This window comes from Melopsittacus undulatus, chromosome 7 (assembly GCF_012275295.1).
Source record: "Melopsittacus undulatus isolate bMelUnd1 chromosome 7, bMelUnd1.mat.Z, whole genome shotgun sequence".
In the NCBI taxonomy this organism is placed as follows: domain Eukaryota; kingdom Metazoa; phylum Chordata; class Aves; order Psittaciformes; family Psittaculidae; genus Melopsittacus; species Melopsittacus undulatus.
Genome location: NC_047533.1, coordinates 64,305,764 through 64,377,852, shown reverse-complemented (window position 1 = coordinate 64,377,852; position 72,089 = coordinate 64,305,764). Strand labels below are relative to the sequence as shown.

The 72,089-nt window shown below is 40.5% G+C and overlaps 1 long non-coding RNA gene across 1 annotated transcript; it reads right to left on the bottom strand.

Moving 5' to 3' along the window:
- Positions 1–18,846: 18,846 nt before the first annotated feature.
- Positions 18,847–71,797, bottom strand: LOC115947441 (uncharacterized). Its single transcript, XR_004081365.2, has 5 exons — positions 71,661–71,797; positions 63,285–63,455; positions 31,022–31,125; positions 29,872–30,204; positions 18,847–18,940 (listed from the first exon to the last, which is right to left on the bottom strand). It is a non-coding gene; the product is annotated as an uncharacterized lncRNA (long non-coding RNA).
- Positions 71,798–72,089: the final 292 nt, after the last annotated feature.

The window sequence follows — 72,089 nt, the reverse complement described above, 5'->3', positions numbered from 1 at the left end:
AACATCTGGCTTGCTGCTGCAAGTCTGATACCATGGCTTCCTGACCCCCACACAGCAGAGCCTGAAGCCTCCGCTCAGAAAGCCCAGGCAAGGCCCACACTCACGGTGCACACATTGCTTGGTCCCAAGTGGACAGGAGAGAAACTTTGCTGTGTCCTGGGAGCATCAGTCTCTGCTCAGGACCCATACATTTGATGCACAAAAAGGGATTGCATTGCGCACATCAGTTTTTGGAAGCATCAGGTGCCCTGAACCTTTAGTATGGGGATAATCCAGAAAATCCTGGCTGAGGCACACTGACCTTCTCAGACACACTTGTGGGCTTGGGTAAGACTCCTCACTAGGGCAAATCTCCTGCTGAGACCTTATCTTTTCTTGAATTGATGATCAGGCAACTGCAGCTTCACAATTGTGCTGCATTTCAGATCCCAGTATGTCAAATGCAGAGGGAAGGATGGAGAGGTACCCAACTGTCCTCGGATGTGCTTCATCTCCTCTGCCATTTCATAAAACCTGAAGACAGAATAGTACAGAAAGGGTATCAGAGGACGGAGCTGCCTTTCTGCTCAGCAGCGTACTGCCTGCCTCTGAGGTTTACTCAGCTCTTGCTGTAAAAAGCATTCATGGCTGAGAGGTTTCTCTTGGTGTGTAGTCTCTGCCACAAAGGCTCCTTTGCCTTCCCTCCTGAGCTCCTCAGAAATCTCTGCTGCTGTCCCTGGCAGCAGTCCAAGGGGAAACAGCTTCAGTTAGAGCTCCCCTTGTAGCCATAAAACATCCATTGATCAGCTGTGTTTTGTCAGGGCCAACAACTTTTTGAAGCTGGCATTTTTTTTAATGCCTGGCTTCTCTTTTTATTCAGGTTTCAGGTATGCAATGTAGAGAACCCTCCCGAGAGCCATTTTCCTTTATTTCATCCTTTGAGTTGAGTTTGAACACAAAGCCTGCTGCAGCTGAGCACCCCTGGAAACACCAGTTCAGATCCATCCCAGGCCAAGCCTGGGAGGTTCTTTTCCTGTCCTTCGGGTCGGCAGATAAAGCAGAAGAAAATATGCTGGAACACCAACTGAATAGCTGAACACTTGGCAAAGTGAGCAGAAACTGCTGAGCAAAGCAACTTCAGTGTCAAGGTGGTCAGTAGCTGTAGGAAAAAGGCAGCAGCACATCAAGATACATACGAGTGAAAACTGGCAATTGATCTGTTGTGCCAGGACAGAGTGAAAAGCCATCCTTTGGTGCTAGAGCTGTGGGCAAAGCATTAATGACTGGATTTTATAAATGCTATTTGCAGAATAATAATGCAACCTATTTCTCCACTGATCATATACCTTATTTTCTTGAAAGGGTGAGCAACTCTGTGCAGTCAGAATAAAACAAGTCACTCAGAAAACTACAGTAAATCCTAGTGCTGAACAAGGTATCCCTCACTTGGGAGTGTCAAGACAAGTCCGTGAGAACATTACTCTAGTATCAACACATAGAATCATAGAATAGTTAGGATTGGAAAGGACCTCAAGATCATCTAGTTCCAACCCCCTGCCATGGGCAGGGACACCTCACACTAAACCATGTCACCCAAGGCTTCATCCAACCTGGTCTTGAACACTGCCAGGGATGGAGCATTCACTACCTCCCTGGGCAACCCATTCCAGCACCTCACCACCCTAACAGTAAAGAATTTCTTCCTTATATCCAATCTAAACCTCTGCTGTTTAAGTTTCAATCCATTACCCCTTGTCCTATCACTACAGTCCCTAATGAATAGTCCCTCCCCAGCATCCCTGTAGGCCCCCTTTAGATACTGGAAGGCTGCTATGAGGTCTCCATGCAGCCTTCTCTTCTCCAGGCTGAACAGCCCCAACTTCCTCAGCCTGTCTTCATACAGGAGGTGCTCCAGCCCCTGATCATCCTCGTGGCCTCCTCTGGACTTGTTCCAACAGTTCCATGTCCTTTTTATGTTGAGGACACCAGAACTGCACACAATACTCCAAGTGAGGTCTCACAAGAGCAGAGTAGAGGGGCAGGATCACCTCCTTTGTCCTGCTGGTCACACTTCTTTTGATGCAGCCCAGGATACGGTTGCTTTCTGGGCTGTGAGTGCACACTGCTGGCTCATGTTCATTTTCTCATCAACAAACACCCCCAAGTCCTTCTCCACAGGGCTGCTCTGAATCTCTTCTCTGCCCAACCTGTAGCTGTGCCTGGGATTGGTCTGACCCAGGTGTAGGGCCTTGCACTTGGCATGGTTAAACTTCATGAGGTTGGCATCAGCCCACATCTAGCTGAAGTTCTCTGCACACAGGCCAGCAAGCTGAAACTGCCTGGTTTGGAGCATTGGAGACGTTAGTTCAGCCTGGAGACATCAGACTGGGGGATACAGGCCCTGGATTAGTCCTCAGCTGCACTGGTGTGAGTTCAGGTCAGCTCCTTTAACTGAACTGGAGAAAATCTGGGTTTATACCTCCATCCTTACTGGCAGAGCTTGGCCTGTTGCAGTGAAAGATCCTCATCTTGCTTTCATCCCCAAGGAATAGTGACTTTAACAAAATACTCTATGTTTCATTTCTCAGTGTTGCAAAACAACTTAATGGATCATACGCTTAGGGGAGCATTTCCATTAATTTCTAGCTTACATTCTAACTCTCACACCACCAAAATGTCAGTGGCTTTAGCCTTTTCAACATCATTTCCTCTGAGAGCACACAAGGAAAAATAAAAGGAAAAGCTTTTATTTAGATAAGGCATCTACATGTTACCTTTGAGCATGGAGGAGGTTATACAAAGACCCCTGCACTTACCTTGCCTCTGAACAAGCTAAACCCCCCACTTATTCCTTGATGATTGACATTTGTTTGCTTAATATCACCCTGATTCTCTTCTTGCTCACACATTTATCAAGTATGAAGGTTTGTGATAGCTGACGTCAGTGGAATTTTATCAGCCTAAAAGCATACAAAAATGTAAGTACAACTGACAGAAGAGGCAGCTTCCAAATGCAAAAATAATGCATTTACTGTTACTGAAATGGGAGAAATGAAACTTATACTTGCCTATTTGCAGCCCTATTCCTTTGAAGCATTATACAACCCCGTGAAAATCTAGATGTTAGACTGTATAATCACTTAGAGAGTTAACGTGCACAAACATATATAAAATGATTGTTTGCATTTTTCCTGCATGGGCTTTTTTACTGTATTACTGTGTTATTTTATTTTCCCTTGCTAAGCCTTGTACTCTTTCTAAAGCATCCCAGTAAACGATTTCCAGATCCTTACAGCTTAAAAAACAAATTTACTTGTATTTTCACAGAAATGCCTTCAAGATATTTTTCTACAGAGCGTGTTATTTGCGATAGGACTGGGGGATTTAATGGCTCAGGCTATGATTTCCAACCTGTGAGGCGCATAACAAATCTGAGTGCAAAAGGTCATGTCATGGAAAAACAGACAGTCTTAACAGGAAAACTCAAAGCTCACCAGCCCTGTATGGCTACAGTGGCAGCTGCGCTAATGACACAATTCTCTGAAGATCATAACCTTTGCTCTCTTGCTCCTGCAAGAGACCCAAGAGCATATGGCTGTCATCACATTGATGAGATATCCACAAGTCATACCCATACAGAAACTGGGAGAAAAATCACCGTCATCGTTCAAAGCGTAGGGATCCAATGAGGCTTGAAAGCTGGGCTGAGAGGTGGGCTAAGGCATGTTCTGCTGGCAGCGAATGACTGTGTTTCTCAGAAAGGGTGATCCTGCAAAACGTGGACTGGAAACTGCTGCCTTGCCAAATGAAAGTAAAGGCTAGTTTATAGAGAGCAGGACAAACCAGAGAGTGGTATGGAAGGCACTGCCTCAGTATTGAGCTCTGTTTAACAGTCTGCTGTGGAGGAAAAGCCAGGCAGGTTAGGGAGAAGTTGTAGGGCAGAAGAGAGGTGCGCTTACAGATGTTTTTTGGATGTCTTGCACCCAGAGAGCTGCTTTACAGGCACATTGTGTCCTTTGCCTGCAACAAAGCCTTTGCAGTCAGCACAAGGGACTGATTCTGGGTGGGGAGGTGGTGAAGAGGGAACACCCCTTTCCGTGTAATACAGACACTGATTGTTTTCACTTGCTGTGCTTACATCAGTCACAGCTTTCTTGGATGACCCACACATATTTGCATTTCATTATTTACCCAGCAAACCTGCAGATGGATGTTCTGCCCTCAGAGACTGCGAATATGACGAGTACCAGTGGTGCTGGGGAGGAGGAACTCCACAGTGTCCAAATATTACTCTATTCAAAGGAAATTCAGAGAAAAAAATGCATAGCAGCCCTTGCACCTTGCAAATGACACAAAGGCTTTGGCTGTAATGTAGGTGTCTGTCTAACGGGCAGTGGGCTAAGACCAACAAAATACAATTCAACAAGCCACTGAACAGCTTCTGATGTTAATGACTTTCGATTACCATTGGCCTGAGTTGCATCTGTGTTTTATTAACACTACATACAGAGTGAGTAGAATTCCAGATGGAATAGGAAAAGTACCTTTTTTCTTGTTTTGCCCATAACTGTAAGTGCTTAAATTGTACTTGTGGCTTTTTTATGGCTCGATGCTGACCTTCAACTCTGTGCATTTGCTATGGTGGAACACTGCAATTTCCAGAGAGTGGAAAGATCATACAGAACTGGTCAATGATCTCTATGGCAAAAATAGTACCATGAGTGTTCAAATAAGTATTTTTTCCAATTTTGTCTTTGCATTTTTATTGCTCCCCCAGGTCACTTGAAATTGTCCTTCATAGGTCAAGCTGCAGTTGCTTTGCAGACAGCAAGAAGATAGTGCTTTAGGATCAGGAGAGATGTTAGAGCAGTCCAGATGATTTGCATTTCTGAGGGAAAGGCTTTTATTTCTGAACTGTTCACCTATTATTGATCTGAAAATGTACCTTTTCTCTTATGAAAATGCCTGTCTCAGAAGGAAAAAAAGACATGCTCCTAGCCTTGGTGTGCCACCTCTGCATCAGCTCTCTGATGAGGTACCCACTGTGCTTTGGGTGGAAGTGATGATGTTGATGGAGGAAGTGAGCATTGTGGGCTGTGGGGCTACCCTGGGTCACAGTGGATAATGCAGAGAGAAGAGAGGTGGGAGGCTCAGCCCCAGCTGAGGGACCAGATGCACCATCTGCTCTCCACCACACTTCCTTCATGGGAAGGCAGCCACTTCCGTCCTGGCAGCTCCGGAGCCCAGGAGTTGTTTTTCTTCAACTTGCTGCTCACTGCTGGCAGGCAAAACTGTGTGGCCTGTGTGAGTCTGAATGTGAAGTGGATGCTTTCATGAGGCTCCCTCATGTCCCCAAACAGGATCCCTTCTCCACTCTCCCCCTCAGTGGAGATGCACGCTGCCTCACCAGGGATGTGAGTGGGACAGGGCAGATGCTCAGACCACATCATTTCAAGAACTGCAAATATCCTGCAGGGATGGAGCCACCACTGCCCTTTCTTGCCTGTAGGCAATCTGATGGTTTTCTGCTAGGTTTGCTTTAGCTGCAGAGGGACCTGTGTCTCTGGGAAACTGGTGGCTGAAGCCAGGGTGGTGCCTGGAGGAGGCTTCACTTGCCCAGGATGCCCTTGGATGGCTCTCACCCTCAGCGGTTGTGGCAGCCGCAGCTGGTGCTGCAGATAGAGGCCAGGGTGATGGCCTGGGGAGCAGCTGCCTGTGCATTTGAAGTCAGGCTCAAGAGACGAATGAGGATGTGTGAAAACAGTATATGGCAAAAGTTAATGGGAAAGAGTGCCTCATTGCTCGCGGAGATGTTACTGCATTTTTAAGGCATTTATGAACAAATAAAATGCATCTACAACTGGGAAAAGAGCAAACCCCCACCTGCCAAGTTTTCTTTCCCACCTTCGAGCAATCCTCTTATTTATTAGAATTTCAACACTGCTTTTCTTTGAAGTACAATCTGTATTTTAGTTATATTATTTCCATTCATGATGTGGAAATAAAACTCATGACAGTGTTGAATTCTCAGATCTCCGTAGAGTCTTTGAAATTTGCATTAGATTATTCTAATCACTTAGCCTCATTGTATATATTTACACAAGCACTTTTGATGTTTAAACAGACCAGGCTGTAATGAGATGTGCAGGGGGAAATATATACCCCAAAGAAAAGGAATGCTCTTTTTTCTCCGACCACATCTTAAACTAGAAGTTGTTGGATAAAACAGTAGGTCAATGCCTTTGGGACCTGAAGGGAATGAATTTAAGTCTGGCAAGATGGAGGGATTGGCTCTGCCTTCAGATGCAGCAGGCAGAAAGGGAACAGGACTGGGTCCCTGTGAGTGCAGGGAAAGCAGCAAGGACTTCTCATACCCTTCATCACCACTGTGATCCATACTCCTGGCCATCCTGACAGAGAAGTTGTCCAGCCTAAGTCTGTGATATGTATACTCATAGATACAAATTTCTGGGGACTGAGCAAAAGGTGCAGCTGCCAAATCCCAGCTCTACTGAATCAGAAGGAATAGTAAAATGTCCTTTTCTAGGGACAGCAAGAAGCCTGGGTCTATGGCAGAGTTGTGCTAGCTCTGATCATGACATGTAGGCAAGTCTTGCAGGATCCATGTTCCCAGGAGATCTGGGAAGTGTTGCAGCCATATGCCAAAGTTAATTTGATCTCAGAGCTTGCTCTGTTTGATCCAGAATAAGAAACAACAGTGGAGACAGAAGCAACCCTTACATAGCAAATGTGACCAGGAAAAGGTGGTGGGGCAGGCTGGATGAAGAAGAAACAGATCTCTTGAGGATTGAAGAAGACAAAGAATCTTTCTGGAAGATGCAGGAAATTACCAGTTATCTCAGATGCAGTTTATCCTTTCAAAGGCTAGGGCCCATGTTTCTTGTTAAGTGTAGAAAGAATATTAGCAATTCTTGAAGTAGCGCAAAGGAGGAATGTTCTGAATGTTCCTATTGAGCTTACAGTGAAATCTGTAGCAAATCATTAATTATCCAACATTACCCTAAATACTATAGAAACTCTGGTAAACTGTGTTAACATAACATCGATTCTGTAACTTGAGATGAATTTTGTGGGTAAGGACCTTAAAAAGAAGGAAAAAAGAGAAGCCTGTTCCAAGATCATACACTTCCATAAAGTCAATGACAGATGAGAGCAGACTTTCTCACTCACACACTGAAACTGATCTATCCACTTAGACATGCAAATATCATGTTTTGAATAAGTCTAACATTTTGAATTGCCACCAGTGAAAACAGCTTTCTCCAAAGGCAAGCTGGATTCTTCAGCTTGTAAACCATACAGAGTAAAAGAAAAAATGATTAAAACCCTAAAATGTTCCACTTTACAAGGCTTCGGTGATCTAAAGAGGTTTTTAAGATAACATTTTCCACTTCTTAACCTTTTCACAAGCAAATATTTCTAGAAGCACAGCTCTCTCCCTACCTAGGACTGCCTGGAGTGGGGCAGCCAGGGCTTCTAGCTAGGGCTGGAGGAGGAGTGGGCTCCTTGCCAGCACTGGATGGGCAGTCACCAACGTGCTACTCCTGCCCTCTGGGGATGCAGCAGGAAGAATACTCCAGGGCTTTCATTCTGGCTGATTTATTTTGTCTTTATTCCTAATGTGGTGCACTGGTAACGTGATGCTACAACCCATGTGAGGCACAGTCAGGCAAGAGAGATGCTAATGGTCCTTTCTCAACTTAAATGACATGAATTTGCGAAGCAATCAGAAACAGCAAGAGATTCATCATTTTTCTCCCCTATGACAAGACACAGGTAGCATATACAGCAGGAATGAAGGTGAGGTGCTCTGAAGCTCATGTACATCATCAAAACCAGGTATCAAAGATGTTCCTCATTGAAATCCAGAACAGCTAAGAGCAGTGTGAACTTGTACTGCTGATTATTAGCGGGGACTAACAGACTTCTGTACATCAAGGAGGGAAATTGATTATTTTTTCCCAACTTCTTATGACCTAAAGGAGTCAGAAGACTGCTTTACATTCACATCTGATAGTGTAAAAAACCACAGAGAAATCACATCTCACCTTGCACCTTTATGGTACTGTTATTCTTTTGGGAAATGTTTTTCTACAGTTAAAACTTACCAGTTGCTAAAATTGCTGCCATTTTTATATGCTACTCAGATATAAAACATCTCTATAGTTATCAAAACTGTGCTGTGAGGCCAGTGGGTGTGAAAGACCTAACTGTGAAGCTCTAGCTCCAGGTTATTTTCTGTGTTTGTCACAGAGAAGATGAAAGAAATGCTTATATTAGCAGTTCAGGTCTCACCCATGTCTGTTAAAGCTGAGCGTCATTCTCATGTTACAGAAGTGTGGTAATTAAGCTTTCAGTTCTACTTCAGTTTTTGGAAGCAAATTCTTAAAACAACAAGTATTTGTGACTAGGATTAACAGATGTAATGAATGGACAAGAGCCTTGAAACAGCTTCTGAAGTTAGTTTTGCTCAACTTGCTTATTCCTAATGAGGACAAAGATGATACCTATGCTAAGGAAGAATGAACTGAGTGATTTGCTTAGGAAGTTTCCAAGAGTGTTTTAACCTTTTCCTAAAATAATCTAAAATGATATAAAAAATCCCTTTTCTCTTAAAAAGCAACCTCTCAAAAGTGCGTATTTCAGCATGCTTCCTCTCTGATGATTTCTCAGTCTAGAGAGAAATGGATGTTTTTTCCAATTGCCTTCAAAAGGTTTGCATGTCTGCCAGGCGGTTTGCATCTGGCAGCCAAATATTGCTGATGACAACCATCAGTTCCTTCAAGGACTTGACACTGCATCCGATTTGTATTGCAAGTGACTGTGAAAAAGGGTGACTGCAGCCCTTATTTTGTTAGATTTAGACAAAACATCCCCAGAAAGAGGCAGGAGGGCATGCTGGGAACTGTTTGATGAGCCTGCTGAGAGAATAATTATATGGCCAGCAGTTTGTTCCCTTCATCCTTTGTACTGCCTTAGCAGTTTATGTGTGGTTTGAGCACCCGGCTCTTTGAACCAAGGAATCTTCACTGCCATTGTCTCTTTAGCTAATTCCCAGATTATGCAGTCTCAGATGTGAATTCCAGGGCTGCTTCTGTATTACATGCGGTATTAGAAAATTAAAATACTTTCTTCAGTATTCCCATTCTTACTTCAGATGAAATTTTATGACCATGGCTGTGACTGAATTACAGAGAGTTGCCAGTTCTGATTGCAATGCTTACACAGACCTTAGGCCCATTGGTGTTTTAATCCTCTTACTTTGAGCAGGATGAACGTCAACATTTGCAACTTCAATACCTTTTGTTTGTTCGTCTGTTTGTTAAAACTGCACATGCAAACTTTGCAGGGTTTTTTATGTAACAAGTTACAGCTTAAAGGTTTCAAGAGCAACTTAAGTACCAGGGAACCAAAGATCTGTTAGAATTTTAATTCGAGTTGGCAACTTTTGAAAAAATAAAGAGGTTTTAGACCCTGGAAGACATTACATGAAAGTGTTGCCAAAATATTAATTCTCACTTAATAGGAGTATCTAACACTATGAAAGGAATCACATTAAAATCTAGAAGCTGTGCTTCAACCGACTTGGGGTCCATGGTAGCTGTGCTGCCTTTTAGAAAGCAGGTAGGCACTTGAAAACGTGGTGGTAATAGAAAAGGTGAGCTAGCAAACCACTCTGTCAAGAGCAGCCTGACTGGTCCTCTCTAGAGTTCTCTTCTCAGTTCTCTTCTCAGCTGCTATTGCTGGCAAAATAGATCAGCCTCAATATAGCCTAAGCCAGGCTTACTCTCTGTTTCTCTCTGGTGGGTGTAGCACATGTGCTTTGCAGCTCTCCAGTTTCAATGCATATACACAGCCATGTGTCTCTTGCTTTAAATACATTGAGATGAATACAAAGGAAGGAGGAGAAAAGGAAGTAAATGAGGTAAAAATTACCATATCAGAATCTTTTGCTGCTTGATATATGGATAAAAATATATTGCTTGTGACTCCAGTGAAATGAGAATCTGCTGTTAGAGAGTTTACTACAATCTATCTTGTTAGTGCACTTGGGGACTTCAGCAGACTAGTTTTATTGGAATGGAGCCGGAAAGAAATGGATCATTGGCCCAAACTGAAAAAAAAAATAAATAAAAAGAATACCCTTTTCCTTGATATGAAAATATTATCAGCATTCTCACAAAGAAGGTTTTGTAGAAACAAGAGTCATATCTTTAAAGGAAAACCCTCTTTGATGTGAATCCTGCACAAAACACAAAAAATATAAAAGGACCTGTGGGAGCCTATTTTCTTCCATGTGCACTTCTCAATTCCTCTCTTTGTTAATGGGTCACTCGGGATGTGTCTTCTTTCCAGCAGCTGAACTAGGACATCTTTGGAGGGCAGCAGGGATACAAAAGACATGCTGGCGCTATAATCAGTTTCTCAAAGGGGTAAATATTTCTGCTTCCTTTCCAACCTGTTCTGGTTTTGCACCATGTCTGCTTTACTTCGTGGTTACTTGCACAGCAGAAGTGTAACTTGACTTACCAGCCAGAATCAGCCACAGCAATCTGCTTCTGGCAGAAGTTAGTACTGGAGAAAGATCCCAAGAAATTACCTTATGGGCACTAAGGAAATGGCAGATATGTACAGTGAACGTTTCTTGTCTTTGTTCCACTCATTGGAAATTGGGCTTAACTCTGAAGCATGAGAATTTATATCACTTTTAAGTGTTTGGTAGATTAAGGTAATCCATATCTTTTTCAATACTGAATAGCTGTTAGAGGTCAATTATGTGCTTTGCATTCCTCATAAGACTATTTTCTCTTATTTTTTTAACTTCTGATCTTTTGAGCTCCTTTTTATTTTCCATTAAAAAGCCACTCTAGCTCAGGACTACATTATTTAAAACTGAATATTTTTTTATCTAGCTTCTTATATCGAAGCAAGGCTCACTGATCTTCAATTTACAGTGATTTTAACTAAAAAAAGCCCACCCAAAGCACAACAAAAAGAACTTTTAAAATCCTTTAAAAAATAATAGCAAGCTGTAGCAGGTTTGCAAAAAAAAAGGTGGATTTTTTGTTGCTGGTTTCTTGTTTCTTTTTTTTGTTGTTTTTTTGAGGGGAGAAGGTTAGCAAGTTGGATATTTCATCCTTAACTTTATTCAGAATTCTATCAGAATCATAGAATCAACTAGGTTGGAAAAGACCTTTAGGATCCTCAAGTCCAACCATTGCCTCAGGACTGCCAAGTTCATCACTAAATCATATCACTGGGGGCCTCATCTACACAGTTTCTGAACACTTCCAGGGATGATAACTCCACCACTTCCCTGGGCAGCTGTTCCAATGCCTGATCACCCTCTATGTGAAGAAATTGTTCCTAATCTAAACCTCCCCTGGTGCAGCTTGAGGCCATTACCTCTTGTCCTATCGCTTGTAGCTTAGGTGAAGATACCTCACTACAACCTCCTTTCAGGTAGTTGTAGAGAATGTTAAAGTCCCCCCTAAGCTTTCTCTTCTCCAGACTAAGCAACCCGAGTTCCCTCAGCTATTCCTCATAAGACTTTTTCTCCATACCATATCTCGTCCAGATCATCAATGAAGATGTTAAACAACACTGGCCCTAACACTGAGCGCTGAAGGACACCACTAGTGACCGGTCACCAACTAGATGTGATACCATTTACCACCACTTTTTGGGCTTGGCCATCCAGCCAGTTTCCAAACCAGCAAAGAATACACCTATCCAGGCCATGAGCAGCAACTTCTCCATGAGAACACTGTGGGAGACAGTGCTAAATGCTTTACTTAAGTCCAAATACACAACGTCCACAGCCTTTCCCTCATCAACCAAGTGAGTCACCTTATGGTAGGAGATTGGGTTGGTCAAACAAGACCTGCCCTTCATGAACTGGGCCTGATCCCTCCGTTTTCCAGTACATGCTTTATAATGCCACTTTGGATCATCTGCTCTATGACCTTCCCCAGCACTGAGGCCAGGCTGACAGGCCTGTAGTTTCCAGGGCCTTCCTTCCTGCCCTTTTTGTAGAGGTGTCATACTGGCTGACCTTCAATCCTCTTGGACCTGCCCACTAGACCAGGACTGCTGATAGATGATGGAGGATGACTTAACAAGCTCCTCTGCCAGCCCCTCCAGCACTTGTGTGTAACCCATTCAGCCCCATAGGCTTGTATGCATCTAAGTGGAGCAGGTGGTCTCTAACCATTTATTCCCAATTTATGGGAACTTCAATCAGCTCCCCATCTCTGCCATCCAGCTCAGGGAAGTGAGTACCCTGAGGGTGGCTGCTGTGACTACTAAAGACTGAGGCAAAGTGGCATTAAGTACTTCACCCTTCTCATCCTCAGGCACTAGGTTTTCCCCAGTATCCAACAGAGGATGGAGATTCTCCTCAGCCCTCCTTTTATCGCTAATATATTTGTAAAAGTACTTTTTATCATCTTCCATGGCAGTGCCTGGGCTTAGTTCTGTCTGTGCTTTTGCTTTTCTAACTTTCTCTCCACATAACCTAACATTCATTTCTACATAACCTAACATTTATTATTCATAACCTAACATACTCTACATAACCTAACATTCATTATTCATTTCTCTCCTATTTACCATGCTCTTATAGTATCTTGTGCTGATATACCGCTAGGTAGCTTTACCTCAGTTCCATTGCCTAAGAATCAGTTTCAATGTCAGAGTTACATTTTTTAATATGCTTTGGAAAACAGTTTTAGAAAGGGAGAAACTCTATTTGTATACAAAAATGTGCCTTCAAATCAACATCACGTCACTTGCTGTTAGATTTTCCACTCATTTTAAAGCACAGTTATGAGTTATGCCCACTCCTCTTACATACAGCTCAGTGTTACAAATAACAAATGATAAAATTTGTCCTGACAGAAGGAACGTATCAGATATAAGCTGGATAAATACCTTGTCAGCAGTTCATGTCAGGATTTTCCCAAAATTGTACAAGAATTTCCATGAGAGAACAACTTAGCGATACCACTTCACCTGAACTTTCCTCCCTTTCACCATTTTCAATGTTATTACTGCCTCTTTAAGGTGTTTAGATATCACTCAGAATTGTGACCTTCGAGCTTCAAACTTCAAAATTAGATAGAGTTTTGAGAAATGCTGAAAATTTGGGTTTGTATGGTACTTTTCCTGAGTTTCCTCTAGAGTCAGTAATGCATTTTTCTAATCTCTACAGCCATGAAAGTCAGGAATTGAGAGAAAACATGCTGGGACTTCACTGGGAGCAGAGTGTTTTGAAGATCCAGCTCAGATATTTCAACTAGTGAGTCTTGAAGTTTAGCAGCAGCTCAAACAGGCCACTGATGTGGTATGTCATAGAATCATAGAATAGTTAGGGTTGGAAAGGACTTGTCTGCATACTTAGTGGATGTTTAAATGTCCATGGTTTCTTTAGTTAAGAGGCTCTTGTGGTCCATCCTGACACGTTGATTTGCAAACCTCTCTACAGTTAGCAGCATTTGTTGTTTCCTTTTATGTTTGAACTATTCAGAAACCCCAATTCCAAACCAGTCAGTAGCACAAAGACTGGGGGAAATAAACAAAAAAGCAGCATTTGGGGCAGTATGAGCCGTATTAAAACTCTTCAAAATTCTGCTTTTCTGATTATCACTGTCTTGTTTACTGAAAGAAAGCTTTGGCTCTGATTTTAAGGAATAATCTTTGACATCTGGGAGATACTGGGTTTGTCATTTGTCATCTTTCAGTGCTGTTTTTTGGAAGGTCAAGAGTAAGAAAAGAATGTTACATATGAATTCCCTCATGATGCAAAAATTATCTTTGAGCCAAGAGCATGGAATAATAACTATGCCCCATGCCAATAGCACTTTAGAAGTCAATTGGGATTTATTTTGTAAGCAATAAGTTGTATGCTAGCTGGAATAATTTAAATACAAGGAAATCTCTACATGAATCAACCAATGAAATGCCCTAACCCGCTTCGGTTTTCAAGCTGCCTTTTTGCCTTTGTGAACAGTATTACAGCAATGACCGTAAAATATTCTCAATGACCTTATGCTTTAGCTTGTTCCTTAGAAAAATGACAAAAGCCGTGCAGTGCTGTAGGAAAATGTGCACGGAAATCTTAAGGACTATTTAAGGTTGAAATCTTAAGCTTATTTAAGGTTTATTTTAAGCATACTGAAAAAGTTTTTCTAAAAAAAACACTCCCAGCCTTTGATTGAGTAAGTCCAAGGATATGACACCATATTTTGTTGGGGTAGAACTTTCATAGCTCTGTCCTTGATTCTTTTCTTTCTGTTCTCAGGCTGTCTGGGTTCAGCAGTAGCAGTCATTTTTTCTCCTTCTTGGTAGCTGGTGCAGTGCTGTGTTTTGACTTTCAGTCTGGGAACGGTTGCTGATACCAAGTATGTTTTGAGTTACTGCTCAAATGTTTGGTTTTGTCCAAGGCCTTTTCTGAGCTCATGCTCTGCCAGGGAGGAGGGGAGGCCAGAAGGAAGGAGAGACAGGACACCTGACCCAGGCTAGCCAATGAGGTATTCCATACCATAGCACGTCATGCCCAGGATGTAACCAGGAGTTACCCGGAAGGGCTGGAGCTCTGGGGGATGGAGGAGGCATCGGTTGGTGCTCGGTCAGGCAAGGTGGGGTGAATTATGGGTCGCTGGCTGGTGAGGTATTGTATTCTCTTCACTTGTTATTGGCTTTATCATTATTATTTGTAGTAGTAGTAGCAGGAATGATTTGTGTTATACCTTAGCTATTAAACTGTGCTTATCTCAACCCGTGGGGGCCACATTCTTTGGATTCTCCTTCCTAACTCTCCGGTAGTTGGGGGAGGAAGGGGGGGGGAGTGAGTAACGAGCTGTGTGGACTTGGTTTTAAACCACGACACAGGCATACACTGAAGCTGTGCATAGGCTTTCTCTAGGTGCTTCCAAAAGTTTGAGGACATGAGCAGGGGGGCATTTGTCCTGGCATGCGGTAATGAAGAAAGAAATTGGTAATGAAGTCTAGCTGCAGAAGTTAACTTCCCCAATAAAATTCCTCATTTATCATTGTGGTCTAACAGAGATTTCACAGCAGGTGAAAGCTAGACCCTGTCAGCCTTGTAAATTTTCAGCTGCATGGTGCTCAGTGAAGCCAACAGAGCAGAAAGGCAAAGAAAAATTGCTACAACTGCTGACGATGGAGTTTGCTGTTCACACTTGGAATGAGCAGGGGTGGAGTGCAGAGCAGCTCATCTGCTCTACACAGCACACTGATACCTGCTTCCACCACCTGAAGCCAGAGATGGCCCCCAAAGTTCTATTTGGGCTGTGCTTCAGAAGCAGTTCTGAATGGACCAGAGACCTCCCTTGAAACACGTGGTTCCACAGCCTTCACAGTCCCACCTGACAGGGAGATGACCCATCAATGGTGAGTGAATTCTTGTCAGTGATACTGGAAATAAAGCCCAGGATGCGTGTTTTGTGCAAGCTGCCACTGGGGCATGTGGGGAGGCAACCCCAGCTGAAGTTGGTAGGTCTAAGCAGGATCTGCATGGTACCCCATGCTCCCCAAGAAGATGCCTACAGACATCAGAAGGCAAAGTTGGCACCAAGAAGGTTTTCCTCAGGGATTTTTAGGGACATATTTCTGTTCAGTCTCTACAGGTGAAAGATGCCAGCATCTTTCTTTCACAGACTGCACAGTAAACAAGTCCTTTCCAGCTGGGGGTGGAGAATTGCAAGCAGTTCAGTGTTCCCATCTGTGCTGGGTGAGCTAATGCCCTCAGGACTGGGGAGACTGTTGTTTAATGCTCCTTTCTCTGTTACAGAGGGGCTCAAGCCCACATGTTTTCCCCGGCAGGCAAGTTTCTCCACTGAAAAACAAGACAAAGAAAGTAGGGTCAGAGTCATAGTCTTCTTGCTTATGGATGGAGAAATACTACACTAAGACTGTTTTTATGGATATAAAATTAATTGTAAAAACAGAGCAGGAAAAAAGAACCAGAGGTCCCCAGAGATCAACCTCCAGCAGGCTGAGGAATGACATTCCCCTTGTTTTTCTTTCTGACCAAATCCAGCTGGAAAATGTTATGCAGATGGTGTGAGTAAGCATGTGCTGTTGGTTCCCATACAGTGTTTCTCACACGTTTAGGTCTATAGGGTGCCAATATTCCTAAGCATTCAAATGACCTAAAAATAAGAAGAAAAAACTGCTGTCAGAAAACGCTGGTTACCCACAGGCAATGACTGGATATCACTAAATCAATCTCATGCCATACTGTTACTAGGCTACATTTCACTTTGACAGGCAGATTTTGTATTTTACACTTTGTTTTTTTGCCCACCCTTCCCCTCCTCCCCCCACTTATTTATATTCCAGATGGTTTTTACTGGTAACTATGGAAAAACTCCTAATGAAGAGGAATAATGCTTCTATTTCACTATGAATTAACTGCAGAGTCTCTGTGAAGCCTTCCAAGAGCCATCTTTACATGGTGGGTTATGCCAGAAAGCTCTGATTTAGATTCTTATGTGATTAAACACTACATTGTATAAACAAGGCAACAGAACTGCATTAAAACGTATGAAATTCCTTTATGGAAGTTAATTCACACAGGCAGAAAAATCAGATTTTATTGCTATCTAACAAATATTTGCACAGGCAAAATTTTGTCTACATCCAACAATATAAAAGATCACATTTTCTTTCTTGCAAACATAGTTTTGAAAAACAACGCTGTAGACATCACTGTCTCATCCATGATAAAGCAACCACTGCAGCCAGGGGATGAAATACCAACTATGCTGCAAAAAGAAATGTATTTAGTCAAAGGTCAAATCAAAAGGAATAGGGTGGAAAGATTTCTCACTTGCCAGCAGAAAGTAAGTTTAATTATTCCATGCCACTGCTCATCCCTTCAGAGGTAACGAGCTCCATGACAATTCAGTGGCAACTGGAGATTTTCTTCCAAACATAAAATACGGATAGGATGAAAAAGAAAGAACATATACTGGGGAAAAAAATATAAATGCAGGGAAAATTAACAGTCTAATATTTCCACATTTAACAACAAAGGTATTTACTATTTAATTTGAGAATTACAAATACAGATCACATTATTTCAGACTACAAATATTACCAAATTTATTCTCAAATCATAAACTTGCCCAAAATCCCTCACCAGAAACTAAACTGCAAATCCACATTCACTAGGTTGATGTAAGTGGAGATGTCACTAGATGTGCACTTAAGTCTGTGAGAGCGAGACCATGTCCATTTCTGCTGTGTCCACATAGCCTAGTTCTGTAACAGTCTTCTGTGAATTACAACTACATAGGAGATGTGAAAAGGTGACTTCATGTGAAGTGAACAGTGAAGTGTGAAATAAGGTTTAGAAAAGGTAATATCTGCTTCAGGAGAGTTTATTTTCAGAATTAATTTCAACACACACAGACATACATGTAAGTGCGTGTTTATACAGATGTTTATCCTGATGTATTCCACTTTTGGAGATTGATGTCAAAATCAGGAGTCTGGGCTCTCAATAGTGAGTAAAGGATTCCTTTGAAAGGTAGTTCAGAAGAGGAGTCTAACCTGGGCAGTTTCCTTTCCTCTACAAAAATCCCTCTCTGTTAATTATGAAAGGGAGCTTTACTCACAAAGGAGTGAAAATAACTTCTTACATGCTCCTTTACTGAAGCTCAGCATTCATTACTGCCAAGTCACCATGTGCCAATTACTCTCTAGCCCAGTACCTAAAAAACTGATTTTTATATATATACACGCAAATATATATACATATATGTGTGTATATATATATACACATACACACACACACACTGTCTCTTTATGTGCCTGTAAACGAAGATGTGCACCAATGAATTTCAGACTGCAGATTGCAGCTGAAAACACAATCATCAAATGGCTTCTCTGTTCTTCAGTTCTGCCATTCTTCTCAACAGGATTTGGGACTGTATTACCTCCTTGCCTTTATATTAAATAGTAAGACACCCAGGTACCACTTAGCAGAGAATACAGCTTCCGTGACTTTGGTTACTGATAGGATCTACCTTTTCTTTAATAGAGATTTGCCTACGGAATTTAGAAATAAGACCTCCAAGAAATATTTAGAAAGGAACAAAACAACAGTGCTTTTAAATGGAAGGAGCTCTTGAAATAGAATCCAACCTGGAATAGGTTGCTCAGAGAAAATACAGGCAGTGGTATAAAGCCCTACACCCAGAAAACTGGAAGTATTTGTAGTGTGAGTAGAGATTTTAGGCACTTTGCAGCTCCTACAGGATTGCATCTCTTAAGGAAGAAAATAAATACAAATGTATTTTTTTTCTGATGGGGGAGAGAGGCAATTCGGGTACCAGGATGCAATATAAAAACATTGGAAACAATTTTGGGGACCTTTAAAAAGACTTCGCTCTTTTTTCACCCACTTTCCCAAAAGCAATGGCATAAAGGAACACATTCTAAATTCCTTTCCCTCCTCCCCCCCATCCCCCACAATTAATTTCCCCATGTCTGTGATGTATGAGACCAACCAAGATGTCACAATTGTGAGGCAAACAACAATTTTGTTTTCATGGTGGAAAATTCGCATTGATTGAGAGTTTTAATTAGAGCATTAAATCTCTGCTGCAGTACCAAGCTCATTCTACCAGTGGACAGCTGATTTAATGACCTATCCAGGACTTTCCTGCATTCCTCTAAAGTAAACAAACTCTCAGAATGATTACTGAAATTTGATCTATTTAAAGAAAGTGATAGTGAATTCTTTCCCCCTCTTTTGTGGGATAAGTTTTGTAGGTAATTAAATTAAAGTATGATTTTGGACATACTTACGTTACAGTGCTGCTTGCTGCTGTAAGAGGGACAAGGGATGCGGCCACTCTGTCGACAGAAGCACTGCAGCAGTGATGACAAAGAGGAAATCTTCTCTCACCTAGGGCACAGAATGTGAATATCAACAGCTGCTGTGCACATAAGGAAAGATTATACTCAGATGTTTCCTACTTAATCTCTACCAAATCCAAGTATATCTAACAAAGATAAAAAAATTCCCACTATTATTTTCTTGATTTTTTTATCCCGTTGCTGGTTAACCAGCCAGAAACCTGGCTTGTCTCCTGGTATTTGTTCAATTAGCACTGCAGGCCAGGAGACAGCAAGACCTTCCTCTCCCATCTCTGCATGAGGAACCTGAATCACATTCTCACGAAGTAAAGGAAATCCTTCAGATCCTCTAACCCCAGGTTTAAAATTGAAAAATGATTGTCTCCTAATGGAACTGTTTCTGAGAAGCTGGGAAAAAAATGGAAAAAGTGAGATCCCATTTTACTTCCTCTAGATTTTTCTTCCAGGAAAGCTTAGTTTGAAGGCAGTGACTTGTTATGGACAGAAGCAGGTTTTCATGAGGACAGTGACTTGGGGTATCCTCATCACAGATTTAGCTTTAAATACTTTAAGATTTTATATGAAGCACAAGAATTCTAGAAACATGGATCTGACTTAACATGAAGAAGCAAAGGAAAAATGGCTTGAATACACTCTTACAGAAGAGTAGGATTCATATGTGCATGTTTGCTTTTCTGTATTACCTGGTCTTATCAGAAAGATGCTTTGCTGGCAGTGCATTATACTGTGTAGGAGAGCTGAAGGGGTGCCTATATCATAGGACTAAAAGATTTCCAAACATTCATGATTACAGAGCTATCTCCCCCCAAACAAAACAAAACCCCCAGAGTCCCAGACCCCAGGACAGCATTAAAGCTACAGCCTAGCAAGGCAGCCTTACTTTTTCCCTGTGGCCTGTTTTACACTAGCTCTGCACACTGCTTGCTATGGTATCATCCCAGTTTAATTTTTCCTTAACAGGGAAAAAAAGCAGCCCATTTTTTAGGTTAGTGGATCTGAAGGTAGAACATAAGTCATTGTTCTGGCATTTCTCAGTTCCCACCTTCATCATTCTGAACTTCTGGACAGCTGCAGTTCAACTTGACAGAGATGAAAAGGTTTCTTGTATGTTATCTTTCAGCACATTTCATGAAAGTACGTAGTGAGGAAGAAAAGAGAAATGCTATCTGTGCACCAGCTGAGCAACAGCCGTCTTTAGACACTGCAGAAATTAAATGCAAACTCCCCCCTGGAGACAGTATTCCACAAAAAACTGTGCTCAAGGAACTCCATGTTCTTATTAATGAGCTTGATAATAAGAACTGGTCCCAGATCAAAGCCATACTCTGCTGGGTTTTGTACACAGATAATCTCTGCTTCACACCTTTCATAAAACACAAATCAACAGATGCTGAGAACAAGTGACAGCAGAGATCAGGAAGGGAGGCAGTACCCTGGTACACAGCCTGCTATCTGTGCTTTTTCAGGCATCACCACAAAAGAACATTTTAAAAGGGGACAAAACCTTTTTATCCTCCTTTCTAGGTGGAAAAGGCACAATCACGGCAGGTAATGAAGTGAAGCTGAAGAGACAAAACATTGATGCATTCCCTTTTGTTTGAAAACTCACAGTCAGCCTCCACAACAGGGAACACCTCAGTGCCTATGGTTTTTCTACATATTGTATTTGCAGACTTCAAAGCCAGTGACTCCTTTGTGGTGACCCATTTACCTTACTTTTATGGTGTGCCACTTATTGCAATATATCATTATATTTATGAGATTATTTATTAGGATATTATTTATTAATTACAATACTATACTATATTACTAATATAGTATAAAATAATATATTATTTCTTATTTATTATAATATTATGATGTTATTTCTGATAACTATTTATGGTGCAATGTATCATTACATTTATGATACTGTTCCTCTATATCAAGCTCTATCTTTCTGTCAGGAAAAGAGAAGCAGTAGGAAGGTTTTGTGTTGGATAAATAAACACCCCCACCCCTGGCTCTTACTTTTTCCTCTTCTTACTCAGAACTAGTCTTGTGCTTGTTTTAATTTTGTTTTGCCCATATTGCTTTTACAAATCCTCTTAGTACACAGGCTTCCATCAGAGATTGTGCTGCATTCTGTATGCATTTACATGCATCTGTACAAGTGTGTTTGGCAGACAGGACAGAAAAGCATCTAACATGGATAAATAAGAACCTGAATGTACACAAGTCCATGGGACCTGGTGAAATCCATCTGCGGGTCCTGAAGGATCTGCAAATGAAGTTGCTAAACCACTGTCCATTATATCTGAAAACTCCTTGCAGTCAAGTGAAGTTCCTAATGACTGGAAAAAGGGAAATATAACCCCCATTTTCAAGAAGAGGAAAATGGATGACCCGGGGAATTACAGACCAGTCAGTCTCACCTCTGTGCCTGGCAAAATCTGGGAGCAGATTCTCCTGGAAGGCATGCTAGGGCACATGAAAAACAACAAGGTGCTTGGTGACAGCCAGCATAGATTCACTAGGGGGAAATCCTGCCTGACCAATTTGGTGGCCTTCTGTGATGGGGCTACAGAACTGATGGACGGGGTAGAGCAGTTGATGTCATCTACCTGGACTTGTGCAAAGCGTTTGACACTGTCCCACATGACATCCTTGTCTCTAAATTGGAGAGACATCAATTTGATAGGTGGACCACTCAGTGAATAAAGAACTGGCTGGATGGGTGCACTCAAAGAGTTGTGATCAACGGTTCAATGTCCAGCTGGAGACCAGTAATGAGTAGTATCCCTCAGGGATCAGTGTTAGGACCGGTCTTGTTTAACATCTTTGTTGGTGACATGGACAGTGGGATTGAGTGTGCCCTCAGCAAGTCTGCTGATGACACCAAGCTGTGTGGTTCTGTTGATATGCTGGAGGGAAGGAATGCCATCCAGGGGGACCTTGACACACTTATGAGGTGGGCTGATGGCAACCTCATGAAGTTTAACCGTGACAAGTGCAAGGTCCTACACCTGGGTCGGAGCAATCCCAGGCACAGCTACAGGTTGGGCAGAGATTCAGAGCAGCCCTGCAGAGAAGGACTTGGGGGTGTTGGTCGATGAGAAAACGAACATGAGCCGGCTTCAGTGTGCACTCACAGCCCAGAAAGCAACCGTATCCTGGGCTGCATCAAAAGAAGTGTGACCAGCAGGTCGAAGGAGGTGATCCTGCCCCTCTACTCTGCTCTTGTGAGACCTCACCTGGAGCATTGTGTGCAGTTCTGGTGTCCTCAACATAAAAAGGACATGGAACTGTTGGAACAAGTGCAGAGGAGGCCACGAGGATGATCAGGGGACTGGAGCACCTCCTGTATGAAGACAGGCTGAGAAAGTTGGGGCTGTTCAGCCTGGAGAAGAGAAGGCTGCGTGGAGACCTCATAGCAGCCTTCCAGTATCTGAAGGGGGGCTATAGGGATGCTGGTGAGGGACTATTCTAATGAATAGGGACTGTAGTGACAGGACAAGGGGTAATGGGTTAAAACAGGGGAAGTTTAAACTGGATATAAGGAGGAAGTTCTTTCCTGTTAGGATGGTGAGGCACTGGAATAGGTTGCCCAGGGAAGTTCTGAACGCTCCATCACTGGCGGTATTCAAGGCCATGTTGGATGGAGCCTTGGGTGGGAGGTGTCCCTGCCCATGGCAGGGGGGTTGGAACTACATAATCTTAGTCTTTCCCAACCCTAACTATTCTATGATTCTATGATTCTAAATACAGACATGCATCAAATGGAATGGCAGGAGGAGGGGTAAGAAAAAAAAAAACAGCCAGCCAGTCACGGACTGTGTATGGTTTGGATAGTTAGCAATAGAGTGTTCACCTTTATCTGTCCTTTACACTGTTTGCATGTTGAGAGGCTATTCCTAAAAGTTGCACATCTGCTGGAGGCATTACAGCATTTGGCTGAAAAAGTTGGTCAAGGGGATACAGTTAAAGAGTACTGGACACTACCAAGAAAATAGAAAATGCAGGAGTGGGGTGCATATGTGATTAGAAGGAAACTGGCCGTCCGGGGGAAAGAGGCTGTATCTTGGGAAAGAAACTGCATGCAGGGCTCAGGAGAACAAATACTTTCCTCAGTTTGATTTAAATTTACTGAATTCCCTACAAAAGGATGAAAAACTTGTGCAGGGGAGTACATACAAGTAATCTGGAGTGATTCTGGCTATTTTCTTCTGCTGATTCTAGAATAATTAATTTCTGTACCTCTCCTGAAGTCTGTGCATCTGTCTGAGCTGGTGATGCTGTGCCCATGAAGATGTGACCTTTAGAATCAGCACAGTGACAGGACAGCATCTTGGGAATCAGCTGCAGTGAATGGAGCTGAGGTTCCTCATCCCTATTTCCTGCGGGCAGAGCATTAGTACTGAAAAAGGGAGAAAGTCTGGAGCTCACCACACAGCTGGATCCTACTGCCAGAGCACAGCAGGGATGGAGGGAGGGAGGCAGGCAGTGCCACCACCACATCCAGGCACCCAGTGTGCTCCAACACACCTTCTCAAGGGACAGACAAACTGTTCTCCTTGTGGGCACAGCAAGCATAGTGTAGGAAAAGCAAGAGACTCCCATGGCTAATTGAACCTGCTGGTATAATTTTTAATTCCCTTTCTTTTGCTGTTATGATGGTTGATGTTCACTATCAAATTTATGTTAAAATTGGGTGAGAAGGTAAGGTGAGATTGCCTCAAACACCTTAGTGCTCCTAAAAAATTAAACCTAGAAAAAAATCTTACCTATTTACTTAGGGAATTATAAAACATAACTTTTGTGGCTTTTGCTTCCATTTATGTGCAAACCAGAGGAACACTATTTTCTATTGGCAGCTAAGCTTAAATAAACTGAGGGCTCAACACTCTCTGATTAATCTGAGCAAAATGTAAGGGCAGGCCATTGGCAAAATGTGTAGCTGTGTCTTTGTCAGCAGCCTGTACTCGTGTCAGTACAGAGCAACTGCAGAATCACAGCCTCAGCTTTATTTATCTTTCACAGACTTGTATTGTCTTGTGAAGACAAAAGAGAAACTTTAGACCATGGCTTGAAGGCATGCCCTTATATGTTACCTTCACTTTCACAGCCCCTTGTGTCTGTCCTATTGAACAGCTTTATGAATAGTGTCATAATACCATAATTTGGATACTCAGTCTCAGACCCTGTAACAATGAGTGAGGCTATCTTGTACTATCTTGTACCTTCAGATTACTCTGAGGAAAGGTACTTTTTCCTGTAGTCACTGGATTTCCACCAACAAAAACATCAGCACCACCTGAAGAACTTACTTCCCGTCAGAAAGAAAAGCGATACAAAATATTCCTTTTTGTTCATTCCTGACCCAAAGTACTTCTGTTTTCACCTTGGTAGAGAAACAAAGTGCTAAACCAAACAAAAGCCAAAGGCATCATACCTTTCTTCCCTAGCACAGCTCGAGTGTCTACTCCTCTCAGCACTGATATCCTCCATGAGAGGCAACTGGCTCCATGTGCTCGCAGCTCTTCTGGCTACCTGTCTCCCTCTGGTGTGTCATGCCCTGTCACCTCCTTGTGCTTTCAAGCCAGAGGGGTTATTTCTTCCATTGTAGGCTACATACCATAAGGACCAATCCAACATGACTACAATTTATGCTAAATAGAGATTGTAAAAACTGCACTTGGAAAATCCTCAGTAACATCTGTTGTCCTGGAAAACATCTGTACTGTATGGTAAAACAGGGGTTCTATAGTTGAGAGTTTAAGCAACTTCTTACAAATTCAGATACCTTTTTTTTCCAGCAGACCTCAATATTAACTGTAGAAATATAACAGATTCTGACTTTTATTTTTATTTCATTTTTAAAGAGTGTTACTTACAGCTCCCAATAAGCATTGGTCTTCACTCATATTATGCTAGTCCTTGGGATTCATGAAGTAAGGATGGTATTAGACTTTAAATTTACTCAGATCAAGATCACTGATATGAAAGGAAGTATTTCTGCAAACACGAGTGGGAGCTAGATCAAGGTTTATTTAAAAAGCCCAACAGTTGTGTGAGCTTTTGCTTTTACTAGTTAAATGAACAGGAGGATAAAAATCAAGGAATACAATTTGGGTAGTGTTAAAGTTTTAGGTTCCTGAACAAAAACTTTCTCACAGGATTTCAGTTTATATAGCAAAGACAGAACTATAGAATAATACTGTGTGGGCTGGGATTACTTTTATGGCAGTATACTTATACATAATGGTTACATCAGGAATAATGAGTGAAACACAAGTTGCAAAAGCTTGCAGATTCAGGCAGAGGAACTAGTTTCAACAATAAGAGGAAACAAAACAGAGGGAACTGAAATAATTAGGTTAGTTTAATTGCAACCATTTCCAAATAACAACAGACATGGAAATGTTCAGTGATTTTGTTAGAGGAGTAACTTGTGAATGGCAAAAAGCAGTGTTCTCTTCAATGTACACAGCCTACAAGAGCCAACCTGTTCAACATAAATTATATTCATTCTTCCTGCATACTGCCTTAAAAATTCAGCCCCTTTTTCTTTGGTAAAGCTCTGGTTCAGGTTTTCATTGTCTCACATGTCCACAACTGAAGTTTCCTCTTCCTGGTTTCAACAAATCTACTTTCCCTCCCTACAAAGCCATTTAATACATTGCAGTAAAAATTACCTTACTGACTTACCACCACTATTCCCTCATCTACATCTTTCTTCTTCTAATGCATCATACTAGCTCTATATCTTGCTATTACCCACTTGTCTTAAAAACACATGCTGGTCAATACTTGCTTGCAGCTGACCAAGAAGAGATGGCTTTCTAGCTGCTGGTGCACTCCAATACAGCTCCTTTCTCTTTTATCACGTTCCTTGCAAATGAAAAGTTTCCTCTAAAGGAAAACTACAAAGTAATTTCAAATTTCTGCTTAAGACTTACTGACACCTTCCCATGCACCTGGCAGTGATTCTTTGTCCTTATGTTGTGGTTACTCCCTGTATACTTCCTCCCAACTCTTAAGCTCAGCTGGATGCTACATTTGGTTTTGCATCTGCTCATTTTCATATCACGTACTAGGTTACAAGGTCTGTGAGGTGAAAGTTGAGCTATGTTTTCTACAGTATGTGGCTGTTTTAGAAATACTCCATTACAAAATGAGAGGTTAAGCCTTTCAGAAGTGTGTGCACAAGATCTTAGCTCATTTAAAGCCTAGATATACATGGCTGAAAGCCAGCTTCATCATGCCCCAGGGAGTGCTGATCCTGTATTTAGTTTTGAAAACATCTCTGGCTTTTGCCTTCAGCTGGCATAAAGCAGTATGCTTCCTGGCAAACTGCCTAGGGGAGGTGGGAATGGATCACTGTGATACCCTGGGTTAGAAGGAGCAGTCACCCACTGATAACCTTTTGGATCATTCTTTGAGAAAGAAATAGAGTGCCTAAAAGGACCAGGAGACAAAAAGTGGCAGTGCTGTTTTACAATCTACATTATTAGGCTGCTACGCCTAACGTTTGGTTCCCTCCGACTGCCTTCAGTCATGAGCTGCAGAAGCACTACTGAAGCACTGCAGGGCTCATCACAGCGAGAATCTCCTCACTGCAGTTTTTTATTAATGAAGAATTGTCATGGGACAATCACTCAAAAATACACAGTTTTATAGCTGTACACAAAATAGAGTCTATGCACGTGGTTTTCTTCTCAGAGCCAAACTGCAGTTACCAGTCTTGTCACTGAGGAAGATGGCCATGCTGTGGAGCATGACAGTAGGAACAAAGGGTGATTTTTGTGGGATATGGAGGACCAGACATCTGGGGAGCCTCCTCCCTTTGCAGACTTTTTAGCCTTTGGGGGCACATATTAATGTCTGTCAGTAGATACATTGGCAAACTTATAACCAGTGAAAATTCCTGCATGATCAAGACAAGATGCTAAAAAAATCAAGATTTTTAATTTAAGCATTGTCATTATTTATTATATATAAGAAATACTAAATGCAGCTGCAATGCAAATCACTTCTCACACATCATTCATTCACATCAGTAATAGCTCTCACATCTCTTAGAAAGGAAATAACAAACACATGCAGCTAAAGACAAAAATAACAAGAGTGTGTGCATGATACTTGAGTGTCACGACCACGGTAATTAATCAGGGGCTGACAGCAGAAATCACTGCCTCTCCACTATGAAATCATAGAGGGAAAAACTGGGTAAATGGGAAGATCTACTGGAATTTACAATTGACTTCAATTCTGTGCATGTACATGCACACACATGTAAAGAAAGAATGAGTTAAGCTGAGAAAAGAAAAAAAGGCAGGAGGAGGAATGGAGCAAAGCATCATTGCTGAAATGAAAAAGAGGTTCAGAAGTTAGAAAAGAAAGGCCAGAAAAAAGGACTTGGCCATCAAGCAGCGAAGTCTGCTTCTCAACAAGCACTGACAAATTGCTCAATCTCCTTCCTTTCAGACTGAAAGAAACCGATGCTAGGGGGCATTGGGGAGTGGGAGATACGCCCTGTATAGATTTGGCAGAGGTCACAAGATCTCTATCTAGTCCACAGCACTTGCACATCCAGGTCACTGCACAGTGAGACACTGCTGACAGTCAACAAAAAGAAAACTATTTACTTTAGAGATTAGCCCTGGAAAATGGGAACAACCACACAGGACCCAATGGCCTACAACAAAAGCAACATCATTTCTCATTACTGGACTCTTTCACAGAGTGAGTAATCTTTTCAGAAAGCTTCTAGGTAGCAGACTCTTAGATTCATCTTCTGTCCCTGTTGAACCATCTTGCAACAGGTAAACATTGCAACTGAAGGAGAGTGGCCTCTCAGAAATCATGGACTGCTCAAGGTGAGTGAAGGTGGCAGCAGCAAGCTCTTGCAGTGCTGAATCCTGCCTGACCTCAGAGGAGCCACTTTATTTATAATAGCCTTCTCTTCATTTTCTGAGGCTTCAATTATCATAGTGTGTTTCTTGCTTAATAACATTTTAACACTGACATTATACTGCAATGCTAAAATTGGAATGTCATTTCAGGAAAACCTATAGCCACCCATGAAAATAAAATATCAGCTATAACAAATAAAGAAGTCAACATGAAAAACTTTTTGGGAATAGTACAGAGGTATCTGTAAATAATACAAGTACAGGTTGAATAGAGAACACTCACAGAGATTGCTGAAAGCAACCCTGAGAAAGCTGATAAGGGAAAAAAATGTGAGGCTATATGTGTAAATACTGAGGAAGAACAAGGACCTTGTGTGTCATGCTCAGAAAATACGGATTCTAAGCATACCTCTACATTAGCAAGTTTGGTAACATCTATATTAAGCTATTATATGGAGTTTCCTTCTTTCCAAAACTTTTCCCCAGTAGTTACTATTTCACACAAATATATCACTTTCAATGATATAAATGCTAAACCAAACACAATTCATGGAAACTGTACTTCATGAAATTGGCCCAAATGTAACAAGTAGCCAGTATTTGGAAATGGATTTTGTTAAGAAAATCTCCTTTTCCACATCCTCTTTTTTAATTCAGTTTTACCTTACATATTTAGTTAGAACTTCTGAAGATCTCTCTCTTGCTGTCACCATAAACAACAAAATACTGCACGTAAATTTCCCAAAGATTGTATCAAAGGATATTTCAGGTATTTTTTTAGGGAAAAGTGCAGTCTTTATGCACCTAAAAGCTGGGAGCCTGGCAAGGTGTGGCTGAACACCTGGCACTCAGTGCAATCACTTACATGTTCAGAAAGAGGTTCTGATTATGATGTTCTAAGGTTAGCAACCAGTATGAAAAGCATCCATGTGTGCTTCGCACTGCAGCCAAAGGGGCAACTAATGGCAGCCTGCTGGCTCACACAGAGCTGCCTGAGGTATGGCCTGAAACTCATAGCCAGGGCAGGTCTAGGGGCAGTGTTTGGGTGCACACCTGCTGCGCTTTGCATAGCAGATAGATTTACTCCTCTGGGTTCCACAGAGAGCAGGGTCTGTATCTGTGCTGCTGAAGTGTTCTACATAAAATAAGGCACCATACATAGGGAAAAATTTGGGAGTCACTTGGGTCAAGACCACATTTTGTCATCTGTACTTTTAAAGGCTGCATCATCCCTGACATTTTTTGGCATTTCTTTCTCTCAATTACAGCTCTTTTATTTTATTTTGGTTTTATTTCAGCCAGCTGAACTGGAGAGAAGGCTCCATTTTAAAATGTGACTGCCATTAGAGGTGGTGTTTCAGTGCAGGAAGATGTAATATAACCCTGCACTGTACCACTGTGTATTGTTTAATTCTCCGAATGGCCAAGGGGCAGACAGCAGTATAAAAGATCAGCTGCACAAACCCAGTAGTGACACGAATTGCTTACGTGGAGCCCTTCTGACCAATATTTTTCTCATGCTTTCTGATTTTGCCTGTCACTCGGGACAGGCATCTTAATAGTATAGACATGCTTTAATATGGTACAATCCATGTACTCCAAATTGCCTCCTGGAGCTATCCAGGAGGTTGTTAAGTGATATGATCATTAAAAGAGAGTGACAGCCTCATACAGCATTAGGGAAGGAATGTCAAGACCTGGGGACTGTCTGAGAGTCCTCCCTTACTCAAAAATACACAATAGCAGGTGAGTGGAGAAATGCAACTAAAGAATATCTCAGCTTTTGGTCTCTTTAGGTGAATCACTTCCACCACACCTCTTACTCATCACTTCGATGAGGACCAGGCCTGATAAACAAACCAGGTGACTCATTTATACATGCAAGTGGGAATTCAGTGGCTGAAGCAATGCCCAGACTTTGGCTCAGATGTTGCCAGAAGAAACCTGGGAGTTCCAGCCCTGTACTGCTCACTGCAGCACTGAATGCAGCAAGCATGAAGCACCAGCAAACAGCTCAGGGGAGAATGAAATAGTATCTTCACTTTGCTTAGGATGTAAGTTTTACCTGTCTTACAGGAATCCAGGGCTTTACTGGTAGACAAGGCACGTGTGTCCTAGATCCTTCTTAGAAGCTCACATTAGTAGATCCAACACAGAAAGTCCCCGTGCTTCTCAGTGGACAGAGATATTACAGATTCAATGCAAAAGCACAGAAAAAGCTGGGAAGAGCTTGAAACAGGTTCACCTTAAAAAAAAAAAAAGAGATGAATCATACCCACTGTTCATGCAATTGTTCTCTTACCGCAAGAGTGGCTTTCAAACCCAAAGGCCATCCTTTCTGAACCTCTGAGTCATGTATCCAGACAACCACCAGACAGACTTCTGTTCCTTGGTGTGCCTACAGAAAAAAAAGGACATGGCTCTGTTAGCCAGATCTTCACTGAATACCCAGCTGGGATCTAAGGCAGCTTTCCAATTCTGACTTTTGGTCACTCGTTTTCTCCAGCAGATGGTGGGACTTGCCCAGAAGACCTGCTCTGACACTTCCCCACTGCATTCGAACTGCATGAGAAGCTTAGGAAATAGTCCAGATCAGTTTGAATGCCAACAATGAAGTACAGGCAGGTGTGTAAAGAGATAATACTTAATAATGCATGGCCTAAACTATGGGTTCTGTACGATTAGCAGAACAAGGTGGCTACATCCAGTTAATTCAAATATCTCTTCCCAACACATCAGTGCCTGATGAACAGAGGAGCAGGCAGAGAAGGGACAGTGCCTTAATTTTCATTCTGCAAGGGAACTCAAATGATACCTCCTGTTGCTAACAGCTGATAATGACAGCTAGCCTGGGCAAATCGGAATGCTGAACACTCAACATGTTGTAGGGTTCTGGGGTTTTTTTTCATTTTCAACACACGCCTCCCCAGCCCCATTTCCTCAGAACACTGAACTACTCTGAGGTTAGCCCTGGGCAAGCTGGCAATTTATTAGAGAAAAGAACCCAAACTTTTCCTCAAAGGATAAGTGAGGGGATGGTCACCATGTGAAAATATTTCTTCTCTTTTTTTTTAGTAACAGATCCAGCAAAAAGGAAAATGGAACTTTAATGAAGGAATGAGAAATGGGGGTGCTTAAACAATGTCACCTCCTCTATCTTCTCTTGAGATACTGTTCACCCTACACTGAACCAATGGACAGCATAAGTGTCTCACCTTAACTTTGCTCTGATCCATACATGTACATAAGTGCTGCAGGGGAAAAGCTTGGCAACAGAAAGCATTCTTGTGACTTGGGGTGTACTCCTGCTCTTCAAATGCTGGAAACAGTAAAAGATAAAGAGACAATAAGGAACAAGTGACAACCATTTCCCACAGATGCCAGAACCAAACCAGTCTGCTGGCTAAAGCTGAAGAAAGATGTTAATTCCTGTGGCCTCAAGGACAAATGGTGTTAGCCATGTCTCAGGATTGAAGAGCAGCACGAGTTCTGTCAAGAGCTCAAGAGCACTTACTAGTATGTATTTGCTGCTGCAGGTTCCCAGCAAATAATGCCAGGGCTGTGCATGATGACCCAGCAGTACTAATTTGATCTGGATCAGGTCCTGGTATTTCTGGCTGACTAGCCAAGGTGCACACCATAAAGAATGATTTTAATGCAGGGTATATGAGAATAAGCAGTACTAAATCTGACATAAAGCATGATAGTACAATATTAAGCTGTTGAATCTGCTACTTTTAAACAAATCCAAATTGGCAGGGTGAGTTTACACTGGATCAGTGTGATGTGCCATGTGGCCAGAACCTCTCCGATCCCAATTTAAAGATTCTAAAGTTGGATTTACTATATAATCAATAGATGGCCTCAGCTGAACTCTTTAAAATGAATCTGCTCAATGCACTGCACACCACCTGGTACACTGCTATTATGTCAGCAGAGAAGTATGTTTCAGCTACAGCTGGAAATTCCCTAGCCCCTCTCCCTCTTGCTTCAGCAGTAGACAGCATCCCAGTAGGGTGAAAAAGGATGAGCATATGGCTAAAACCATTACTGACATCCTTATAGCATTTAACTTCTGTCCCTGGGCTTGTTTAAATGCAATTTGTGGTGCACCTTCTCTTTTTCCCAGTGAGGACCACTGAGGTGGAACATGTACACAGGCTAAAAGAGATCCAGTGGAAAAAAGGGACTCAAACTGAGGATGTATGCGTCAAGCATCAGGAAATAGTCTATGGAAACATTGTGCCTCATAGGGAGATAAATATGCAGCTTAGAGGCAATGATGTAAGAGTTATGGGAAACAGCAGTTCTGGGACCAGTTACCACAGCTACCTCAAGAAAAGAAAACAGTAATTCATGGTATGAAGCAATGGTAATGAAACCATGGTAATGGTGTGACTAATGCTTGCAAAGACACTCAGTTCACGTGCACACAGTCTACAGAAGTAGGCTTCCATTCCTGCAGACAGAGTGTATACACAATGGGCAGCTGATTGCAGCTGACGTATAATCTCAGGAGCAGTGATAAAGCAGAAATATTAGACTTGATAAGTAGATAGAAGAATTAGCTTCATTTTGAGGCTAAGCAGGAAATGTGGTTGCCAATAAGATAACTCAGAAAAGCAAGTCATGCCACTATTTAAAACATATTAGGGCTGATGTACAGAATATCAATTGCAACTGGCTAGCAGGGCAAGGCAAACCACAGGTTCGAATATTAAATTAAGTGCCAGATTTCATTTGAAATACAAGGTGGATTCTGTGATTCTGTGGAAGAGAACAGCAATCAGGAAGTCTTTCTTCTCTTTATAAAGCATCTATAATTATAAGGAGAGAGTCTCCGGGAGAGCAGATTGAACTTAAAAGCAAACCTCTCTGTGTCTGTTGGCCAGTCTATTCCAGCCTGCAAAAGCACAGGATTCCCAACAAGGAATTTGGTCAAGCCCAGGCAGAGCTGCAAGGAAGAGCCATTGAAACTAGCAGCAAATGTATCACAACCTCTTCCACAAAGATGGTGTTACCAAAAGACACTGAGCAGTGCACTGTAAATAATGGAGGTCATCTGATCTGAGCAAATAAGCCTTCCTACTTTACATACCTGTAGCATCTGCAGGTATATAAAATAGGAAGGGTCTGCCAAGCAGGATTTCTACTGTGGCAGAAGATAGAAATCAGATGTTCAAACCTTGGCCACATCATTAGATACAATTGTTAATGAAAGACAGAACCTCAGCTGCCTGCCAAAGGATCCCATGTCAACTGAACCAGCTCCAGAGAGACTCATTGTCTGAATCACAACATCCCCCCCTGGAAAGATGAGAGGTCAATGAAGAAGGTGACAAGATGTGACAACTGTTCAATGTGCTGGGAACGCAATATTACACTGAATAATCACAGACTACAGATGAGCAGAAATGAAATCCCATAAACATTAGGAATCTTCTGGGGAACTGAAAGCCATGAAGTATATACTGACTGCATAACTCTTGCAGCTTGTAAAGCTTTTAAAACGATTGATTTACAATGAATGCTGTATGGTAAGAATAGACACAGGAACTGGAAGTTGTAAAACAAAGTAAAAAAAAACATTACTATGAGTAAGACACCAATTTCAAAGTATTACATCTTTTACAGGTACAACAACAGTTCTGTGCGCAGATAGGAGTCCAAGAAACAGCAGCACTGGTCTAAAGCTAACAGCATACATGTAGACAGACACACAAATGTGGATGGGTGGAAAAGTAGATATAATCTATGCTCTTGGGCACAGAGCAGTTATTTTTCGACATGGAGTAGATAAATGGTCTGTTCATAACAAAGCAGTACCAAGCAGAGTTTGTTCATGTTGTACCACTGGTTATAGCACAGTAACAACTGGGCAGCTCACTAACTGTAGCAGACATGTACAGCAAGAACTGTTTCCAGGGTCAAGCACTACACCCAGATGCATTGCTAAAGGCTCTGTAGAACTGTAAGCACTCTCTCAACATATATCTCTCCACCTGGCTTTTCCTGAGACAAAACACGCTCCAGGGTTGGCCATTCTATCATGAGTAAGTGCCACAGAGACTGCTCTCTAAAGAGTAAGCAGCTGTCTAAGCAAGGTAAAATTCACTTAGAAGGCATAGAATATAATCTGGAAAATCATGGATTGTTTTCTTCACACTTGGGATATCAGCCATTTCTAGGCATGTCAACAATGCTGAACTCAAGACTAACAAGTTAATTCTTGTTGAAGGATCAAGGTATTTATTACTACTGCCCTATTGCTAGTTCTTCAACTTTGTTGTTTTGAAGTTCAGGTTGTTACCCCAAATATAATTTATTAGAAGAGGCACTCCCATTTCCCTCCTGTACTTATAATGAAGAACCTACAGAAGAGTAATATGGAGTACGTAGATTTTAGCAGCTTTTTGGCACATATGTCATCTGAGAGAGGATTAAGCCCAAGACAAACTGCTCTTTCGGGTCACTTACATGATTTTTGAATTACATTTTTCTCCAGTTGATCCTGACAAGATATGGCTCTAAGATTTTTAAAAACCTTTCCGGTAACATTTTATAATAGCTGTCCAAGGCAAAAAATGGCACACTGGTGATGCAAAGAGCTTCTAACTCAGTAAAATGCTGTTTTACAAAACAACTTTTTACTTCTTCTTAAACAGCAGAGGTTTAGACTGGATATAAGGAAGAAATTCTTTCCTGTTAGGGTGGTGAGGTGCTGGAATGGGTTGCCCAAGGAGGTTATGAACGCTCCATCCCTGGCAGTGTTCAAGGCTAGGTTGGATGAAGCCTTGGGTGATATGGTTTAGTGTGAGGTGTCCCTGCCCATGACAGGAGGGTTGGAACCGGATGATCTTAAGGTCCTTCCCAACCCTAATTATTCTATGATTCTATGATTCTTTATTCCCTTCCAGAAAATAGCCTCTTCATCCTTTCTAACTCTTCATCCATCTTTTCTGTTTCAATGTCCATTTATGTAAGGTATTTGACAAAGCTTGTTTACTTGCTTGCAACCCAAGGAAACACTGTGTACTATTAAAATCAGGCCAACACCATTTTAACAGTCCCTCTAGGAACTTTTGTTTGGTATCAATCTCTGCCACTGTTTTGCAATAGTAGCCTTATTAGAAATCAGTGTCTGAGGCCAAAAAGCAAAGGAAAGCACTTTACCCCTGAGATATCTGGAGCTGAGCCTCCCCATCCCCCCTCCCCCCCCCCCCCCCCCCCCCCCCCCCCCCCCCCGAGTTCTTTGCAGTGATGGGGAGAACAGATGAATGGAAAGGACTAAGGAAATGTTAAGGAGAGACACTATTTTTCTCATATAGTTTGGACAGACCTGAAGTTTAAGCAGAGCAAATTGCCTGTGCCCAAAGTGGACACAGAGGTTTCAGCATTTGCATTTTTAGCATTTACGTTTAGAACAGTAATTTCCAGGCTGGGGGTAAAAAGGTAGCCTAAAAAAAAGGAAAGTAAGATTCTGCTAAAATGACTCTTGTAACTGTCTACTGTGAAAAGCTTTTGATGCCTTCTGAGAACCAAGAGACAAGAATCTATCTAGAAGTCTCTCAAATGCTCAAGAAGATCAGTCCTTCGCACTAGAACCTGAAAAAAAGAGTTGCTTCAGCAGTGGTGCAAAGCAGAAGAAAGGGGGAGCGGGGCTATGGAACAAAACCCAGAGACAGACGTGCTTGGAAAGTGGGGCTCAGCTAACTGACATTTGTGCCAGTCACTGTCAGATGCTGGTAAATCTGGCTCAGCCTGGCAATGACAAACTCTATAGGAGCTGCTGTGGGGCCAAGGTTGGTGTTTTGCACAAGCAGAGGTGCCGGCTCTTTCCAGATCCCAGAAAGTCACAGTCCAGGAAAGTTGCTAGCACATTGATCAATTATACATAAAGGCATATATACACCTGGATTAGCCATTATGTGGATCAGTAACTACATGTACAACAGGCTTGGAGAGTGGCATGTGGATACTATAGCTACTTTTATCAGTTTCCTCGAAATGGAAAAAACCCCACCCAAATATCTATATATCATGAATTAAGCATTATGTGTTACTCTGTCTGCTTTGTTGGTGTTCTTCCTTTTTGCTTACCAAGATGTCACTGAAGTCAACTGACTTGTTTGCGTGGTGGAAGCACTAACACACTAGAAAACTGGGTTTAATATTGCAAAGCTTATGGTGGAGAGGTTTCAGCTCATTTTTGTCTCTTCTTTCTTAAATGTGATACCACCTGCTATTACCAACTAATTGTTACAAAAGAACATCGGCTCATTAGGATCAGAAAGCTTAGACTGATTTTCTGCATTTCTGAAGCTGTGTTTCAGTAATGGTGCCACTCGTCCCTGTTACTTCCAGTCTAGTCATGGAAGAGCAGCTTAAGTGTACTGTTGGAAGCAAGGATAAATATGTGTTTCCTAGCGTAACAGTGATGTTATGTAGGCTTCAGTGGTCTGGCAACAAAAGTAAGTATCCTGTAGAGAACCATCCATAAAGTGTTCACCCCAGTAAAGACAGGCATAAATGATTCAAGTGAAAATCCAGGCAAACTTCACAACAAAGAGGCTTCAAAGACAGGAGCAACAGAATTCAGAGAAAGAAAAGGAAAAGGTTCAGACATCAAGAAATTAAACACTATTCATGCCTAAAAATTAAATCTGAAACACCTCTGTAAATAGGTAAGTAAATGAGGTGCTGCACTACTGTGTGTAAATATGCAGTACTGCCCATGAATTCATACCTTCAGTCAGCTCATTTGTACATATGATTGACAGCCTCAGACGGAAAGCTTGATAAACATACAACACACAGAGGCTTCAACTTGGTTTAAGTATATACAATTTTTGTTCTTATCATACCTGTTCCTGGCTGTCAGGCTGTCACTTTTACCAAAGAACTGCTTACTTCTCCCTTCCTTCTGTTTTCCTTATTTTCTTTTCTGTTTTAATTGTGTGTAGGGGATAATAAAATGGAGAGTGGAATAAGTGAGATATAGATACCCAAAGCAGTTCAAGCTGGCTGTGCTTCAGCTACTGAATTGTAATTTGTTGACTTCCTGCCAAGTTTTGTGCAAGGGTATGCCAAAAGGGCATTTCCTTAACGATTAAGGAATGTTTCACACAAACCAGATTGACCTTTATACCACAAAGCAACCAGCATCAGTAACACTAGGAAATACTTTGTTTCTGATGCATCTTGAAGGAAAATTCATTGAGCTTCAGCTGTGGAGAAGTCTATAAGGACTTTTACACGTGCTTTATCTCAATTACAGCTTGAGGAATGCAGCTAAATATGTTGGAAATGAACAGGGAAAAAATACCTGTGCATCTGTAATAGCATTCTTAGGTGGCTCTGACCATTTGGTTCCAATGAAGCAACATCTGAAAACATTAGAGAAATGCCTTGGGGGAAAAACTCCCTCTCTGGTAGTCCTAGTTTTCAAAGGGTACAAAAGAGATGTAGAGACTGACACAATCTGTTACCATCAGTTATCATCAGTATCTTTGCTCCTTTCATACACCTTAAATTGCTGTTGGTTTTTGAAGGTTGTCTTAAAATGAAGACCTGTTTTGGAGAAAAACATTCAAATAGTTCAGAGCTTTAAGCAGGTTACAGGGCCTTCCTTGGAATGGACAGTGCTAACTGAAAGTATATATGCAATTAGAAAGGAGTTTATTAAAATATCAAATACACAACACAGTAGACTGTAGAATGACCCAGTTCAGGAAAATGATGCAGCATGTACTGCTTTAGCCTTTTTCTACTGAATAGCAAGATAAACACTGTGCTAATGTAGAATATTTTTAACACCCTAGTTTTGAAAGCCAGGCCCCATGCCAATTTTTACCTGGCATGAGATTAAGGAGAATATGATTTATGGGGCTTAAAAGATAGGACTTCTGCTGTTATGAGTCACTGAATAGTTATAGCTGGTTTTTTGTCTACTGTTTTTAATTTGATTTTTTTTCCTTTTAGAGGTTACTTCTCACCGAGACAAGAAACCAGTTTTGATACCTACGTTATTGCCAAATCATAAAGACGGTTAAGGTTATGGTAGATGGACCACGAATATCAAAGAGCTATTTTGCTAAGCATAAAAATTTGCAAGATAATCTTAGTCTGTTTCTACTCTCTGAGATTGCACTAGTGGTCACCCTGTTAGTCTCTGAAAACCACTAACATACTGGTACTAATCTAGGATCTTCAGAACACAGCAGATTACCTGCAGAAATTAAAATTTTCTCCATAATATTGGATTTTTTCTTCTCTAGTTTTATCTTCAAGCTGCAAATAAACTACACTGCACTAGAAGGCAAAGAAGAAATCCAAATATGCCATATTTGCACCCTGAAAAAACATGCAAATCAAAAGAGTATGTTGCTACTTAGTAACTCCTCAAACTTCATATTGTGGCAGAGTTTATCATTGTACAAAACATTATACAACAGTAACAGTTGCAAAATAGCAACTCATAGTTCAGGAAAAATCATAAAGTTAAGTTTATTTTCTTAATAACACCAGAAAGCCTATTTTTTATCTTCTTTCTTCATTTTTTTAAGAGGCTGATGACAGTAAACCACATGATACATTTGATTTGAGACACAAAGCTCTTATATTGTGATAGGAAATTCTTCATTACTATAATAAATTTGCCCCATATCCATTAAAATCAAAAGAAAGAAAAAAAGAAAGGAGGGAAGGGAGGAGGGCAGGCATTTATTCAATCGGGCAGAATGACATACATCTAACTAGTAACTGGTTGCCAAGTAATTTTTCTACTTTTACTGATTTCAGAAGCATATTTTCATGCCAAGTGTTGGCCTCATCTAATCTGCAAGCCTGGACACTCAGCTCCATTGTGACCTGTACATTGTAAACCAACAGATTATATGTTAAATTGTGTAATTATGTGATAAGAGCATTGTGCAAGCCTACTGTAATACTGGATTCTTGGAGGACATCAGAGAATTGTCTTTGATTCTGCAAATGTGTAGACATCAGCTGGGCTGATAACACTAGCCAAGGATCTGGCTGTGTGTGTGACTGACTTCAGTGAGGGAAGATCTCTCCTCGATCACTCTCACAAGGACTAAAGTTTGTATTATAGTTCTAATAATACCAGTAAAAAAGAAGATATCACTAACACTCTTTATAATAATAGTTTTGTTCACATATTGGGTCAAGTTAATTTCTGAGGTAATTCTAGCTGAAGCTGTCCAGGCTACAACAGGCATTAACTAATCCATTAGATTTGTCCATTACCTGCTCTCTTGAGACATCCTTATAATCTGATTGACCAGCACTTGATGTACACACACTGTTAGGAGAATAGCTGCTAATAATAGTGACTTTAGTGGTGAAAACACATGCTAACTGAATTCCATGCATGCATGAGAATGGGCTGGCAATTGAAGCAAACAAAACAGCACAGTAGCTGTGCCATTGTCATCCTACAATGTCTGTGAAAATACAGAGCATAAGGACAACTGCAAATCTAAAGGAAGATTAAAGATGCCATCCCTGAAGAGGAAATCTACAGAACAATCCACCTAGGTCCATAACACCATTTTACATCAAAAGCAAACAAAAATATCTCTGAAGTGACACCAGGCACTTCATGTCACCATTTGTGTCATACACATTGAGAAGAACACTCAATAAAGCTCACTTCATCCATCAAAAGAGCTCAGTGAGAACTCTGCTCTGAAGGACAGCTGAGCCTTTGAACAAGTCATTGCATGTTGCACAGAAATTTACCATGAGGCAAACGAATAAACTGGCACTAAATATGAATCTCTGAATGTTCTATTCTACCCTAAGCAGAAACTTTAATAAAAAAAATCCTTAAAGAACTAAAATGTATTCTAGAAAAGCATAATATTGTAAAAGAACTTTGCCCATAAACCTTTCTCTTAGCCGTGAAATAAAAGCTCAGAATCTTGGTGGACCTGATCACCAGCAGCAAATGACCTACAGGAACTTTGCTGCTGGTCATCAGGTCAGTCACGTTTCTGACCTTTGTAAATTTCCTCCAGGAAGCTGCTGAAGCTTCCAAACTATTAGTGCAATTTTTGTAACTCTGTCAAACCTTATAGAGCTGGCTACAGACTCACAAATGCTACCAGAACAAGAGCAGCACTCACTAGTACTGACTGTCAGAAAGAGCAGAAACAGAGAACTCTGGAGTCAGGGCACAATAGTGGAAAAGCAAAATGAGAAAAAGGTTGCTAGTGTCTGCTTTGAGAACTGGTAAAATATGTAAATTCAGGGCAGCTGAAGATGTAATATCTGCCGTTATAACATCTTTGGTACCTGAAAATGAGGATCAACTTTTCCATTTAAAACCCCACCAACATATAATATTTCAGTCCTATATTGAAAGCACAGACATTAAATCTCTGTTGATTTACTCTGCTAACCCTTTAGTCATGGGCATTTGCTCAGCACTTGCACTTGGGTACCAATGTGCTTATTATATTCTAACACATTTCTAGAACGTTTTTTAAAATGCTTTTTTTCTTTTTTTCAAATACAGCATTATCTCTTGTGCTTTTAACCAGAGACCTTTCCATGGCATGACCCACTTAGATCTGCAGTTAATACTGTCAAGCGTTTTATTTTTTAATTCTCCAGGATAAGCAGTTACAGAATGGCAAGGCCACCTGTACCATGAAACACTTGCCAAGGACACTGCAGAATCACTGTCACTCCAGACACTTAAGACGGGCTGAAGAAAGCAATAATACACATGCAGCATGAAACTGCTCAACATTGGATGAAAAACAGTTAACACTTCCATCTGTGCTCTGACACTTGGATTATTGCTAAAGCTTAAATTCTGAGACTCAGTGATCAGTGGCACTAAACAGACTGCACCAGCACAGCATTTGTAACACATACCCTCTCAAATCTTGACAAGAGAATGCCATCTAAGGCTAAATACCTCTTAGTTTTCTTCAATATATGAATGAACAGTAAACCAGTGAAAGAGTGAAATAACCTCCAGAAAGGATTCCAGTTCCTTTGTTGAGACTGACTGGAAATAGCCAGAATTATACAGTATCATGTCATTGCAAAGCCTTTTCCCCAAAACACTGTCACTTGATTGCAACAGATTGTTCAGCTTTGTCAGATCTTGGTCAAATTAATACAATCATCAAAATCCATTAGCAGGACAAAGCAAATCCAGGACAAATACTCTATCATCACAGAGCTGCCATGCCTTACACAGCTGTCCTTTGTTACTGTACTTTACACTTGGTGACACAGTTTTCCTGGAATGTTGCTTCTGACCAGCATGGGATTTGTAGAAAAATGTTTAAGGCAACAAATAACAGAGATGAGACAAAGAATGCCATTTTGGTGCACAAAGGAAATCTGATGGTAATAGCAGTGTTTTGATGTTATTTCTTGTGTAGCAATCCCTCTGTTCCAGTGCTGGCTCTCATTGTTTCTGAGAAGTAATGGAAGTGCTTTAGGGCCAATACTTTACTCAAGAAAGGTGGCAATAGCAGAATTGTTTCAGCCAAGGTGGCCTAACACTCTGTTGCTTTTCTCCTTTTTATTATCCCACTTATCTCTGTGAGCGCAAAGTAGAGTTTTCTCATATGTGGCTTCCTCTGGCAACCCAGGACAGCTGTTCAGCTCCTGACAGTTGTTCCTCATCTCTGCTAGATTGCAGTTTGCCACCTCTGCTTCAGAAAAGAGTGCCAGGAAACTTCCCACATCCTTTTGCCTAATCTAGGAGGAGATCCAGCCCCTTCATGCAAATCTTGTCTCTTTTATTCCATGAAGAGTTTCAGAGAGGAAAAAACCTAAGATAAATTGTGTTCTACAGTATCCCCAGCAAGTTATTATAGACTATTTAACATTATTGATTTACATGTGCAAACTTTAATAGAGACTTTAAAAATACAGATTTTTGTATCAGTTATGCAATAAAACCAGACTGCTATCAGGCAGTTAAGCAAGCAAGCCCAGATTAGAGATTCTAATTACAGTCTATTTAAACAGACTGTGAGAGCAAAAACAGAAGGGCAACCAGTTTTGATCTAATAAAAGTAAATAAATACACCCTGCCCCCCTTCTAAATACCAGGAAAGTGGTATTGAAGTCTGGACAAATATTTTAAGAATAGAATTTTTGTGTTTTCATTTTACACCATAGATTGCTTTTTTTTTTTCCTTTTTTTTTTTTAAGTGATGAAAATACAGGACAAGAGTTTACAAATTATTAAATATTTCCTGTGAAACAGCACAGATAGAAAAAAGTTTTCAAGAGAGTTTTTTAGAGAAGAGCGAAGTGCGTCAGTATTCATACTTTTCTGAAAAACCTGTAGGACAATTACCCTCTATAAAGGAACAGCATAAGGCAGGATGAAATTGCACAGAAATCATGAGAGAGAAAAATATTGATTGCCAAGGTTATGGTGGGCGCTTGATAACTGTTGTTCAAAACCGTTAGATTAGTGTCCACTTTAAGAAATCCCAAGGAACATTTGCTGTGGGAAGCTTATGCAGAAGAAGCAATACATTTTATTTGCATTGTTAAAACCTGACCCAGAGACTCCTAGATGAAGATTACATTGCAAAGAACTGCTTGGGGCACTAATCTACAACAGTAGTAGTTCTATGCTTGCTAAAGAATATAAATACCAGAAAGCACAGAAGTTAGATACAGGTGACAGCAGGAAAGGAAGTCAAAACTTGCTGAGAAATCTGTGCCACCATTACCCTGTCACAAACCAGCAGTCTAGCAGGTGAGCATGGAGTGTCATGGCAGAGAAATTTAGAACCAGTCAGCTGGAAAGACTATGGAAAATAAGACAATATTTGTTATAGCTAGAAGATGACAAGCAGCTTATCAGTGACAGTTCTGTGCCTGCATTTAGCAAGAATTCTTCTAATCTCACGTTATCCAAAAGTACATGAAGATATTGCTATAAAGCTAAAAAAAGATTGAGAAGCACTAAAAAAAAATTATCTTACAAGAAACCCCAAACCAAAAAACCTCCTTTTGTGGCTGCGTTCAATAAGTATTGTAGAAGAAGATTAAGAAGATTATTGTACAAGAAGAAATATTGTACATCTCTTAGATGTCCAAGAAAATGAGAAATATTAAGCAAGTGGAAAATAGGGCTTCATATCAAGATCATTAAAGACAGTGGAGAAAAACAAAACAAAAAAGACCTGTTAATGCCAACATAATTCACAAGACACCTATATTTAGTTAGCATTAAAACCGGATATTTGGAATCAAGTTCTGAGCTCTAAGCAATAATTTTGGTTTTACTATACAGAGATGTTTTAAATGCTTCCAAACACTTGCCATTAAGCTTTTTCTTTTTTCCCTTTTTTTCTTTTTCAAGCAAGAAGATATATTTCCTAAAATCTTTTCAGCCAGCTGGCTGCACATTGCCCAAAGTTGTCTCCGTATGTCTTATCACTTTGGCTTTGTAGCATATGGCTTTACAGCACTTTCAAAGGTAGCAGAAATAGGTGTTGTGAACAGCCTCAGATAATTAAAGGAACAGGAAGGTAAGTTCATTTAAAAAAATTCTCACAACACATCAAAGAACGACAGCAGTGAGTGCAGTGATAAAAGTCCTGCAGTCAATGTGTCATGGTTTGAGCATGTTTTGAGGGTGTTTTTGTTCAAGGTTTTTTCCAGCCAGGGGGAGTCCGGGAGGAAGGAGAGACAGGACACCTGACCCAGGCTAGTCAATGAGGTATTCCATACCATAGCACGTGATGCCCAGGATGCATACTGGGAAAGGGAAGGCTGGAGGGGGGAGCTGTGGAGGAAAATGGAGGAGGGAGCACATGGTGCTCGGCCGGGCAGGGTGGAGTGAGTTATGGGTCGGTGGCTGGTGGGGTGTTGTATTCTTTTAACTTGCTGTTTGCTGTATCATTATTATTTGTAGTAGTAAATGGCAGTAGGGGTTTTGTGTTATGCCTTAGCAATTAAACCGTTCTTATCTCAATCCGTGGGGGCTACATTCTTTGGATTTTCCTTCCGAACTCTCCGGGAGTAGGGGGACTTGGTTTAAACTACGACATTTTTGGCGCCCAACGTGGGGCCCGAGGGTTTGAGATAAGAACAGATCTGAGCGGATTTATGGTCTCTTGTCACAATGCTGATTTATTGGCTCTTAGAGGTTTTTCCATACACCAAGACAAACAAAAAGAAATCATTTCTTAATACATGGACCAATCCCTACAATGCAATTGAGTCCATTTGGTCCATGTATTAAGAAATGATTTCTTTTTGTTTGTCTTGGTGTATGGAAAAACCTCTAAGAGCCAATAAATCAGCATTGTGACAAGAGACCATAAATCCGCTCAGATCTGTTCTTATCTCAAACCCTCGGGCCCCACGTTGGGCGCCAAAAATGTCGTAGTTTAAACCAAGTCCCCCTACTCCCGGAGAGTTCGGAAGGAAAATCCAAAGAATGTAGCCCCCACGGATTGAGATAAGAACGGTTTAATTGCTAAGGCATAACACAAAACCCCTACTGCCATTTACTACTACAAATAATAATGATACAGCAAACAGCAAGTTAAAAGAATACAACACCCCACCAGCCACCGACCCATAACTCACTCCACCCTGCCCGGCCGAGCACCATGTGCTCCCTCCTCCATTTTCCTCCACAGCTCCCCCCTCCAGCCTTCCCTTTCCCAGTATGCATCCTGGGCATCACGTGCTATGGTATGGAATACCTCATTGACTAGCCTGGGTCAGGTGTCCTGTCTCTCCTTCCTCCCGGACTCCCCCTGGCTGGAAAAAACCTTGAACAAAAACACCCTCAAAACATGCTCAAACCATGACACAATGTCACCGGACAGTCTTCCCTGCTAAATCCAAAAATTAAGGCTAATATTTCTGCACTGGAAAGTTCCAGAATTATTTGACTTAAATGTTTTTTATTTTCCCTTTAGAGTCTCAATGGACCAATGTGAATCTCCAGCAAAAGGCTTCATAACTGAAAGAAATTTAAAGACAGGAGAAATAAACCACAGCAAAAAAAAATATTATAAAATAAAATAAAATAAAATAAACCAACAAAACTAAACAAATCAACAACTCAGCAAGTCAATGGAAGCAGACTGCTAGAGATGGATGAGCAATGGTGTCCACAATTTTATTCATTATCAAATTAACTTCTGTTTTTTAAAGAAGGTTACAGCTCCCAGGTTTAGCCCTCTTGAGCCACTATAGAAGCAAATACCAAGGTTAACTCAGTGGTTTGCATACATCAAGAAACAAATTTCACTTCCATGGACATTCTGAGAAAAGCTCCCATTAATACACAGAAAAATAGAACTGAAATTTTAGAATAACCTACAAACCTTAGTGTTTTTATTGTATTTCTACTCTTTCCTCTAAGTTTTAACTATGAATTCTGAATTGTCAGCATCTCTCCTTGAGCTTTTTTGTCAGTGCAAAACTGTCTTAAGCAACCTGACAATTTCCTCCCTACTGCTCTTGTATTTATGAAACGAGATCAAAGAAAAAGCTAACATGAACAAAAATGGTACAGCAATTTAAGAGTTCATGCCCAAACCTGTAATTAATAAATGCCCCAATATTTTCCCCCTTCAGGCATGCTGCTGTTAACCAGTATTTTAAATGCTAAACTTCATACATCACTCTTTTCTTGACTAGACTTGACTTTATATTTCTCCAGGTATTTGCAATTAGGTTTCTGGACATTCACCAAATTGCCATTCCTAATTCACTATCTGTTCAAGCCAAGCTGGATTTCACAAACAAGACTGAAATCCTCCATCTAGATGTTCTCATAGCACGCTCACATACCATAAACCCCAAGTCTCTGCAAGATACTATGTTAAATTCATTCTTTCGTAATTGGATATTTGAGCTCAAACCCAAGCCTCCAAGAAGCTCAGCTTTTCTTTGCTCTTCTTCGTTTGGCCAGTAGCAGACAGGTTATTTAAGCATGCTCTCTTTCTGCAGTCTGTGCCAGGAGCTACAGGCAGCACAGACATGGAATTGGGAGCAGCCTGTTGTATTTCAGGTAGAATTTATTTTCCTCTGCAGGCAAGAGTCATAAACAACCTTGGATCCAGTTTACCAGTTAAAATACTTCATTAGGGTTATTATGCCTGTCTCCGGTTATACACATCACCTTCTAGAAAGGATACAGTCAGGTAGGAGCTGCCTTGCAATGAAAAGTGCCGCCTTGATCTCAAAACAATTCAAAGCCAAGGCATTAAACACAATAAATTAAAGGCCTAGAAATTCAGCTGAGGGCTATATCTGGAACTACACTGTTAAAAGGGATGCCAAACAACTAACTTGTAAAACGAAAGAATGGCACTGGGTTTTTTACTGAAAGGAAGGATGTAACTACCAAACTCTGGAGGGCTCAGGGCTGTGGATTTGAACAGAGATGAGCTAAGAAGAGGAAACCAAACGGCCAGAAATTCCAGAAGCTTAAAATTCCAAGTTCATAACCAAACATACAAAAAGACCCCTCCCTCAGTTTCAGAGATTATACAAACAAGTACAGACTTCATATATTTAAAGAATCAAAGATGTTATTAGTTGGAAGTTAAACAATATTGGATATTACAAAGAATGCCAGTAGGAATTTAAGTGCAGTCATTGTCTACAACCAGCACTGGAACTTTGAGCGCAACCTTGCTATATGCTCCCAACATAAGAACAGTTTAAAAGAAATGATGTGTTAGTCACAAGGTAACTAAATGCTTTCAAGCAATTTCTTAATTTGTTTGATGCATTATGCTGCAAGTTAGAAAGGTCTTATAGCACCTAGTAAAATCCCTGTTAAGAAAGATTCTGGATTGGAACTTTCCTGACCATTTATTCTGCTACTTATACTTAGAAGAAGTCAAAAGGAGCAGAGAAAACTTCTCTAGCTTGTGTTGGATGAGCTGTCTTTGTAGTCACAATAGTGACAACTTTCTACAGCAAACATGTTCATGGTCAGTAGCATTTCTCAATGTCCATATTTGTTCAGGAAAGAGAATAGGTGAAGGCCACATACAAGCTATGCTTATGGGAAGGGCTGATGTAGGCCTGTATTTAGTTATTCTCATTATTAAACCCTAGATTTAAGCTATTTTCATGTCCTCAGTATTTCTCTTGGTAACCGAGGAAGTTCTACATGAGAGAGGCAGAGATACAAAGTATCCTACTTTCAGATTCCTGGTTAGTTAGAATATCTCTGGTGCACTGCTTCATTACAGGAGGAAAACAGATGCTGTGTCGCATGGACCTCACTGTTTTTGGCTATCAAATCATTAATTGGAATTTAGGAAACTCAACATCTTGAAATACCTGTTTTTCAAAATGTCAATTCTCTTAATGAGTCAGTCTGAAAGAAAGCATATAATCTATGGCATCTCCAAATACCCAAATACTCTACTTACCCAGTTAAATGATCTATTAAATAATGCTCCTTCTGGGCACACTCTACATTAAGGAACAGGAAGAGAAGGGGCACGACAATAAACTTCACAAAGACATGTTGTCCAGGAAGGATTTCCCACATGAAGAATTTGATCATCTAGTCCTCTGTCTGCTTGCCTCTCCTGACTGTAGCTCTTTTACACTGCAGTGTTCTGCGGACGGAACCCCAACCAGATATTGTGCAAATTTTTGCTGCAAACTGTGACAACCTCTTTAACTCTGTTCACCATCAAGCTATGCTTCATTCACATTCTTGTTTCTTTTTGGTACTAAAAGAAAAAAAAAGTCTGAGAAGTTATTCTGAAAGCTGGATAACAAATGCCAGATGATTCCTAAAGCTAGACAAAAAAAAGGTATCTTACAGTATATATAAGACAGAGTTAGTGTCACCAGACACACAAGCAATTCATCTTTACATTTTGTTTTTGAAGTTTTGAGCCATAAAACTTGTTTGGAAAACTAGTGTGGTTCAAACTATTCTATTTCTTGCTATTAAATTCAGGCAAACTTAACAGACATGTATATATCAAACTGACATCATATTGCAGGATTTTCTTCCCTGGCCACTTGTTTACCAATCCCCAATCCACCTTTCTTCCTTCCTGTCATTTGTGATCCTGAAATGTCCTTTTTATTTGCTTTTGAGCTTCACCGAGGATTGTTGTTATTGTTTTCATTATTTAAACCTCATCTTAGCTCCTATCTGCCTTTAAATTTCATAGCTACTCTTCATTTCAATGTGCCTGATAACACATTCTCGCCTCCTCATCCCAGGAAGCTTCTGCAATCCCATTTGCTCCCTGAAGGCACTCAACTTTGCAAGATACCAGCAGCACCTTCAAGTATGCTGAGAAACTGCTGCAGACACAAAGCTGTTCCTCATGAGCCTTTGCTATGTTAACCTGGGAGTTAACTCTTTCCAAAGTCTTAAAATTGCTGCCTTTCTTTGGCAATGTACACACCCCAGCTGGTGTGGTAAATAGGGACAAGGCACAGTGTCATTTAGGATACTTCTTCCACATTTCCCTCTGAGATGATGTGGAGCTTCTTTGCTGACTAGTAATTTGCTAGACTGTTTACTCTGGAGAGAAAGATGTTCAGGGGAGACCTCATCTCCCTCTACAACTTCCTGAAAGGAGGTTGTAGTGAGGTGTGTCCATCTCGTGTCCTAGGTAACAAGCAATAAGAAAAGAGGAAATAGTCTCAATTTGCACCAGGGGAGTTTTAGATTAGCTAACAGGGAAAAATTCTTTACCAAAAGGGTTGTCAAGCATTGGAACAGGCTGCCCAGGAAAGTGGTGGATTCACCTTGACAAATATTGCCTCAAACATTAATCACTGGGGGTTTTTTGTTTTGTTCCTGTTTTTGTGATGGTTGTCCAAACAACCTCAGTTGTTATATATACTCCATAAGGAGCAGAGATGTGGCTCCTACTTTAAAAATGTTGTGGTCTAATAATGGGAATGGTGTCTTTCAGCATTAGATGAAGACCTGGTGACTGAACAGGTGGAACAGTGTGCACCAAGATATCTACTGAAACTAGTGGTGGAGCATGTGGACAAAATGTTCTGTCAGGTGGTGCAGGATGGCCTTTTTGCATCTGGTCCCTTCTGTATAACCTGGTACAGTAACATCTCCTATCCTGTATCCTGCCCCTTCTTTGCATGGTGCTGTAGCTTGGGCCAGAAAGAATGATGGCCCTAAGAAGCCTTTGCTACTACAGGGTAAGGAAGACTTTCTAGAGATATACACACCAGCTGGCCCTGCGCAATGCAAACCAGTATATTTGCACAGACAGATTATTCCTGTAGTTCCGATTTTATAGAAAACAAAACACAGTAATCCATTTTCCTGTAGTTTTTAGCAAGTTACAAAAAATCAGATAGGAGAATGTCAGCTGAAGAGAAAGGATACATCCTGCATTCAGACCTGCATGGTAAAAAATTCTTCTTACCCTCACTAAATTGCTTCTGCTATTAGTGAGAGTGCTTCATGTTGTTGAAAAGATACATAGTGTTAGCTGAAACCAGAATTACAGAGTCCCAAAGGTTGGAAGGGACCTTGAAAGATCATCCAGTCCAACCCCCCTGCAAGAGCAGGGTAAGCTAGAGTACATCACACAGGAACTTGTCCAGGTGGGCCTTGAATATCTCCAACGTAGGAGACTCCACAACCCCCCTGGGCAACCTGTTCCAGTGCTCTGTCACTCTTACAATAGGACAAAGAGCTCTTTCTAATCCATGGAGTACAAACAGCAAAGTCCTTTCTGTAGCAAAAGCAGCTGTAAACAATGAAGCACAGGTACAAGGTACTTAACCTGTCACAGTTAAGATATACAAGCTGCAAACACAACGGTAAGCTACTGATTTTCAACCAAGCAGGAAATTAATAAAATGTGTAAAGTTGAGAAGAAGCCAGACCTGTGGCAATGCCTGGACATTGCACAACAGACGTTATGGAGGAGAGAGCATAGGACAGAGCATAAGTACTTATTTTTGTATGTAACTCACTGAAGTTACATTAAATTATAATTTAGAAATATTAAAATACATACTACACATGTGTTATTTGCATCTGGCACCAAGAAGATCCAGTCAGGATTTCAATATCCTTGAAAGTAGCATCCTGCCTTGTTTCAGAACTACTGTGGCCAGCAGGACTAGGGAAGTGATCATCCCTCTGTACTCAGCACTGGTAAGGCTGCACCTCAAATACAGTGTTCAGTTTTGGGCCTCACTACAAGAAAGATGTTGAGGTGCTAGAGTGTATCCAAAGAAGAGGAACAAAGCTGATGAAGGGTCTAAAGAACAAGTCCTGTGACAAAATTCTGTGAGGAGATGCTGAGGGAACTGGGATTGTTTAGTCTGGAGAAAAGGAGGCTCAGGAGAGACCTTATCTCTCTCTACAGCTACCTGAAAGGAAGTTGTAGTGAGATGCATGTCTATCTTCTCCGAGGTAACAAGCAATAGAACAAGAAGAAATGATCTCAATTTGTACCAGGGAAGGTTTAGATTGGTAATTAAGGAAAAAATTTTTACCAAAGCATTATCAAGCATTGGAACAGCTGCCCAGGGAAGTGGTTAAGTCACCACCCCTGGAGGTATTTAAAAGATGTGTAGATGTGGCTGTTAGGGCCATGGTTTAGCAGTGAACTTGGCAGCACTAGGTTTATAGTCGAACTTGATGATCTTAAAAGTCTTTTCCAACCTAAATAACTTCATGATTCTATGAAACTGCTGACCAGATCCAAGGGTGACTTATGAGCCTAACAGCAAGATTTATAGAACTCAGCAAGCTGAGAAGAAAGCTATTAGACCTTTGTGCTGTGTAGTAAAGAGAGGCAAGCAAGATCTTAGCAGTAAAGACCTGTCTTCCTCTTTCCACCCCTGAAAACTCTGACTGGCATCTGCTACAGAGAGAGCAACCCCTAGAGACAGTTTTCTGTTTCAGTCTCTTTAGCACTTTGTAGTTACCTTACTTTACTTGTCAGTCATGGGAAAATGACCCTATGAGGCTGTCAAGGATTTTGCTCCTTCAGCTTCCACTTCTGCTTCACAATCACAGATTCTTCCCAGCACAGCACACCATTGCTGCCTGCAGCTTGTCTTGTACTTACAGCTGGCTGTTCCCTCCCACCTTCAGCTGTGAAGATGCATTCCCCCTTCCCTCTCCTTTACTTGCTGCATCTCCTAAATCCAGCATACTTCCTGGCAGCTATCTTCTTTGTCAGATCCCTGAAATACCTCCAATTTTTCCTTCATCAGCCTCTGCATACAAAGCTATGTCTTAGCTCTAGACAACACTCAAAGAAGCCATAGGATTTTTTTCAGAGCATAGCTTCTCTAGAGTCAAATAAATAGTCTAGGATAAAAGTGTCTGCAATCATCTTCAAATTCACAGAGAGGCAGTGAGTATTGGAGCAATCTTCAATTGCATCAATTTGACCTTGTCGTTCAGAGCCCACCAAAGAAGCTGTGAAATCCTTATTAAAGTAGGACTGTAAGGTCTAACAAACTTCAGAAATTGTATTGGTTTAGACAGCCTGCTTGAGGAGGAGGATGGATTGGGTGACCTCTAGCATCTCTTTGAATCTTACTTTTTTATCAGCTCCTGGAAAGATTCTCCAAAGGGCTTTAAATCTGTGTAGGCTAAAAAGATAATTATTTTTAATGAGAGCCATGATTCGAATCTCACTGTGCAATTTCCAGGGTGCTGCATAGTGCTAAGCATATTATTCAGGTCCTGTAGAGTTTTCCCAAGTTAAAAAATACTGCAATCATTCCCTGAAGTTCTGCCTAACCAGCAGTACTGAGTCTCTAATGACACTGACAGCTCTTTCACCCTTTCTCTTGCTCCTAAAAAAAAAAATAAATGAAAAGAAAAATAATTTTTATGGCCTCCTTCTCTGTGTTGTTGACTTTTCACTGTGTCTTCAGTGTATTTACTGAAAACCCTAATGTTTCTACATATTTGCCCAGGTAGGGATGTTTGACCTTTCATAGGGATTTTGCTTTAATTAAAATCATCTGAAACAAGTGAAGTTTGCTCCTTTTCAAAGTAATTGGATTAATGCAAACGTTTTCTGTGCCTAATTCAAACAAGTATAAATGGTCTGACATAAATGAGGTTAAAAAGTCCCCTACAAACTACCACCACTGTTACTGAATTTAATTAAGATAGAACAGCATGCAATTTAAATGGGAAAGTGTTGCACAAAAATGGCAGCACAGAAAAATGACTCTGATGTCATTAAAGGTAATTGGAAGCAAGGGTTACTAAGTGACAATGTAATTAACAGGCTAATGAATACCATATTAGGGTTGTTATTAACAATGAAATTTGCAAACATACATGGAAAACTAGTTAGGTATATCGCACCGTTAGAGATATTACAAGGCAAAACTCTACAAAGAAATTATGCAGCAATTTATCTGATGATACAATGCTCAAGCCATGTAGCAGTAGTTAAGCCTCTTGCTCCCATGTAGCAGTAGTTAAGCCTCTTGCTCTATCACCTTTCTCTTCTATCAAGTCGTAATTATCACAGATTAACTATAAAATATGTGCTTCGAGAAATTTTGGCATTCTAAAATTCTGTGTAGAACTCACCAAAGTAACATTGTTTGATAAGGCAATGATTAAAGTTGGGGGAAGGCCGATGACTGCAGGCAGCCTATGGCCTGCAGCTAAAAAGAAGCCACCTTTGGTATTCACCACCAAGTAATCTACACTGCTTCACACAGATGAATAATAAGGGTTCTGCTACATAGGGTTAATGTAGTTTTATGCATAAATGAAATTATATTCACTTTTAACAGGGGTATTTGGGCTGGCTACTTTTCAATGAACCCCTGCTACATAGCAGTTGGAAGAGTGCTGACTCAGATCAAGAAGACTCTTTTGCATGGCAGTTTGTCACCATTTCAGTGCCTGAAGGGAAACTTCAGGGACGGGACAGGACAGGAAGGATGACTGTTCTCAGTGAGGAAGAGACCATAATGAAAACCATAAAAAGTTATAAAATTAAAGAATTACAGAAGAGCTTGGTGGTGCTTTCAGATTTCTTGGTCCAGAAGAGCTTGGATGTGTTCACAGTGACTTAAGAAATCCAGTATTCTTTCTGCCTTGAGACAGTTTCAGTAGAAGATGTTGCAGTTTAACAAATATTAGCTGTAGCATGCCCTTCTCACTGGGTATAGTTTATGTTTCATTCTGGTGCTGTAGAATTCTTCAGCATATCTGAGCATGAAAATCACATTTACAAGTTTGGGCTTAGGCATGTAACAAGAAGTCCCACTTGCCCTGTGTCTAATTGTTAATAACAATTTGTTTTGTTATTTTGGATTTTAAATGCTTTTCTATAACGCAGAGGCAATTGGTTAACAAGACAGTAAATAAGTAAACTTGTGACAGATCTTTGCTTCTGGTTGGCTTCTGCAACATTGTTATTTTTACACACATTTTACAACACACTCTTAGCAAGATGGATTTATCTTCTGTTAAACTTGTTAACATGAAGGGCCAAGTAAAAAAACACATCTTTCCAAAAAGACAAATATAAGTTAACGTTGGTTTCCCAGAGGCTGCAAATGGACAAGCATACAGGGCTGAAAGGAATGTAAAGTATGCCACAGAACAACCAAAACTGCTGGAATTGGATTATGGCGGGAGCATATGCCAAAATTGAAGGATTTTGTAAGAAATCTCAGAGGGGAATGGTGAAGTGCTGATTAAAAATTTAAGACCAGAATTTTAAAGAAAGGTTTTACTTAACTAGCAAATACAAGGTAAGAAAATATGTTACAAGAGTAAAAGGGTGATTACACAGAGGAAGGAAGAAAATATTAGTAACAACCACTTTCTTGCAATTATACCAGACTGATTTTCTTAGAAGACCTTGCAAGTAACTCCAGTTTATAAGCATTTTTTACAGGTCAGAATGGTTAAATTTTCACCAAGAAAAATATTTTTTCTTGATTAGTAGTCAGATCTGAAGATTCAGACTTCTAAGCTAGAATTTAGCATCATAAACAACAGGCAAACTATTGAATATATACTTTAAAAATTACACAATTTCCTCTTCCTCTGCAAATAAGCATTTCCAGGTAAACATACTTCATCCCTAGTTGGTCTATCCAAACAAACTGAAGTGTATTGAACAAATTATCAAAACCCAGATCTATTTAGTAGAAAAAAAGAAAACCAAAGACATCTGGAGAAGACAGGAAGAGAAACAAAGACAATGGCAATATGTAGGAAAGGATAGTTTAAATAAACCCAAGATTTATCTCCTAATAACCCTTCACTCAAAAATTGTAATTGCTTCATATTCAACATTCTTTTCTTCACAGTAATCATTTTGACCCAAAGAAAATTTTTCAACAATTACTCTTCTGCCAAGATTCAAAACACTGACATTGTTTAAATAAAAATCTGTTTATGTAATCACAGTATTTGATGGAGCCAGTAAGCTCAGAGCCATACTCAGTTATGTGAAAATATGAATGAAACTCTTAAAATATCAACAAAAAGGATCATACTGAACTCTGAAAGAGACTGCATCTTGCAAGATAAGAATTATTTGTCAGTTCCCAAAATGATATCCTATCAAAAGCTGAAAATCTTGGGTTGGCATATACATTTCTTACCTGTAATCCTTTGGAATCGAAAGGTATACCTTTATTTTGAGGTTGCTATTAAAGTGATCTCACCTGGAGTCACTTTATTCACAAACAGAGGCAACAGAACACAGGTGGTAATTCTCTTCATTTATGCATATCACTCTAATTGCTTTGCCTTAGTTTCCTAAATCTCTCTGTAGAGAAGCTCTTACATGGATTAACATCAAAGTTGTTACAATATGTTCAGACTTCTGTAACACTTTTTTTTGTTGTTAATGGAAATATTAACAAAAAATTGACATTCATGCTAGTGTGAAGTATGGCATTGTTGTGGTTTAAACTAATCCGCACAGCTTGTGCACTCACTCCCCCCCTCACTCCCCCAACTCCTGGAGAGTTAGGAAGGAGAATCCAAAGAATGTAGCCCCCACGGGTTGAGATAAGCACAGTTTAATAGCTAAGGTATAACACAAATCATTCCTGTTACTACTACTACAAACAATAATGATAAAGCAAATAACAAGTAAAGAGAATACAACACCTCACCAGCCACCAACCCATAACTCACCCCACCCTGCCCAACCAAGCACCTACGGATACCTCCTCCATCCCCCCAGAGCTCCAGCCCCTCCAGGTAACTCCCGGTTACATCGTGGGTATGACATGCTATGGTATGGAATACCTCTTTGGCTAGCCTGGGTCAGGTGTCCTGTCTCTCCTTCCTCCCAGCCTCCCCTCCTCCCTGTCAGAGCATGAGGCTCAGAAAAGGCCTTGGACAAACCAAATATTTGAGCAGTAACGCAAAACATACTTGCTATCAGCAACCATTCTCAGCCCAAAAATCAAAACACAGCACTGCACCAGCTACCAAGAAGGAGAAAAAATGACTGCTACTGCTGAACCCAGGACAGGCATAAAAGAATCTTCCTAAAATTGTCAGCGAAAGTGGAACTTGTAGTTCAAACAACTATGTTTTGGGATTGAGTTTTGATGCTCTTTAAAACAGCAGGGGAAAAAAAACCTACTTGCTTCAACATACTAAAAAAATATTTATTTACCTCAGAGTAAAGTACCAGCTTAATCATGCTATACATAGAAACAAGATATGGTTTTATTTGAAGTAAGCAATCCTATTTCTGTTCTGCTGTAGGCTGTTTTAGTTGTCTGTAAGAGTTTGACTTCTATACAGCCCAGGAAACTCGTGTTTTGCCTAACCGGTTTTGCCTAAAGCAGTTGCTGCCATTCAGACCATGCAACATTCTGGCAGACAAGATGCTTTTCAGCAAGTGCCTACACGGAGTTATAAGCATTATATCATATATTCACAGAGTGGCCCTGCTTTTCAAATCACAATATATACCAGTACACTTTGCAATGTTTTCCTTAGTAATGAATACAACAGTATGTCAAGAAATTGAGCACTTCTAAAGGGTCACTGCCTTTTGCAGCTTCTGTTGTGTGTAGCCCTAGGTTTTTAAGCATGGTAGAAAGGGCCAAGGGAAGACGGAGAAGGGACTTGGTTTGTGTTCCCTAGACAGAACTTTTCCCTAGTATGTGTCAACAAATAGACACAATAGCTAGTTTTGTGTGCTGGAGCCACCAGTACAGTAATGCATTTTCTTCATACTGTTGACTGGCTTTTTATCAGTGATGAAAAAGTATAGTTCACACAACTCTTCTTATTGTTTAAAAACACTTCCTGGACAATATCCCATCAGTTACATCTAGTGAATTTATGGAAAGCTCTTTTCACAGCTCTTTAGGCTATGTAGCCTAGAAAGAAAAAAAAAGGAAAAAAAAAAGCTTAAATTCTGCAGAATAAATCTCTATTGACTGCGGGAAAAAATCTATTGTGTATGGATGTAAGCTGAGCAAACAAGCTAATTCTTCAGCTACACATCTTTGTGGTTTAGTATTCATTAATATCCCCCATTCAACAATGGTTTCATTTACAGATATGAAATTGAAAACTGAAATGTAATAGTCATTTAGTCAAGAAGAAGCAGCTTATAAAAGTCAGTTCATTTAAAGAAAGAGGACACATTACTGCATGCTTTCACATACTACTCACTATGAATAGCATAGAGTAAATAGATAGCATTTCCTAGCTTTTATATAACACTTTTCAGTTCCACATGAAAAAAAGCTAACACTTCAATTTGCACTACTAATTCCAAATACAATAATGAAAGCAATCCTAACAATGTCGAGATTTGTTCACAAACCACAAAGAACTCGATTTAAGATACAGTTCTTCCATAGCACTTGTAAGCTAATTTTTCCCTCAAAAGATTAAGAAACTGCTGTTTCCATATATCCTTATCTTCTAAGGTGGGTGAGGAAAAAAATAAAAAAGGATAGAAGAATTAAACACCTATCTAAATTTCTTAAAATTCTAACATCCCACCTGAAAATCTATTTTACCTGGTCACTTGGCTATCTGGCTAAGAGAAGTTAAGATACTTTGATTGAACTGAAGCTCATTTAAAAACTTACAAACTTAAGTGAACTATCCTACAACATTAAACCACTAGGCTCCTCTCAACATTTACCCTTTTTTCAACTTAGAAATAATATGTTTTCATTTCCTGTCAACATGTCTTTTTGACTTCTTGTTTGCAGTAACGCTCGTCTATGTTACTAGGATGGTCTATTATTTCATATCTCATACACTCCACAGAGTCAAAGGTTCTAGAAAACTGATTAGATTACTTGTGGCTTTTGGAACACAAATCTTTTCATCTCCAGAGATATCTGCATATCTGCTAACTCCCCTTGCTAATCTACTGTATGGAATTGTGTGGTTTTGAAAGTCAGCACTTTCTCCTATCCTTGTGATTCCTAGATATGAAAATATTCCATAAATCTTCCTTAAGAAGTCCATATTAATGGTTTCACCCACAGGATAATCACCACTAATCTTGATATTCACACTTTATAAGTACCTTCATCTTTCTACATGACCATAACGCAAGTGAACTTTTTCAGAGTGAAAAATCTTAGAAAACTGACTCTGTCTTATAAACAGCTATTTCAGATGTGCTAACTAGCATCCTAATGTTTATTAATTATAACACCAGCAGCCATTATTACAGAGAAGAATGTGATATAATATTTTGTTTGGGGTAGAAATGTAGTTTCTCTGGAAGTGAAAACTACAAAATCCGCTATACTGGTAGGCATTGATCATGTAGCAGCAAAACTGGGGCCTATACCAATTTATAGCAGCTGCTGTTTCCTCACCTGACATGTGTTTCAAATATGTCTTAATCTCTAAAATGGTTTAGTGGTGGACTAGGCAGTGCGGGGTTAATGGTTTTACTCAATGGTTTTGTAGAACCATTAAGGTTGAAAATCACCTGTCCTATCCCTGTTGCTTACTATTTTTCTGATCCTCTGTTTGGGGTAGGTTTATAAGTGAAGCATGTATTCCAGTGTCAGACAACAGTTTTTACTTTGCCTGTTTATAATATTTCCAGGTGTAAAATCTATAAACTCGTAGCAATAGATCATGGATATTTTAAACATATCACCCTCCCTGCCCACTCATCCTTGCATGGAGGAACAGCATTTCTGGTCCTGATTTAAAGCATATAATGCTCACTTCACTCTGTTCCTCTGTAAGTTCTTCTCGAGTACCTCCAAGACCTGTCTCTCTGCTATGTGTTTTCTCATTCTCTCAGTTCCCCTGCATTTGCCACAGAATCCTACCTTTGCTGGACTCCTCTCTTCACAGCCCTGTGAAGTTCTTCAGTGTACTGGTTTTGAAGAGACTTCAATAAAATATCCACTAGGTATGGTTTATACACACACATTCATGCCCTGAGGCAGAAGGATGGAAGAAACAGGGTCACAAAACCTCTACAATTCAATTTTTGGTTTAACACAGTTAACTAAAAACTGTATTTTACAGACAACTGAAGAACATTTCATATACATCAGAAAAATGTATTTTTAAGCAAAATATTAAAAGAAGGTGTAATCAAAAATGGAAGACTCATCTAAATTATCTGAAGGGCCAACCTCCTTATTTGGGAAAGAAATGGAAAGGAGATAAAGTAAATAATGTAATCCTTGATAAAATCCCAGATCCTAACAGACCCTTTCAGACAGAGTTATTACATATATATCCACCATTACCTCTTGAATAACTTTTGGCATGGCACAGGAAGCTTTCTGTTGTTGACCAATGTTTATGGAGTGTGAAGTTGGCTCCTTATGGTAGTGGGGCTCATCTTCACAGCAGAATATTATGGGTCAACATGACCATGAAATCTAAATTTTGCTTTGGAAAGGAAAAAGGATCAGTGGAGACTAGTGCTATAAGAACAGAACTTGTGAGCAGGTCTTCAGCAACAACTGGAGCAGGGAGGAGGAAAGAGAAACCCCCCAGAAATCATGATGTGAATGATCACAGGAAACCATCTCTGCTCTTCTCAGGTGAGGAAGTTATTTTCAACTGATCAGGTGGAATATATTACTATTTCTAGTACTTTTAAATCCTCAAGTTACACAATTCTCCTTCACCAACCACACAATTTACGTTCCCCAGGCAGACATGAAAAAGCCACCAGCTTCATATATTCACCCTGCTTCTGAGAAATGTACAAAACATCAAATCCCACCATTTTAAACTAGACTTCCTATTCCAGCCAAAGTAAAGCATACAGCATTTTATCAAAAATTGCTGAATATAGCTTTTACTAATTGGAGTGACTGGCAGTGAAAAAAGCCTCCAAGACTTTGTGGTTTAGGATATTATGAATTTACACCATCACCAGAATTTCAAATCACTTTTTCCTATATTCAGTGTAAAGACTTATCCCTTTCTCTCAGAGTTTTAGGTCTCAGTTTCTACTGATATGTGTATCAGGGTAGATTAAAATTGATTTCATACAGTCACCCAGGAATGAAACAAGTAAAGCATGCAATTTTATGTACCAGCTGCATGTAATGCAAATCTAGGAAATTACAGAGTCTCCACTGGTATAAATACATGGAAAGGTTTGCAAGAAAGTGTAATATCAGCAGGAACTCCATTATATCCCTTCCCTAAGCCACAAAACATTAATTTTAAAGACAGGAAACTATTTACATTGGGACCCGCACAAAAATAGATGTGTTTTGCTAAATTCAGTGGGAGTCACTTCAGAAGGAACCCTGTGGTAAAAAAGCCTGAAATGACAAGCTCTTGCCAGTGATTTAGGTATCTGGGAAGTGACAAGAAATGCTATAGTTTTCTGCATCTAAGATTTTGGAGAGATTGTATCAGCCTTTCTCAGGTGACATCAAGTCAACTGTTCTGGGGTGTGCCTACACTGACTACCTTTCCATATATTGCAAGTTTACTACTTAGTACCTTTCATCACATAGGATTTATGGACTATATGTAGTTGCACCCTTGCAAAATGAAATCTTTTTGAGGCGATGTATTTTCCTGAGTTTGAGCTTGATTTGTTTAATAAATATATACATGAAGCCTAATAGCCATATATATCATTACTTGCATTCTTAATTGAGATGTCCTCTACAGCCTTTTTAACTCTGTTTCATAGCTTGTTCCAGTGAAAAAGTGTCTTTGCCTATATTGATTAACATTCTGTATACATGACTTTCATTTATATTCCAGCTACATCTGGATGCTACTGTTTGGTTATATTTGACAAAGTACTGTATAAGTAGCTTCTGGAGCCATAGACAAGAAGGCAAAGTTAGCAACAGTGGGTGGTTTGAATCTCATCTCTTCAGCATTGTTTTATTAGAAAAAGTTGTGTTTTTTCTGCCACATTTTCAACTCTGGAGAGTGCCATAATCTGCTGAGCACCTTTCATCTTTTATTTCAATGCACAGAAACTTTGATTTAACTGTAATGACAAAAGATTTTGGTTTACTCTCTGTTTCCTTAGATTGGACATCATTACAGTGGCAATTTAAACAGCTGCTGCTACTTTACACTCCATGCTTGCACACAACCCAGAAGTCAGTCTTTGGTCTTTCCCTAGTTTGCACAATCTTGAGCAGATTGAAGATCTCCTAGAATAGCAAGAGCTGCAAGTCATAGATCAGGGGCAGCTAGACATGCTGATATTAGGAAACAGTGAAATTCTCACACAGCTAAATGTCACATTATAGGCCTTTTATCTCTAGAAAGCAGGGATCTTCTTGTTTTACTGTGGGTGGGCCTGGTCTGGCCATGGGTCTGAGAAGTTGCCAAGCCACCATCAACAGTCTTTGCTTCTGTTCTTGTCCACTGTTAGTACTTGCAAGTCAAGTCCATTTTCAACCTTGATATAGACAATTCACCAGGACTGCTCACTATAGAGGCCTGCTATAGGAAATCCTGTCCATGAACACCTTATCTTTGGCTGGGGATAAATAATCAGGGAAATTGAGAATTTTGGAAACTCCCTGCACATTTCTGCTGCTATGTGCCTGTCGTGGTTTAAGCTCAGTCATAAATCACGCAGATGATCTCTCACTGCCCCCGTTTTTCCTCTCCCCACTCCCGGAGGGATGGGGAGGAGAATTGAAAGAATGTAACTCCCACGGTTTGAGGTAAGAACAGTCCAGTAACTAAGGTATAACACAAACCACTGCTGCTACCACCAATAATAATAATGATAAGAGAAATAGCAAGGGAAGAGAATACAATACCAACCACCGATACCCAGCCTGACAGAGCAGTGAGCTAGCCCTTCTGGGTAATTCTAAGTTGCATCCTGGGCATGACGTGCTGTGGTAAGGAATATCTCTTTGGTTAGTCTAGGTCAGGTGTCCTGTCTCTGCTTCCTCCAGGTTTCCCCTCTTGCCTGGCAGAGCATGAGACTTGAAAGTCCTTGGTCAGACTAAACATTACTGAGCAACAACTAAAAACATTGGTGTTATCAGCACTGTTCCCAGGCCAAAAGTCAAAACTGCAGCGCTGCACCAGCTACTAAGGAGAAAAAATGACTGCTACTGCTGAACCCAGGACAGTGACATCATTTGATTTCCTATAATGAATTTTAGTGACACAGTCTAATCAGTCACAAGACAGAGGGTAGAACAATTCAGAAGCAGTGGAGGTTAAAAATGGGGACTCTATTATGCATATTGAACATTTCTGTGTCCCATGCAGGGCCAGTGAAAGCAGAGGCACCATTCAGAGGAAGCTGCTGCCTCTGAATAACATGCTCTGGGGAAAGGTAAGAAATAACAGATGGGACAAATTGCTGATCTGAGAACAGTAAGCTAGCAAAAAATCCCAGGACTGAAATGAAAAATTACCAGTTATTGACAGTAAATTTCAAAACACTATTTTTCCATCATCTAGTCAAAACTATTGGTAACTCCCAGTGCATTCATCCTTTCTGTACATAGTATCCTACATATTAAGACTTCCCACAGAAAGCACATTGATTTTTTTTCATGTAAAGGAGCAAGAAATATATTGTGGGGTAATGTGGGAGTTTAATATCGCACAAGTGTGTCATAATACATAAAAAGGCTCTTTATATACCCTAGTAACCTGAAAGTGATACAACAAAACCAAAGACAACCTTGAATTTGGTGTGATTCCTAATTTAATGTTAAACTACTTGGAGAAATTCCTTTCCTTCCTTTTGGCTAAATACAGTATGTTGTGCAGAATCGCTTGATTTTCCAGTGTTTACAATACATTCTGTCCACTTGGTAGCCAAAGTTCTTGTTTTCTCTCTACAGAAATTACTTTCCACTGAGTGATTTATACCTTTGTCACAAAAGCTGAGTGTTAAAGAAACCAGTGGTAATACAGTATAATGAAACTACAGAATAGTGTTATCAAATGAGAAATGATATATATGTCACGGTTATTGCATTTAGTATTAAAAAGGAAAAAAGGGGGAAATAATCTTGATAGAATACACATCATTACTCAGTTGCATTCTTGCCTCTTCCAGCTCTCTTCTGTATGTTATTTCTTTTTTGTAAGACTTAGTCATCTGTATCATCATATGAGTTAGGATCTAATTCTCCTATATTCCTGAAATCTTCAACTGCAAATGGTAAAGTGAGCCACAAAGCAGGCTGTTAAACTCAGAGAGGGTGTCCACACAACTAAGACTGAGAAATCTCAACAAATTATTTTGACAAATAGTTAACTTTGAGGAAAAGTATCCCACTCCCATGTGACTCCGTTTCATTATTATGATGTTTCATTTTAACTCTTTAATTCACTGTTCTTGAATTTCTGTTGAGTAACACTTAAAAGATGCTTATCTAATAAAATAAAAGATTAAATTTGACAGATATGTTTTGGATGTTGTGGTTTAAAGTGAAGAAAGGTACTGCTTTCAGGGGAGGATCCTGAGCTACGATTTCAGGTATGACCAGCGCAGCCAAGGGCATTTAAACCCTCAAAAGGCTTCTCCCAGCCCTGCTAATTGGCTAATTCAGTCTGTGTCCTGCTCAGCATGTGAAACCTAACAGTTACATCTGCCCAACTCCCAAAGCACACTGCACTAGGCTTCAGCTACCCAGTTCAGAAAGTGCCAAATTACCTAAAGAATGTGCATAGCACCTAAATTCAAAAAAGCATTTGAGTAGAGAATGAAGTTGCATAGATTTTCACACATTCCCACCTAGCAATATGTTTTGTATATTGCATACCCTATCACAGCAATTACTCTACCATAGAATTACTTCAGTCTTGAATACAGGTTTATGTGCTGTTACAGCACTGGTTCAAGACAGTTCCCAAATTCAGTTATGTGTATGGCTTGCTGAAGTTTTATGATTTCCAGAAATACACCTTCCTAGCATGTATCAAAGATTGATTTACGTATGTTCCTCATCATACAAGTTCTCCTCTATCTTCTTGCTGAGGAGCAAGGCACTTGACTGCTAGCCATTACCACTAGAATCCAAGCTCACCTTATATGACTCAACATGCAGTAATGAGGAATGTTGGTGGGATGACTGGGATGTGACTCCTTAGAGGCAGAAAGCTGTTTCCCCTTGACTTAAGTCCTCCAGCTGCCACCCTGGGATTGGGAAGAGCCAAAGTTGTACATGCTTATCTGCTCTTTATATCAACTCTGTCACCTAAAGCAAGAAAACAACAGCTCTTTAATTTTCTTATGCAGAAATTCATGAGGTTAATAATTGAGAGTGTAGTAGTTCAGCCCTGCGGCAAAACTTCAAACACAGCAGAAACAGTATAATAAAAAAATACTCAGGAAGATACATTATTCAAATTGCAATTACCGTCCTCTGCATCTGCCTGTACATTTGGGTTCAGGTTCTCTAAAAATCTTGGAGTTCAGTGTAAATAAACAAAAAGAAAATCATTATGCTTGTGAGAGCATAATGGCTTATCAAAGCTGATGTCTTCTCAGAGCAGGCCTCCATTTCAAGACTATTCTTTTAAAAGAGCTGATACCAAGACAGCAGGTGAGAAAAGCACAGTGCAGTCCCATCTTTAAGCACTCAGAAATTTACCAAAGAAAGTTGGCTCTGAGCTGGGTCAGTTGGGGGCTGTCCTGAAGGCATCCTGCCCTGCAAGAACTGCCACTTTTTCACAGACTACCTTCAGAAAACATGGCATTTTTCTGCAATCACTCATATCACATTGCTCTGAAAAAGCCTTCTTCCCCCCTTCTTCACTCTTGCCCCTGTAGCAACACTTCCTCTCCTGATGTTCAGCAGCAGAACTAATACTAGTTCCAAAGGAATGAATTTCATGAGAGTACAGGCAAACTTTTAAGAGTATAGCAAACCCAAACTTTTTGTTGGCTATTGTGCAGCCACACAAAACATTTGGCTACTGTTCCTTCAAATCAGGATGATCACGTTTGATTTTTCAGTTATCCTGCTGTATTTTCAAGATGACGTTCATGCATCTGTTTTCACTTTACTGTTCGCACAATGTAAGTTACATTCTTTCTCACTTCACTTACAATGCTAAATAAGAATTTACTAGCTCATTAGTGAGAGCAATTGCCAATATCTTGCCAAATAGCCTGTGTCCACTATAAATTAATCTTGCACAAGCTAGAAAGGGGTATTATGCCTGTAAGAGAATAATTTATGCTACAAATAAACACCTTGATATGGTTAGTAGCGTTTAGGTAACCATAAAATGTCCCTTATGTCATTAGGAAGGATATTTTTGTGTAATTAAGATAATTAATGAGAATTAAATTTTGAAAGAATGCCGGTGGTATGGCCACTCTCTTGTAACATAATACATACTGATACTGGCATTATTTTTATCTACAATTAGTTCAATGGTAGGAGCAGTTTCTATATTAAGCTAGAAATTAAAACCTTTTAACTTCAGAATTGCCAGCAAAATATAATTCTTAAAAAAGGAACAAACCCAGAGAGGTAGTTTAAAACAAAATAAAAATCCACCCTATATGCAGTATTTCCCTTTCCCAGTGTTCAAAGGAAATAGTTTGGAAAGTGACTAAAAAAAAAGTGATTCTTCCTCTTTTCCCACAGAATAACTCATGAATGCCTAAAGTTTTGTGTGCCTGGTTTTGGCTGTTTGCTTATAAATTTTTCCTAGCTGAGAAAATTCTGACGAATTATAGTAGAGAAGACACCATGTCAAAAAGTGAAGACAAGTGGAAAACAATCTGTTTTCCTTCAGTTTTAAACAGCAACAAATATGAGAGACTTTGGGATCCCAAGACCAAATACATTCACATGTATGCATGAAACCATTCACTCTCATTCTTTGAGCTGGAGTAAACTGAAGGTGTTTATGTAAACACAGGTGTTTATGACCACTTTCTCTTAGAAGAAGTACCCTTATCACAAAGCAGTTAGTAAATGAGCATGTTCCTTTGGTTTAAATATTTATTCAGGCTGGTGTTTTTTCCTGCAATGCTGGTACCTCCTTTTTACTTTATTTTTGTACAATTCCAGCCAAGTCTATACTTTCATTTTCTCTTTCAGATCCTGCCCAGGTTTCTAGCAACCTCCAGCTGAGTTAGATTTCACCTTTGAGATCTCCACAACCACTTAAAAAGTGACATTAACACTCTACACTGAGACAGAGTGCAAGGCGCAGGAGCAGCTGCTTTTCTGGAGACACAGATGCAATGTTATCTGAGAGAGACAAGAGTCCCTAAAGAGCATGCAATTGTGAGTTCTGCTTTTTTTGTCTTGTGTTAAGCTGCTGGAAGGTTCTTTGCAGTGCTAGCGACTGCAAACCAGATCCTGTACAAGAGCTAATCAGTGTGGTGACATTTCCCTTTGATGCCTCACCTGCATCCAGAATGGATACTAGACCCAAGCATTGGACCACAGGGTACTGTGCACAGGGATGCTGAGAAATGACAGTAAGCTGCCTCATGTAGTGAATCTGCCATGTGGCACTGTTAGGGAACACTCAGTTCCAGTCCTTATTTCTCTCTTTTGTACAACAGTTGTTCAAGATACAGCAGTCTTACTGATGTCCTTAAGTAGATCTTCTGAATCTGACGGTAACAGAATATCACAGCACAGGAAACTGACTGCTATTGTTCACCAGTTTTATAATAGTATTCCTGGAAAAAATATGTTATTTCATTGAGAAACAGGAAGGAAATGTCCAACTCTAGAAGCATATCTCTTCTTCAGTAAGGAGACAGTAATTTCTAAACCATTCTCATTTAGCTGAAAATATTTTTACCACCTCCCGGAGTATGACATGCACAGAATAACAACCAGCACCCACAGAAGAGGATAACTCTTCCAGACAAAACAAGACTACAGAGAAAAGAAGTGCCATTTTCACTGTTGCCTCTGGAGTGTATGACTCTTCAGAGGTGGGTCTTGGAAACCTGAGAGCACTCCCAGGCAGCTGCCAAGTTTCATCTGTAGGACAATGTTTATGAAGTTTAACTCAAGTTAGAAAGGTTTTTCACTGTGAGTTGTCTAAGCAGGATTTAGAATCACAGCTGCTATATCCTGTAATTATCACAGGCACTAACTACGTTTTCTTAACAGCTAAAATCCACAACTTTTGAGTTCAGTGCAATTTGCAGGGAATTGCTTCAGATCCTTTACAGAGATCCCCTTCTGATGTCACCTAGACTTAGGACACCTCTCTGCCCTGTCGTCCCACAGCATGTCAGATGCTGCACCTTTTGCAGAAGCGCTTTTGTATTCCTGAAACCCTCTTCCACGGTTGTGCTCTTCTTTCTTGGTCTTGCCCTGAGAAGCAACTCCTGTTCCCCCCTTTGTGGTAGCTACAGGGTAAAACACTGAAAAGGCTGAGGAGGAGGAGTTACAGCATAAAGCTACAGTGTTTGCTTCTAAGTTAAGCAACTCTTCAGAGCTCAGGCTGGGAAGGATACATAGAAGCTACAAAGGGGAAGTGACCCTGAAGAGGCAACTGCACACTTTCTTCCCTTTATGGAAGGGTAAGAGGTAGCATGCATAAATGTTGCTGTTTGGACCAGCAATAAGCTGCCTTTCTTGTTTGTCAGTCACTTGCTTGCCTGCTAAATCACAGGTATATGTCTTTCACCACGATTTGGTTCTGTTGTGTTTTGTTTTTCCCCAAGTTTCAATTTTTCTCAGAAATAGCAGTAGGAAATCCTTAGTATCTGCTATTTTTGGTGACAATAAGTTCTGTGTTATATTTAGTATAAACATAGTCCTATATTATTATATAACAACTGAAAGTAAAAGAGAACGGAGGAGGAGGGGGTGGAGCATTGCTGCTGTCACTAGTGCAAACTTTATTCTAACTTCTGTGCTGACTTGCTGCATGGCTTTTCTGAGACTTGTGAGTATTTTACAGCTTTTAACATCCCCTTGGATTTCTTTCTTTCTTGTATTGAAAAAATACATTGCTTAGCTTGCAATTGGTTTTGGTTAATGTTTCTTAAATTCTCTCATAAGATTTGCGATACATATAAAAGACATAGCTCAAGTACTGTGTTTAACCTCATACCTGGCACCCATTTCTCTGTTTCTGCTGTGTGAAAGACATCAGCAAGCACGTAGAATTGGTGCTATCCAGTGAAAATTCGTTATTGTTTCCTAACAAACTCACACAGAAAACATGAGAAAAACCAGACATTGCTGTGACTGTGGTTTACATAGCAAGGTAGAAAGAAGAAGGTGGGAGAAAAGTTATTTACTGTCTTAGTGTATACACTTGAAAGAACATTAAATGCAGGCAAGGAACTGAAAATCTTCAGTCAAGTGGAAACCCACTGAAAACAGAGATATGGAGACACCATAGCTGACAGCAGTATAATAGGGAGGTTGTAAATCTGAGTAAGCAAATGCATTTATAAGTCTGTTGTTAAAAATACTACTTTCTACTTAATAAAACTTATAGGCAGGAGGAAAAACAAGTGGGGCAGAAACTTGTGAAGGATTCTATTGTCAGAACCTGCAAAACTTCATCTGTAAAAGTCAGTATTAGGAAATTCTTGCTCTGCACAGCCACTACCTTGTGATTCTTTCTGTATACAGCAGGTATATTTGTGCTGCTTTCTTTTAAGAGTCTGATCTTGCAGAACAGATTTGTGATTATAATTATCACAGTATGTTTTTATATACTTTCCAAATAGTCATTAGCACAGCACTTGCTTTGCCTGTTATGATTGTGTTTGTTTCTTTTTACAGTTACCAATTTATACAATGTACTAGATAAATGGAAAGGTATCACTTCATTATTTTATCTTGGAAGGAGATAATTCATTAGAGATCAACTTAGTATAAACAAATGTGTTTTATAGATTGATAGAGGTATTCATTCTTTGTAAGTCTACTGGACTATTCTAAACTCTTTAAGAACAAGTAGCATGGCTTTATAGCCACCAATCAATTCAGCTCTATGAACTCAAACAATAAAGGTCAGCTTTGCAAACTCTTTAGAATGCAACATTATAAGGAGGCAAGCAGCTCCAGTCCTGGCATGATTGGCTGTGAAGAGTTCTAGTATGGTGCACAGGGAGGTTCTTGACCTGGGGAACCTGAGAGGAGCTGAGAGAGTCACCAGGAGCCTGCAGCTTAGGTGACAGTGGCTGATGGGACCTGGAGCAACGGTGAGCAAGCCCCCTGCTCCATGTGTAAGAGAAGTCCTTAAGGAGTGTGAGCCATCAGGGCAGGTAAGAAGGGTGTGGTGCAGCAATCTGCGCAGCAGCTCGGGCAGAACGGCTTGCAGGAAGGGTCCTGTCAGCTCAACCATGGTGCAACAGTATCTATCTGGTGGAAAGTCATAGCCTCTCCAAGCTCTGCAGCCACCATGACTGACACAGCTGCCAGCCCAGTGCGAGGCTGCAGCATGTAATATGGACGATCCCCTATCCTCTCTCTGCTTGGCGGAACACAACTTAAAGGACAGAGGTCAATGGCAGCAAGTTCCTGCCTGGCACAGCAGGCATGTCTCCTCTGTGACTACTTCACCTTCCCAGGTGCCTTCACATAATAGGTATGAGACTGTGCAAGTGGAACTGAGCAGTAGTTCAGCTAGCACGGAGGTGTCACTGAGGTTATCTTTTGCCCTGCATCAAAACAGTTTCCATAGAGAAAAAAATCAGGTCATTGTCATAGGAGACTCCTTTTTGACAGCAACAGAGGGCCCAACATGTAGACCAGACCCACTGCTTAGTGGGTCTGCTGCTCCTCTGGGGCCCAGGTTAAAGATGTGAAGAGAAAGCTTCCTACTCTCGTATGGCCCTTAGATTATTACTCATTACTGATTTTTAAGGTAGGCAGCAATGAAGCGGAAGCAAGAAGCCTGAGGGCAAGCAAGAGAGACTTCTGGGCATTGGAGCAACTGGTTAATGGATCAGGAGCAAAAGTAGTGCTCTCCTTTATCTTTCCAGTTGCAAGGAATGATAAGAGAAGAAACAGAAAGAGTCAGCAGATCAGTGCCTGGCTCTGAGCCTCGTGTCACCAGCTGAATTTTAGGGGTTTTGATCATAGATCAGTCTACATGACACCAGGCCTTCTGGCAACAAATGAGGTATACCTGTCTCAAAGGAGAAAAATGATCATGAAGAAGTTAGCAGGGCTCATTGAAAGAGCTTTAAACTAGATATGAAGGGGAAAGGGAGCAAAATGAGGCATCCCAGGAGACTGGAATTTGACAAATGTGACACCCATCTACATGAAGGGCTGAAGCAAGATCAGGGAACTGATCAGGCCTGTCAGCCTGATGTTAATGGCAGGGAAGGTTGTGGAGCAGATCATCTTGAGTATCATCACATGGCACATACAGAACAACCAGTCAGTGTGGCTTTATGAATGGTAGGTCCTGCTTAATTGACCTGATCTCCATGACAAGGTGGCCTGTTTAATGGATGAGGAAACTGCTGTGGATATTTATGTAGTAAAGCCTTTAACACCATTTCCCACAGCATTCCCCTGGTGAAATTGGCTGCTGATGGCTTGAACAGCCAGACTGTTCCCTGAGTAAATGAACTGTCTGGAAGGCTGAGCCAAAAGAGTTGTGGTGAAAGGAGTTACATCTGGTTGGTGGCCAGTCATAGGTGGTATTCCCCAGGGCTGTTTTGGGCCAGTTCTGTTTTTTATCTTTATCAGTGATCTGAATGAGGGGACTGAGTGCTCCCTCAGCAGAGCTTGCAGACAACACCAGGCTGGGTGGGAGTATTGGCTAGTGAAGGATCTAGAGAACGAGTCGTATGAGGAGTGGCTGAGGAACTGAGGTTATTAAGCCTGGGGAAAAGAAGGCTGAAAGGAGACCTTACGTCTCTCTACAATGACCTGAAAGGATGTTGTAGCAATGTGAGTGTTGGTCTCCTGAGTAACAAGTGGTAGGACAAGAGGAAACATCCACAAGTTGTGCCAGGGGAGGTTTAGATTGGCTATTATGAAAAATATCTTCACAAAAAGGCTATCGAGCATTGGAACAGCTGCCCAGGAAAGTGGCTGAGTCACCACACTGCAGGTATTTAAAAGATGTGTAGATCTGTGCATAGGGACATGGCTTAATGGTGGACTTGGCAGCACTAGGTTAACAGTTGTTCCAAAATGATTCTGTGATACACTGCTGTCTTCAGGAATGTTTGAATTGCCTTCGAAAAAAAGAATATTATGGTCAGATCAATTCTGAGGCTTCCTAGATCTTCAATGAAAATAGAGATCACAGGGGACAGAGGTACAAGCTGATGGGGAGTAATTGGGTTGTATGGATAACACGGTGCTAGAATTTTTCTGAAGATTGAAAAGTTCCTTCTTACTTCTGCTTGCAGTCTTTTCCAAGCTATGGCCAGTAATAGATTTGACACAAACCTCCAATGTCAGGTCCAGGGTTCTGTCAAATGTTTCCTTCTTCTGTGCTGAGGTAGATCAGCTTGCTGCAGCCAGTAGATCAAGGAAAAGGACAATCCAGAACAGCCCCTCTGTGAGACTGGTTTTATTAAAATAACATGTTTTGTGGTGTAGAGCAGATCACTGTTCTGCAGGCCAGTAGAGTGTTATTGCTTGTAAGGATTAGTAATGCAGAGCAGCCCAGCCTTACCTGCTGGAACAAACGTGTTAGCCTGCACAGAAGTACATATTTTATTCCTTTTTTTTTTTTTTTATATATGACATGGTCTTGTTGCTATATCCTCTATTTCATGACTGCACCATCAGTAGAAGCTAAAACCCTGGAGAGTGAGTTGGATTCATGTTTTTCATTAGGTCTCTCCATGGACTTAAAAACTCACACTGGAAAATAGTGACTTCAAAGTTTGTGTTAACTACAGGAATGTAATGCACTGCCAATTCTCATTATTATAATACATTTTCAATATTCTACACCAATTATAGCATGTTAGGCAAAGCAAAAACATCTCAAATATGCCCATTTGCTGCGCATGCATGCTAAAATATTTCTAATTTTCAAAAGTATTATAAGAGCAATTGCTCAGAAATGGAGGGGAGAAAACCCTACTATCAATTATTTATTATCAGCTATTAGTTATTCAGGGAAATATGTATAAAGCAAAATGTTCGTTTTTATCAGGAGTTCCCAAATTTAAAGACATTCTTCTTACTCAACCCAGTTTTCTGTTTCCTATTTTATGGATTTGATAGGACAGGATTTCACTCCAGGAGTAAATGCTGACATATTAATGAACATGCTGATATAGCTTTGCAAAGACCAAACTCTGGTAGAATGCACTATTAATAGATCCTCATTCAAATATATGCTCAGAACTCCTTTTTGAGCTGGAGCTGAAAGAGACAGGACCAAGTTGGAGATCCCCAATACCTGGACACAAAGATTATTCTTTCACAGAAAAAAAAGACTTCTGATTTCGTATAATTAATCCCAGATCAATTTACCTTCTCACTGCTTCTTTGCCAAACACTGAGCCTTAGCCATTGGTGTCCACCTCAGAGGTTCCTGCCTACTGGACGGTCCTGTGCTATTGCTGGGCCAGAGCTGTTCCCATGATGGGTGCTACGAGCCCACGCCCAGAATCAAGCTGAACGAAAAGAAGAAAGAAGTAAGATATAAGAGAAAGACATTTCATTCAAGCTGTCTGTACTGTATCAATACAAGCAAAGACCCCACTTGGCCAGGGCTGAGTGCCACCTTTGAGATAATATTCTGTACATCCCTGTGAGAGGTCTAGTCTGGGATTTCCTCCACATCCTTCAGCTGACGTGAGGCCTTTTCTCCACCATCCTTCAGGATTTATGGGCAGCTGGGGCTAGAATTTTATATCATGATGACAATACAAAGAATTCAGGCACCTCAGCAGATAATAA